This window comes from Mesoplodon mirus (genome assembly GCF_964341445.2).
Source record: "Mesoplodon mirus genome assembly, chromosome: X".
Taxonomy (NCBI): domain Eukaryota; kingdom Metazoa; phylum Chordata; class Mammalia; order Artiodactyla; family Ziphiidae; genus Mesoplodon; species Mesoplodon mirus.
This window is the reverse complement of record NC_138981.1, coordinates 60,021,654-60,091,684: the sequence shown is the minus strand read 5'-3', so window position 1 is coordinate 60,091,684 and position 70,031 is coordinate 60,021,654. Positions and strand designations below refer to the sequence as shown.

The window sequence follows — 70,031 nt, the reverse complement described above, 5'->3', positions numbered from 1 at the left end:
ATACAATACTACCTATGACATATTCTTGCCCCTCAATAGAGGAAAAAATAGAACCTAAATCTAAATCTAATCAAGCCTCTAGTTCTAATCAATATTCAGGAAATATAAGGAACAGGGAAACATTACCACAGGGATGCAATTACTAAAATCCATTTTATGCAAAATGCTATAGGACAAACCACCCAGTTTCTTGAACTAATAAATCCCATGGGAGAAAAAAAAACGGGGGGAGAAGGAAGGGGCACCTATAGATTAAGAGGTTTGAGAAACATATCAACCAATTGCAGTGTATAGCCTGTATTTGGATCCTGATTCAAACAAAGTAAAAATAAACACACAAATATTTATGAGACAATCAGGAAAATTTGAACAATGACTGTACATTTGATGTCATTAAAGAATTATTAATTTTTTTTAGAGGTGGTGGTTTTGTTGTAATGTTTAAGAAAAGTCCTTATATTTTAGAGATACATACCAAAACATTCATGGATGAGATGAAATAATATGATGTGTGATATTTGCTTCAGAATAATCTTGTGTGGGTGGAGGAGCAGGGGTTAGTGAAATATAGATGAAACGAGATTGGCCATGAGTTAATAATTACTGAAGCTAGGTGACAGGTACATGGGAATTCAGTATAGTATTTTCTTTACTTTTGTATGTTTGAAATTTTCTATAATGAAAGTAGGGAAAAAGAGCCAAAAAGAAAAGACAGATTGATTACCTACAAAGAAATGACTGACAGCTGATTTATCAACAAAAAAAATCGGGGTTTAGAATAGTGTTTATAGTATGCCACTATTTGTGTAAAAAATAACATATTCACATATATGCTTATATTTGCATCAATTTATCTCTGGTAGTTCACCTAAAAATTGTTAATAAGAATTGCTTCTCGGTAAGGGAACTGGGAAACTAGGGAATACAAATGAGCAACTCTTCACATACCATTTTGTACCATTTGAATTTTTTACCTTATGCTTGTAGTACCTTAACAATATTTTCTCAGTAGGCTAGGGACAGGAGAATTTTATAACTTGATAAAGAATACAGAAAACAACTGCAATCATCATACTTAATAGTGAAATACTAGTGGCATTCACCTTAAAGTCAGAACAAAACCAAGAATATTCACCTGCTTTCACAACTATTACTGAACGTTGCTCTGCAGGTTCTGGTCAAAGCATTAAGACAAGAGAAGATAAAAGTTATAAATGTTGTAAACGGGACTTCCCTGGTGGCACAGTGGTTAAGAATCCGCCTGCCTACTGAATAATATTCCACTGTCTAAATATATCACAGTTTATCCATTCACCTACTGAGGGACATCATAGTTGCTTCCAAACTTTGTCAATTATGAATAAAGTTGCTATAAACATTTGCATGGAGGTTTTTGTGTCGCTGTAAGTTTTCAATTCATTTGGGTAAATACCAAAGGGTATGACTGCTGGATTGTATGGTAAGAATACGTTTAACGTTGTAAGAAAACCACCAAACTGTCTTCCAAGCTGGCTGTGTTATTTTGTATTCCTACCAGCAATAAATGAGAGTTCCTGTTTCTCTTTAAAAAAAACAGAAAAGAAAAGAATCCGCCTGCCAATGCAGGGGACATGGGTTTGATCCCTGGTCTGGGAAGATCCCACATGCTCTGGAGTAACTAAGCCTGTGTGCCACAACTACTGAGCCTGCGCTCTAGAGCCTGCAAGCCATAACTACTGAGCTCGCGTGCCACAACTACTGAAGCCTGTGCGCCTAGAGCCTGTGCTCCGCAAAAAGAGAAGCCACTGCAATGAGAAGCCCACGCACTGCAACAAAGAGTAGCCCCTGCCCGCCACAACTAAAGAAAGCCCGCACACAGCAACGAAGACGCAACGCAGTCATAAATTAATTAATTAATTAATTAATTAATTAATTAAAAATATTGTAAAGGAAGCGTCATAAAATGTCCTTGTTTATATATGATATATCGATAATCTAAGAGAATGAACTGATATACTATTTTTTTTTTTTTTTTTTTGCTGTACACGGACCTCTCACTGTTGTGGCCTCTCCCGTTGCGGAGCACAGGCTCCGGACGCGCAGGCTCAGCGGCCATGGCTCACGGGCCCAGCTGCTCCGCGGCATGTGGGATCTTCCCGGACTGGGGCACGAACCCGTGTCCCCTGCATCGGCAGGCGGACTCTCAACCACTGCGCCACCAGGGAAGCCCTGATATACTATTAAAATTAAACAGAAATAGAGTTTAAGTTTTAAATCAATAACTTTTCTCTATAAAAACAATATCCAATTAGAAAATATAATGGGGGGGAAAAGATCCTATTCACAGCGGTAAAAAAAAAATGATAGGAATAAACCTAACAAGAAAGAAACGTACAAAATAATGACATGAATAAAATTACAAAATATTACCGAAGGTTATAAGTATGAATATTTGACAAATGGATAGATGTACAATATTCCTGAATGAGAAGTTTCATAATTTAAAATTTTTTTCAAAGAAGTATAAATTCCTATAACAATGTCTTTGGGATTTGAGAGGATAGGGTGGGAGTACTGAACAAGTTGGTTCTGAAGTTCATCTGGAAGAACACATAAAAAGAGCCAAGAAATTTTAAAAGATAGAAATGAGGGAAGGCTTACCTACTAGATATCAAATTATTATATAAAGCTGTGATATGGTTCAAGAATAGACAAATATATCAATGGAACTGAATAGAGAGGCGGTTATGTGTGAGAATTTAGTATATAACAAATATAGCATTCCAAATCCCGTCTGAGGCACCACTAAAAGTGTACCAAAATAATATATAAAATATGTACAAACCCAAAAGGACAAAAAGGTCTCGGGGTTTTCTAGATGCAAGAGAAATGGTAGCTGAAATAGTAGCTGGGAAGAAATTTTGGTCTAGTACAAAGGATACAGATAAGAAGGGGCCATTTTACCAGTAAAACTATGGAAAGATACAAGGCACCAGGTACAGCAGAGGATGGACATGACATATGGGGCTGAAAACAGAGTTTAATTGAAATTCTGTACATTAATACAGTAAACCCCCCCTTATTTGCAGGGGATACTTTCCAAGACCCCCAGTTGATGCCTGAAATGACCACGGATAGTACCAAAACCTATATATACTATGTTTTTCCCCCTATACATACCTATGATAAAGTTTAATTTACAAATTAGGTACAGTAAGAGAATATCCGAATTGCCAGCATCCACTCTTGCACTTTGGGGCCATTATTAAGTAAAATAAGGGTTTCTTGAATACAAGCACTGCGATACTGAGACCTCTGATAACCTCCAGGAGGTTACTAAGTGACTGATAAGAGGGTAGTATATATAGCATGGATATGCTGGACAAAGGGATGATTTACATCTGGAGTGGGATGTCACAAGATTTCATCTTGCTATTCAGAACTGTGTTCAATTTAAAACTTATAACCCAATCAAAAAATGGGCAGAAGACCTAAACAGACATTTCTCCAAAGAAGACATACAGATGGCCAACAGGCACATGAAAAGATGCTCATCATCGCTAATTATTAGAGATATGCAAATCAAAACTACAGTGAGGTACCACCTCACACCAGTCAGAATGGCCATCATTAAAAGTTCTACAAACTATGAATGCTGGAGGGTGTGGAGAAAAGGGAACCCTCCTACACTGTTGGTGGGAATGAAAATTGGTACAGCCACTATGGAGAACAGTATGGAGGTTCCTTAAAATAGGTCTAAAAATAGACCTACCATATGGCCCTGCAATCCCACTCCTGGGCATATACCCAGACAAAACTATAATTTGAAAAGATACATGCACCTTTATGTTCATAGCAGCACTATTTATAATAGCCAAGGCATGGAAATGACCTAAATGTCCATCGACAGATGAATGGATAAAGAAGTAACATGGATGGACCTAGAGATTATCATACTAAGCAAAGTAAGTCAGAAAAAGAAAGACAAATACCATATGATATCACTTATATGTGGAATCTAAAATACGACACAAATGAATCTATCTACAAAATAAAAACAGACTTACAGATATTGAGAACAGACTTGTGGTTGCCAAGGGGGAGGAGGGTGGAGGAGGGAAGAACTGGGAGTTTGGGATTAGCGGATGCACACTATTATATATAGGATGGATAAACAACAAGGTCCTACTGTATAGCACAGAGAACTGTTTTCAATATCCTGTGATAAACCATAATGGAAAAGAATATATATATATATATATATATATATATATATGTATAACTGAGTCACTTTGCTATACAGCAGAAATTAAACACAACATTGTAAATCAACTATACATCAATAAAATATTTTTTAACTTATGAATTGCTTATTTCTGGAATTGTCCATTTAATATTTTCAGACAACATTTGACTGAGGGTAACTGAAATCATGGAAAGTGAAACCATGGATAAGGGGGACTACTGTATTCAGTAAAAAATGCTTACCCTTTCCTGTAACCAGAGGAAGTGCAAAATAAAAATGAGATACCAGGGGCCTCCCTGGTGGCGCAGTGGTTAAGAGTCCGCCTGCCGATGCAGGGGATGCGGGTTCGTGCCCCGGTCTGGGAGGATCCCATATGCCGCGGAGCGGCTGGGCCCGTGGGCCATGGCCGCTGAGCCTGTGCGTCCGGAGCCTGTGCTCCGCAACGGGAGAGGCCACAGCAGTGAGAGGCCCGCGTACAGCAAAAAAAAAAAAAAAAAAAAAAAAAAAAAAAAAAGAGATACCATTATTTGCATATCTGGTTGGTAAAAATATTTTTTAATGATAACATAAAGTATTGATGAGGGTATTAGGGAAAATGGTACCTCATACACTGTTGGGTGACCATATAAATTGAAACAGCCTTTGTGGAGGGAAATTGAGCAGTATCTATTAACACTTTAGATGTGTAAAGATGTATATACCTTCCTTCCAGCAATCCCACTTCTAGGAATCTATCCTCAAAAAATAGTAGCACAAATATTCAAAGATACATGTATAACGATTTTCATTGCTGCATAATTTGTAACAATAAAAAATTATAAACAACTTGTGTTCACCAATAGGGGAATAGTTAAATAAATCATGGCATATCCATACAATAAAGTACTATGTAACACAAAAAAGCATGTCAGAGATCTATATATATTGACATGGAAATATCTTAAAGGACAATAAAGTGATATGCTTAATGATTAAGTAAGTTACAGAAAAATATTATAGAATGATTCCAAATTGGCCAAAAAGTAAAAACAGATTTCTCCATATAAATGCAGGTATCTGCTCAGATTTTTACTATGTCTCTACATGTTGTATGCCAATATCTGTTTGTAAATGTATAGAAAATATTTGTAATGATACACACCAAACTGCTAACAGTGACTTCCCCTGAGAACAATTTAAGGGTTCAAATATTGTATTTTCCATTTTTTTTCACATCTGCGAGTTTTTTGTTTTTTTAAAGATGAAGGGAATTCATACAAAGTAAGTTGAATGTTTAAGTGTCACACTGAGGCAGATGATACTCAAATCTATCTTCAGCGCTGACTTTTCTCAGAACTCTAATTTTGCATTTACAATTAACTGCCTGCTAGCATTTCCACTCTTATGCTTTGCCATCATTTCAAACTCATACCTAAAATAAAATTCATTAGCAGATTATTCAAATAATATTAGTTCTAGTTCCCGGTTTTCCTGTTTCTGTTAAAAGTACTAGCCTTCTACCATTACTTAAGTTTGAAGCCTTGGAGTAATTATCTTATACCCTTCCCTCCCCTAACAGAAAAGAAAATCAAGTCCAAGTTTTTTTTCTTCCTTTTAAATAATAACTTTTGTGGAAAAACAAAAGACCCCGAATAGCCAAAGCAATCTTGAGAAAGAAAAACGGAGTTGGAGGAATCAGGCTCCCTGACTTCAAACTATACCACAAAGCTACAGTAATCAAGACAGTATGGTACTGGCACAAAAACAGAAATATAGACCAATGGTACAGGATAGAATGCCCAGAGATAAACCCACACACATATGGTCACCTAATTTATGACAAAGGAGGCAAGAACATACAATGGAGAAAAGACAGCTTCTTCAATAAGTGGTGCTGGGAAAACTGGACAGCTGCATGTAAAAGAATGAAATTAGAACACTACCTAACACCATACACAAAAATAAACTCAAAATGGATTAAAGACCTAAATGTCCAGACACTATAAAACTCTTAGAGGAAAACATAGGGAAAACACTCTGACATAAACCACAGCAAGAACCTTTTTTGACCCACCATCTAGAGTAATGGAAATAAAAACAAAAATAAACAAATGGGAGGACTTCCCTGGTGGCACAGTGGTTAAGAATCCACCTGCCAGTGCAGGGGACATGGGTTCGAGCACTGGTCTGGGAAGATCCCACATGCCACGGAGCAACTAAGCCCGTGCACCACAACTACTGAGCCTGTGCTCTAGAGCCTGTGAGCCACAACTATGGAGCCTGCATGCCTAGAGTCCGTGCTCCACAACAAGAGAAGCCACTGCAATAAGAAGCCTGAGCACCACAGCGAAGAGTATCCCCCGCTTGCCACAACTAGAGAAAGCCCGTGCGCAGCAACGAAGACCCGTGCAGCCAAAAATAAACACATAAAATAAATAAATTTATTTAAAAAAACCAAAAAAACAAATGGGACTTAATTAAACTTAAAAGCTTATGCACAGCAAAGGAAACCATAAACAAGACAAAAAGACAACCCTCAGAATGGGAGAAAATATTTGCAAATGAAACAACAGACAGAGGATTAATCTCCAAAATATACAAACAGCTCATGGAGCTCAATATCAAAAAAACAAATAATCCAATTAAAAAATGGGCAGAAGACCTAAATAAACATTTCCCCAAGGAAGACATACAGATGGCTAAGAGGCACATGAAAAGATGCTCAACATCACAAATTATTAGAGAAATGCAAATCAAAACGACAATGAGGTATCACCTCACGCAGGTCAGAATGGCCATTATCAAAAAATCTAGAAACAATAAATGCTGGAAAGGGTGTGGTGAAAAGGGAACCCTCCTGCACTGTTGGTGGGAATGTAAATTGATACAACCACTCTGGAAAACAGTATGGAGGTTCCTTAAAAAACTAGAAATAGAATAGAACTACTTTTTTTTTTTTTAAATGATGTCTTTCTTGGTCCGGACATTTCAGCTGGCTGCTTTTTTTTTTTTAAGATGTTGGGGGTAGGAGTTTATTAATTAATGTATTTATTTTTGCTGTGTTGCGTCTTCATTTCTGTGCGAGGGCTTTCTCTAGTTGTGGCAAGCGGGGGCCACTCTTCATCGCGGTGCGTGGGCCTCTCACTATTGCAGCCTCTCTTGTTGTGGAGCACAGGCTCCAGACGCGCAGGCTCAGTAGTTGTGGCTCACGGGCCTAATTGCTCCGCGGCATGTGGGATCCTCCCAGACCAGGGCTCGAACCCGTGTACCCTGCATTAGCAGGCATATTCTCAACCACTGTGCCACCAGCAATCCCACTCCTGGGCATATACCCTGAGAAAACCATAATTCCAAAAGAGACATGTACCACAATGTTCATTGTAGCACTATTTACAATAGCCAGGACGTGGAACCAACCTAAATGTCCATCGACAGATGAATGGATAAAGAAGATGTGGCACATATATACAATGGAATATTACTCAGCCATAAAATGAAATGAAACTGAGTTATTTGTAGTGAGGTGGATGGACCTAGAGTCTGTCATACAGAGTGAAGTTACTCAGAAAAACAAATACCAAATGCTAATGCATATATATGGAATCTAAAAAAACGGCACTGATGAACCTAGTGGCAGGGCAGGACTAAAGATGTAGACATAGAGAATGGACTTGAGGACACGGGGTGGGAGGGGGAAGCTGGGGCGAAGTGAGAGTAGCATCGACATATATACACTACCAAATGTAAAATAGATAGCTAGTGGGAAGCAGCAGCATAGCACAGGGAGATCAGCTCAGTGCTTTGTGATGACCCAGAGGGGTGGGATAGGGAGGATGGGAGGGAGGCTCAAGAGGGAGGGGATATGGGGACATATGTATGCATATGGCTGATTCACTTTAGTGTACAACAGAAACTAACACAGTATTGTGAAGCAATTATACTCCAATAAAGATCTATTAAAAAAATAATACCTTACATGTCTCCTTCATATCTTTATTTGCCACCCTAATTCAAGCCCTTCATTCAACAAACATTTATTAAACACATATTATATATGTGCTAGGCAGTTTTAGGTGCTGGGTATAGTGAAGAAAGACTTATATGCTAGTTAAAGAGAGAAATAATATATAAGCAAAAAATAATTATGCAATAATATTGTTAGCATTTATAATGCTTATCCTGTACTAGGCACTGTGATAAGCTATGAGATAGATATGTTATCTCATTTAATGTTCCTAATGACCCTATGATATAGGCACTGTTATTAATCCCATTTTATAATTGGGGAAACTGAGGTCCATAGCTCTTAAGTAGTTTAAGGTCACATGCCCAGTAAGTAGTCAAGATTTGAACCCAGGCAGCCTGATGTTATAGTTTGTCCTCTTAACTGTTATGCTATATTGCCTCTCATGTAAGGAAACCTCAGTTGATGATAAGGGATATGGGGGAAATAAAATAGGGTAATGTGATAGTAACTTGGAGAGTGGGTGCTAATTTAGAGAAGATGGTCAAGAAAGGCTTGACCTTTTTTTATGGAAGAGCTCAAGTTTGACCTGTGAAACTTCTCACTCAGCAGTTTGCCAATTGCATAGGCATCATGCAGTTACTGTGTCTGTATTTCCTGCAAATTGGCAGCTGGATCCAAAGACTAGATCAAACTGAGGTTCCATTCCTTTTGTATGACTACAGGATAGACATAATGTCTGATGTCTTTTTATAACCTTAGAAGCTGCTGATGCTCACTATCTCTATTTATCAAGGATTGCAAAATGGTGATATTCTAATTTCATTTCTTTTTATTAATTGGAATCGTTTTGGAAAACATGTCCTTTCATCTACTATTTTGTTACCCAGTTCATCTAGGAAAGGATGGATAAATGCTTGATTCTCTCTCTTTATTGATTAAATTTTGAAATAATGAATTGTTTCTCTATCATGAGTGGTGATATTTGAGCTGAGACTTGTGAGTGACAAGAAAGAGCCAGCTATTCAAAGACCTGGAGGAAGAATATTCCAGATAGGGGGAACAGATAGTACAGGGGCACTGAGGAAGGAGTGAGTTGCGTAAGTTCAAGGAACACAGAAGACCAGCAATGGCCACATTACTTTCACTCCTACCTGTGTTATGGACTGAATGTTTGTGTCCCTCTAAAATTCATACATTGAAAGCCTCCCCCCCCATTGTGATGGTATTAGGAGATGGGGCTTTGGGGAGGTAATTAGGATTAGATGAGGTCATGAATGGGATTAGTGCCTTTGTAAGAGTCATGAGAGGGCTTGCTTCGTGTCTTTGCTCTCCACCTGGTAGATGTCCCTCACCAGAACTTGACCATACTGGCACCCTAATCTCAGACTTCCAGCCTCCAGAACTGTGATGAATAAATTTATGCTGTTTATAAGCCACCAAGTCTATGGTACTTTGTTAGAGCAGCCTGAACTAAGACATATCTCTTAAATCCATTATTCTCTCCTCCATTCTTACTACCACACCCACTTAGTCTGAGGTCTCATCTTTCTCCCCTGCACCACTGTGATTATCTTCAACTGGTTTCACTGCCTCCAAGTATCTATCTCTTCCACCCTAGTCAATTAACTTCTTACCTACCAAAAACTTTCAATTCAGTGTATAATTCTTTTGGTGAGAACACATCTATAATTTTATTAACGGATGTCACTGGCAAAATAACAGTGATTTAATGGAAGGAGGTGTTTGCTGGAAAGTATGCTGGACACCAAAGAGCACAGGCTTTCTTTTTTTTTTCTTTTTTTTTTTTTTTGCGGTATGCGGGCCTCTCACTGTTGTGGCCTCTCCCGTTGTGGAGCACAGGCTCTGGATGCGCAGGCCCAGCAGCCATGGCTCACGGGCCCAGCCGCTCCGCGGCATATGGGATCCTCCCAGACCGGGGCACGAACCCGTATCCCCTGCATCGGCAGGCGGACTCTCAACCACTGCGCCACCAGGGAGGCCCGAGCACAGGCTTTCTACTCAAACCTGGATCTGTGTCCCAGCTCTGACACTTGATAGCTATGTGACCTAGAGAAAATTACATAACCTCCCTGAAGCTCAGTTTCCTCATCTATTAAAAAAATAATAATGCTTTTAATACATTTTTGTGAGAATTAAATGAGAATATAAAATCTCATTTGATATATATAATATAGAGATAACAGGAAAAATGTATATATATATACATATTTTATTACAGTGCTTAGATCATAGTAAAGAGTATTTTTTTGTAATTACTCCTCCCACCATGTGTCTTGAAGAATTTCCAGTTTTAGTGATGAATTCCACCTGTTTAAACTTCAGTCATTGCTAAGAGCTGTCTGACAGCCATCTGAGAATATCCAAAACCTAAGGACCCAACGGGGATCTTAGAAGAGGAGCTTGATATCGCATCCCTGTAGCCTAGCAGAGTCCCTTCGACAAGCCTATCTGGGAACCAGCGAGGCCCTTAGTTGATCAGTGATATCTCACACTGATACAACGCTTTCCCAACCACTTTTTGTCTCTGATCACCTCATCCCTAACCTGAGTGGGACCCCTGGGTACTTTACCTCTCACTTCATCCAGATCAGTAATTATCTCCCAGTTACACCAGATTTAGTGTTACTGACTCTGGGACCCCTGCCTCCACTGTCCTCCTTCTCCCTTTCTGCTCCCAAAGTCCCAGAACACTGCTAGAGGGAGAACCAAGCAGACCAATATGAATTCATGCTGTCCAATTTCAACTTGGCCCTTGCAGCTGCTCAGCAACCCTTTTATTTGTCTCATACATTCCCTGGCACTCCCCCCACAGAGGCTGTTCCAGACCTTCCTCTTCTCATATTCCAGCTCCTCCTGTTCCACTCCTTCAGACTGGTACACAAACTTTCATCAGATGTTTGACAATTCAGTAACATTTTTAAAAGCTGTTTAATGGAGAATTTAAAACATGTACAAAAGTAGACTGGATAGTATAATGAATCCCCATTTACCAAATACTCAGCTTCCACTAGTATCAACTCTTGGGCACTCTTGTTTCATCTATTTCCTCCGTCCTGTAATATTTTGGAGCAGATCCCAGACATGACATCATTCCATACCTAAATATTTCAGTATGTATCTTTAAAAGTTAAGGATCCTTTTTAAAAAATCATAATGGTAATATCATTAGCACACATAAAATAAACAAGCAATATTTCCTTAATATCATCAAATACCAAGTCAGCATTTAAATTTCCAATAGTTTCATAAATGTCAAAAGAATTTTTTACAGCTTTTTTGGTTTCAGTTAGTATCCATATAAAGTCCACACATTGTGATTGGTGGATATGTACTATATGTCACTTTTAAACTGAAGGTTCCCCTTCATCTCTTTTTTTCCTTGCAATATTTTTGTTGAGGAAGTTGGACTGTTTTTCAGTAGTTTCAGTCTGGGTTTTGCCAATTCCATCTCTGTTGTATAGATTAACATGTTTCCTTGACCTCCGTTTGTTGTATATATTGGTAAGATCAATAATGTCTGTACAACGCATATTCCATATTCATTGTCCTGCTTTCAATGGTGTGAGGAAATTGTCCATGTGACCAAAGAAATGGAAGGTGTCTGGCCCGGAGACTTACTCAGGAAGGAGCTAGGACCTCTTTAGCAGGACTGAAACAGATGGCTCAATAAATAGTAACGGAGGTCCAGGCAAGATAGGATGGGTGAGGGGCCATGTAGTGTCAGATTTCTACTCTGCTGGTATGTAGAGCAGGACAGTCAGGGAAGCAGATCATGCTGAAGTCAGAACTAGAAAAGGAGAGGTAGCACTTGAGGCAGCAGGTGGGATTATTTCTCAGGGGATTACTCTACTTGCTATACCCTGTTTTCTAAATATATCGTACTCATTTCCACCTCTGTGCCTTTGCCCCGGATGTTTCCTCTGCTTGGAATATCATCTCCTGTCTCTCCACCTATCCAAATCCTACTTATCTTTAACGACCAGTGCAAGTTCCCTCCTTTCCGTATTTTTGCTTGTAGAGTCATAAAGTATCTCTGAAAGGATAAATAAGAGATCAAGAACATTGATTGCTTTCCCGGGAAGGAAACTGGATGGCTAGAGGACAGGGCTGGAAGGGAGGAAGATATTACTGATTTGCTGCAGGAGGGACAGTTAATCAGATGGAAGTGCCTAATATGAAATCGGTGTAAGTAGAAGCAGGGAGATTGGAATTTGTAGTTTGAGGAGAAAGAAGAAGTTCTGGAACAGCCTCTGTGGGGAGAGTGCCAGGGAATGTATGAGACAAATAAAAGGGTTGCTGAGCAGCTGCAAGGGCCAAGTTGAAATTGAACAGCGTGAATTCATACTGGTCTGCTTGGTTCTCCCTCTAGCAGTATTCTGGGACTCAGAAAGGGAGAAAGAGGACAGTGGAAGCAGGGGTCCCAGAGTCAGTAACACTAAATCTGGTGTAACTGGGAGATAATTACTGATCTGGATGAAGTGAGAGGTAAAGTACCCAGGGGTCCCACTTAGGTTAGGAACGAGGTGATTAGAGACAAAAAGTGGTTGGGAAAGCGTTATATCAGTGTGAGATATCACTGATCAACTAAGGGCCTCGCTGGTTCCCAGATAGGCTTGTCGAAGGGACTCTGCTAGGCTACAGGGATGCGATATCAAGCTCCTCTTCTAAGATCCCCGTTGGGTCCTTAGGTTTTGGATATTCTCAGATGGCTCTAGAACAATGACTGAGGTTTTAATCAGTAGCCATGTGACCTCAGGCTAGCTATGTCCTTCTCTGAGCTTTGGTTTCCTCATCTGTAAAAACTGGGGATAGGGCTTCCCTGGTGGCGCAGTGGTTGAGAGTCCGCCTGCCGATGCAGGGGACACGGGTTCGTGCCCCGGTCCGGGAAGATCCCACATGCCGCGGAGTGGCTGGGCCCATGAGCCATGGCCGCTGGGCCTGCACGTCCGGAGCCTGTGCTCCGCAACGGGAGAGGCCACAACAGTGAGAGGCCCACATACCACAAAAAAAAAAAGAAATTGGGGATAATAATACCTACCTCACAGAGCAGATGTGAGGATTAAATAAAATAATGTGAGTAGAAGTGCCCCACACAGTGGCATTCTATACATGATACTTTACTCCCTCAGCAGGTGAATACAATCTTCCTTAATCCTAAAGTTGATGCAATGGTATGGTAAATATGTTATCACTTTATAGACTAGCAAAACCTGGCTGTCAAGAAAAATCCTATTTTCAGGGAATTCCCTCGTGATCCAATGGTTAGGACCTGGTGCTCTCTGCTGGGACCCGGCTTCGATCCCTAATCGGGAAATTAAGATCCCACAAGCCACGAGGCAGCTGAGGGAGTAAATCTGACTCAAGAGAGACTCAAAAAAGAGATATCACTCCTCTAATTAAGAATCTACATTTAAGAGAATTCCCTGGTGGTCCAGTGATTAGAACTCGGCACTTTCACTACCACGGGCCTGGGTTCAATCCCTGGTTGGGGATCTAAGATCCTGCAAGCCACATGGTGCAGCCAAAAAGAAAAAAATCTACGTTTAAAAAGAAAAGGCCGGGCTTCCCTGGTCGCGCAGTGGTTCAGAATCCGCCTGCCAACGCAGGGGACATGGGTTCGAGCCCTGATCCGGGAAGATCCCACATGCCATGGAGCAACTAAGCCCGTGCGCCACAACTACTGAGCCTGTGCTCTAGAGCCCGCGAGCCACAACTACTGAGCCCGCACGCCTAGAGCCCGTGCTCCGCAACAAGAGAAGCCACCGCAGTGAGAAGCCTGCACCACAACAAAGAGTAGCCACCACTCGCCGCAACTAGAGAAAGCCCATGCACAGCAATAAAGACCCAACGCAGCCAAAAATCAATTAAAAGAAAAAAAAGGCCTATAATGCCTTTTTAACTCTCTTTTAAATCATGTTCAAAGTCCTTGATCTAGCATTTTAGGCTCTTGCCAATCTAGCGACACTTCACTTGACTTTTTTGTTCCCTTGCTTAAACATACCCTTCTGAGGGAATTCCCTGGTGGTCCAGTGGTTAGGGCTCTGCGCTTCCACTGCAGGGGGTATGGGTTCAATCCCTGGTCTGGGAACCAATACCCTTTGATATGTTAGCAGTGGTTCCAAACAGCAAAAGGACTAAGCTTGGAGAGAATCTGAAGAGGATTCTTACTCCATATGCTTCTGCATTGAGTCTCTTACAGTGACAATATGTATTGCTTTGGAATTTATAATAAAACACAAAAAGTAAAATAGAACAACTTCCTACCCAAGCCTGGCTCTCCCTACTCTTCCATATCTATCCAAATTTCTCATTCTTCAAATTTCCATTCAAAATATATTTCTTAATCCTCACATTTATGGTTAATTGGTTTTCAACTAGGGTGCTAGGACAATTCAATGGGGACAGAATAGTCTCTTCCACAAATGGTGCTGGGACAACTGGATATCCATATGCAAAAATGTAAAGTTGGACCCCTACCTCGTACCACATACAAAAACTAACTCGATGGATCAAAGACCTCAATGTAAGAGCTAAAACTATAAAACTCTCAGAAAACATAGGAGTAAATTTTCATGACCTTGGATTAGGCAATGGTTTCTAGGATATGACATCAAAAGCACAAGCAACCAAAGGAAAAATGGATAAATTAGACTTCATAAAAATTAAAAACTTTTGTGTATCAAAGGACACCATCAAGGAAGTGTAAAGACAACACAGAGAATGGGAGAAAATATTTATAAATCATATATCTGACAAGAGACTTGTCTCCAGAATATATTTTTAAAATACAACTCAATAAAAAGACAAGCAACCCTAGTAACAAATGGGCAAAAGATTTGTGTAGACATTTCTCCAAATAAGATACAAAAATGGCCAATAAGTACATGTAAAGATGCTCAGCATCATTAGCCATCAGGGAAAGTCAAAGTAAAACCACAATGAGATTCCACTTCACACCCACTAGGATGGTCATAATAAAAAAAGACAAGTAACAAGAGTGTTATTGAGGATGTGGAGAAATTGGAACCCTCATACACTGCTGGTGGGAATGTAAAATGGTGCAGCCTCTTTGGAAAACAGTCTGTCAGTTCCTCAAAAGGTTAAAAGTTACCATTTGACCCAGAAATTACATTCCAATTACACTTGGTATATATCCAAGAGAAATGAAAACATATGTCCACATAAAAACTTGAACATGAGTGCACGGGAGCATTATTACAGGAGCGTTATTCATAATAGCCAAAAGGTGGGAACAACCCAAATATACCTCAACTGATGAAGTGATAAACACAAGTGGTATATCCACACAGTGAAATATTATTTGGCCATTAAAAGGAATGCAGTACTGATACATGTTATAACATGGATGAACCTTGAAAACATTATCCTAAGTGAAAGAAGCCTGTCACAAACAACCACATATTGTATGATTCCATTCATATGAAATATCCAGCATAGGTAAATCCACAGAGGCAGAAAGTAGATAAGTGGTTGCCTAGGGCTATGAGTTTGGGGGGACCCTGGGAATGACTGCTAATGGGTACAGAGTTTATTTTTGGAGTGATGAAAACATTGTAAAATTGATCGTGGTTGTATAACTCTGAGCACACTAAAAAAAAAACCCCGGAATTTTACACTTTGAACGGGCAAATTGTATGGGATGTGTATTGTACCTAATTAAAGCTGTAAAAAATGTACTTCTTCCATGGAGCTTTCCCCTTCTACTACAGTCCACATTAATCACTCCATTCTCTCAACTCCTACAGCTTTTCAAAACTGTACTGCACAATTTAGCACTCAGTTAAACTACCTGATAATATTTATTATTATCTCATGTAGAGCCTTGACTTGTCAGCCTGACTACAATTTTCCTGAGAGGAATGAATGAGTCTTCTGTTTCTCAGATACCTCTAAACCACCTAACATATAACTGGGCACATAGTAAGTACTCAGTAAATACTTGGTGGTTGTGAAGAATTGATTACATGTGCTTTTTTCACACACGTGTGTTGCACACACACGGAAGTTGGAGGGAATGAATACAATCTTAGATAGTGAGGTGAGAGAACGACACTATGTGAAACTGCAGAATACAAGATTTATTTAAGGGAAAAAAACAGAATGGTTGGGACACTTTTGTTCTCCCCTCCTTCTGCCTCCTGCTGCTCATTGACACCACATGGCCAACCATATCCTGGTCTCTGAGATCCTAAGGGAGTCACTGAGGTCCTACCTAGACACTTGACTGTCTGGTGTCACTATTCCCCCATCACTTCCTCCTCTTCCTCCTCCTCTGTCCAGCTCAGGTCATCATCTGAATCCTCAGATTCTTCCTCATCCATCTCTAACCCAACCCTTGCCTTAGCCTTCTCAGCCAGTGCATCGGGGTGCTCCAGCTGGGCCCAGGATCCTGGGTCAGCCTTGACCAGGGAGATTTCAACCCGAGATGGCATCAAGGAGACAGAGCTCTGCTCCACGTTTATGACCTGAGGAGGAGGGAAAGATAGTGGAACACAGAAGAGAAAATGAGGAAATCAAAGGGATTGGGGTCAGGGAAGGATGGTGATGAATGACAGGGAGAAAAATAAAAAATGCAAGGTGGGGAAAAATATAGGGAAGGAATAAGTAAGGGAGAGAGAGAAAGAGGAAAGAAAGGGGAGTTGGGGGGAGAGGGAGAAAAAGAGGGAGGAAGAGGGAGAGAGAGAGAGAATATCAAAGCAAATGAAGAGAAAACCTCCACTTTCCCACTACAACTCCTTCCCTCAAGACACCCTCTATTCATTCCAGTCTGGCCCTTCTTTTTACCCCATCTGCCTCCCCCTCCTGTGCCCCCTTATCTTCACTTACCCCCCAGAGCTTCATCTGTGCTTGGAACACACGGTTACCATCAAAGACAATGTGGACATGAAGCTGAGAGAAAAGAATTACAGGGGTAGTAACAATCCCAGAAGGTCAGAACAAGTCATTACGACAGAGAAGCCGGCCAGTGGTGTAATCCCTACATCCACGGGTCAGCCAGATAACCCTGACCTAACAGGTCTACCTTCCTCTCAGAGGACTATGGAGCCTACATGTTTACTGCCTACGATGACTCTGCCTGTAAGATTATAATATCACCCAATTCATTGGCTTCCCATCCAGCATCAGACGTTCCTCACCTCAGTTTGACTGGCCTTCACCCAGTTGAATGCAGGAAGTGGAATCTGGCCATATACAGTCACCACTACTAAGGAATCTGTCTGGTGCCAATCATGACGGCAAGACGCTGGCAGCTAAAAAGAAGACGTGAAAAGTGGGTGGTAAGGATGAACTCTTAACCCAAGGGGCGTTCTCATGGTATATGTGGAGAAGAGACAGAGAGTGTCAGGAAAGATCAACACTACCTCATACTGCAAAACCACTGGGCTGGTAAAGGATAAGGAGCAGAATCTTATTTGGTCCATGCAAAAGGGAGAAGATACAGAGCTTGGCCATGAGGTATAGGGAGAAGAAATTATTTTGGAATTGGGTTCTAATCAAGAGTTCAGGAAAGTCGGGACTTACCTGCTTCCCCCAGTCATGTCTACCAACTCTGCACCCTGGCTGTGCCAGGAATGCCCCAAAATCCAGGGTCTGGATACCACAACAACTCCAAGATTTCATCCTGAGGTAGGAACAGAATTCAACTGACTCTCCTTTCCCCTCCCCACAAGCCCCCACTTCCATCTTAAGGTCAACATTGGGAGAAACCTGTCTCACAGCCCACCCAGTCCCCTCCATCACCCCTCATGGAATCGAGGTGCTCCTGGGTGGTAGGTACATGGAGTAGCATCACTCTCCGGGCCTTGGTAAACCTAAGACAGATAAAGGAGAATCAGGAAAATAATTGGGTCATTTAAAAATGTACCCTATGCAGCCTCGTATCTATACCCAGTCATCCCTCAGGCGTGGCATCTCTCAACCACATGCTTGAGTCCTCCACAAACTCTCACTCACAGCATCACATCCTGGGTTCTGGCAGCTGGCACCAGTCTGGATCAGACTACTGTCAAGTCCTGGGCAAAGGAAACAGAGTCAGGAACCCTATTCATTTCCCCCACCCAACTGCCACTTTCACTAAATTCCTGCCTGTGAAGCCTGTCCTACTAAAGACCCACTTACCTGCTCCAGGTTCTTGGTCTAATTCCTTCTGTTCCAGTGCCATTCCCAGGGCTTGGGATATATTTAGCGGAAGCAGCTTTGGAGGCAACTCTGACCTAGGGAGTATGGGTAGGGTGATTTAGTCCTGACCCACTAAACGTGATCAACAGCGCCAACCTTCCCAACAGTGGTAATGGAATCGAAGAAGTCTGGTGAAAGGGGAGCAGGGTTAGAGAAGATGGGTAGCAATCCCATTGCCAATTTTCTTCTCTGTGGACATGCCAAATCCTTGAGCCCTGGGGAATTCCCCAGGGCTCCTCTTGCCCATCTATTCAGTTGCTCTAAATCCAACCATATTTCTCTGCAGAACTGCATCATTCCCTCTTCTTCTTCATCTAATTAGTTGTAGACCCAATATGACTTTCTTCTGTTGCTCATACTATTTCCACAAAATTAACTTATTCTTCTCTGCAGTCTCCTGGCTGCCAATACTACTACATCCTTTTCTTGATGCAAAACTTATTATTTTTTTTTTTTTTGCGGTACGCGGGCCTCTCACTGTTGTGGCCTCTCCCGTTGCGGAGCACAGGCTCCGGACGCGCAGGCTCAGCGGCCATGGCTCACGGGCCCAGCCGCTCCGCGGCATGTGGGATCTTCCCGGACTGGGGCACGAACCCGTGTCCCCTGCATCGGCAGGTGGACTCTCAACCACTGCGCCACCAGGGAAGCCCGATGCAAAACTTATTTTAAAGCTCTTTTCCAAAAAGAAAAAAAAAGTCATTCTCAACAATCCCCCTTGTATTATAACTAAGTATATATTCATGAGAGGCTATCTACTCTATTGATTCAAAATACCTATCCCAGGACTTCCCTGGAGGTCCAGTGGTTAACTGTGCTTCCACTGCAGGGGCACGGGTTCAATCCCTGGTCAGGGAACTAAGATCCCACATGCCAGACAGAGCAGCCAAAAAAAAAAAAAAAACCCAAAAAAACAACAAAAAAGCCCCACAGAATACCTCTCCCATCACTCCGTACCACTTTAGCACAAAGGACATTATTTCTGGACACAAATTTCCCCTAAGGCACCAAAGTTACACCAAGTCCTGATCCTTGGGTCTCCTCACATCTCTAGTCACTAGTCCCCAAACCTCAGTGACCCATTAATCACTCCTAGTAAGCTCCGTTAATGTAGGAAAAACCCAGGGACCTCCTCCTCTTTACTTGGGCCTCTCCCGGCGCAAAGTCTCTGCTGACTTTGGAATCATATTCGGAGGTTTTTGCTCCTGAAGTGAACTGCTTGTGGCAGGGCCCTCAGGTTGAGGGGTCTCAGGGAGCTTCTCAGCACAGTGTGGTCCCACAGTACAGCCCTAGTACAGATAAGGAGAGAGGATTAGGGATAGAATCCTTCTATTAGGGGCAGAATCCCAGGAAGTAAAGAATTTACCTTGATGTTTAAGAACTCAGAGAAATCTACAGTTCGCTTCCGGCAGCAGGACCAACCCTGATAACAAGAGATCCAGCTCAGCTTAGATTCCTGGCTATATTTCTTTTGCGAAATGCTCTTGCTATCCCCCCTTGCCTATTCCTCACCTTAAGTGCATCATGGAAGATTGGGACCCCAGGGTGATGGCAACAGGAATCTGTGGATACCGGCAGAAGGATCAAGGAAGGAAAGATACTATACCAAAACATCACTTCTTACCTTTTTTCCAGGTTTATATGCTTACAGTCTTTCCGTATGATATAAAAAAAAATCAGTGAAGACTGAAAATCACTCAGAACTATGGCAGGTACACTAAATTTTTCTTTTCTTTCTTCCTTTAACAGACTGCCCACAGCTGACAACTCCCCCAGCACTCACAGAGCTCCTGGCAAGGTCAGGATTACTCACCAGGAAGGTTGGTTTGGGGGTCAAAGTGCTGCCCACAGCCTTTGTTATAGCAGAGACGAGACATGGAGGCGTTGGTAGAATTACTGAAAGGGTGTTTCAAGGAGTCTGGCTGCCGAGTGGGGAACACCTCTTAGTCTGGAGGCTTTTAGCTGCCTGGAAGGGCCAGCTGTTTCTATCTTTAGTTCAGGAGGCGTACACCTCCTAACATGGGCAAGGGAACTTCAATTGGTCTTCCCAGCCAATAGGAAAGAGCTCAGGAACATTTTAGCTCTGAGGCTCAAGAAAAAAGGATCAAGCAGAGTAGGGCTTGGAACTTGGGTGAGGTCAGCTAACCACTGCTGAGACAGTTTTAGATTTACCATGCTAATTCCAAGCCTCTGACATACCAGCAGCTGCTCAGAAATGAATACCAATTTTGAGCCCCCTCCCAGCTTGGTGAAGGTACCCCAATTCCTCCAGCCCATTTTCTCCCTTTCAGAGCAGCTTTCCTCCCATCCTCATTACTTCTGTGTACCACCAATAGCCCCCAATCTTTGTCAACCACTTCAGTCACAGCATGCATCCAACCTCCCCATGTTTGCCTAGATGGATGATTAATACTTTAAGCAAAAGGTCATAAAGGATTATTCTTATAGCCTTGTGCTCATCTGAGACAGAACTCCCCTCCCTCCCTGCCCCTTCAAAAACAGCACAGAAAATTAAAAGGCTTAAAATGTATTTTAATAAGTTGACATTGCATTACTTCATTTCTCAGAAAAACTCCAAAGGTATCAGGGACAAATCAATCATGGTACACCAATAAAAAATGCACAGCATAACTACCTAAGATAGGCAAAGCTAAGAGCTACTGTCTGACCTTCAGCATACAGCAACCCTATTCTCAAGATTGTACTAGGCCTATCAAGAAAAGCTGTGAACAGCAATATCATAGACACAAAAGGGCCATTTCTGAGTTGTCCTTACCCAAGAAAAAGATGGAGGCAAGTTTAACACAAGAGTTTTTCTAAAGATATACTAAATGAAAATCTCTAAGAGAAAATGTCTTCCTTAGGACACAAAGGGGTAATATATGGGATATAACAGAACCGTATGTATGTTGTCTGTGACCTCTGTGGACATCTGCCTGAATTCCCACCTGGGAGCGAATGGAGCAATGGGGCCAAGGTCATTGGGGGATGTTTGGTTTTTGTGGTATATGTGGCAGTGTCTCTGGGATGGGGGTGTAAGGACAAGAAAGCAAATAGAACAGGGTGGACAAAGAGTGGAATGATTAAGATTAATGGCCCTAACTGGATCCATTTTCTCATGGCTCCCCGCCCCTCAGGCTCTCAACAATCACATGAAACTTTAGGAATGCACCACACAGAACTGGTTAGTTAAAGGATATACCACACAGAACTGATTTGTTAAATATCACCCCTCCCTTACCCTCTGCCTCCAGCATACTCCCTAGAGTACTACAGGCAGGGAAGACCTAACTATTGGGAGGAATCCCTAACACTTTTCCAGGGTAGAATTCGGCTAGTCCAAAAAGGGTCCTTCTTTTAAGGGTTTTGGGAAACTAGACACTGCAATTTTATTAGTATCGGCGACGTTTGTTTGGAGCAAATTCAGCTCCAGGAGCTGCACGGTTGAATGCAGGAGGGGTTCCACCAATTGCCCCAATTCCTTCCATTGTAGCAGCTTGGCCAAAGCGTTCAGTTGTTGGTGGGGTCTTAAAGAGAAAGAGAGCAATGTTATAAGAGAACCTATGCCCTAGCTTCCCATCCATCTGTAGTCCCTCCCCGGAGGCCATTTCCACCCAACTATTCAAGGCTCCTGATGGTAGGGTTGACCAAGCCTGTTTAGAACTCTAGTGGCTATCCCTAAAAGGAAAGTAGCCTGAAATACAGTCCTACCCTACCATCCTACCTGTAACTTTTTATCCGTATTTCTACATGCTAAGCAATATTACATACTCCTAGGCTGGTTAAGTGCTAGCCAAGTCCTTTTTCCTGAACCAGGTACATGGACGAGGGCAGGCCATCACTCCTCAGCAACCTTAAGCCTATCTAATTTAAACATTTTGACAGTAGAACTAAAACCACCTCAGGACTGTATGAGCCATAAAGCTTTTGGACTCACGTCTATTTTATGTGATAATGCCTAGCCTTTGTTGCCTTCCCTCCAAAGAAGAACCTGTTCACCCAGGGTAGCAACTAAACAGTCAATCAAGACTACCCAGTCAGACAGTTATCTGCTTAACTCCTGGGTAAAATATAGTTTGAGACTGGGCTTGCACAAGACTCCAAACAAAGATCTTGAGGTAATATTTTATGGATAACAGTGATCCTAAAAACTGTTATCTGTAGCAAAATTGTGGCAGACCCAGGGACCACGAAGGCAAAGTCCTTCCTCCTCCTATTACCATTTAGAGTTACTATAAGGCCCTGCAGTTTATTACCAATCCCAAGGTTCCATCTGGCATCATAGTGGCAGGTCCTGGAGGAGCTGGGGTACCAGCTGGCACAGGAGCAGGGGGCATAGCACCTCTGTTGTTTATGCCCATAGCACCTAAAGCAGAGCAGTGTGATCAGTATAGGAGACAGAGACTGTCAGTCTTTTTCTATGCCAAAGGAAATAATTCAAGATCTCTGGCCTAAGACATGTTACCCTCTCACCAAAATGATGCTCCCAGAAATGTCAAGCCTCTTAAATTTGGACTAGGTAGGAGAAGCTACCTAGTTTACCAGAGACAAGACAAAAAAGGAAATCAGAGCCATTAACCCCTTAAGTCCTTACCTCCCATAGCCATCTGGCCCATCCGTATCTCCTGCTCTCTCTGAAAAACAAAAAACACTCAAGACAGTCCACGATAGCACTGCATTCATTCTACCACAATCCACTGAGGCCCACATACTAAGGGAAGTAGACAGTGAAAACACATCCTAAGTGCACTGAGACCAAGCTGAGGAAGAACATCACCAACAGCTCCTTGAACTCATTACAGCTGTACAATGAATTCAAGATTAGAGCTACTAGGACACAAGTCAGAGTTTCCTATTAGGAACAGGAGGAAAGATGAAAGAAAAGGAAAGACATAGCTGATTTCTTCTAGGGCTCCAACCTGTACAACTGCCAAGGACATCAGAAGACCAGTCAAGGCTGCTACAGGACTGGGGGTCTATCTGATCCTGCAGTCACTGAGTTTAAACAGCATACACTGGCCCCCCAGCTTTTCATCCTAAATTGCCTGTGAGGCAAGAAGAGCTCCTCTTCAAACCTTACCTTTCCTTCCTATGAATGCTTCTTTCTATAGGGAGTGTCATAGAATGGAAAAATTGGTCATAGCCTAGTGTGTTTTTGTTGTTGTTGTTGTTGTTTTTTGCGGTATGCGGGCCTCTCACTGTTGTGGCCTCCCCCGTTGCGGAGCACAGGCTCCGGATGCGCAGGCCCAGCGGCCATGGCTCACGGGCCCAGCCGCTCCGCGGCATATGGGATCCTCCCAGACCGGGGCACGAACCCGTATCCCCTGCATCGGCAGGCGGACTCTCAACCACTGCGCCACCAGGGAGGCCCCCTAGTGTGTTTTAATAGTCCTAATGGACAATTCATGATGAGTTTTTCATATCATGGGCACATGGGAGATAATACCGCATCAGGGAATGTTCCCTTGAATCCTTCCTGCTGTCGTCGCATCATTTCTTCTTGTTGCCGCCGCATCTCTTCCTCACGGCGCCTGCGCTCCTCTTCCTGCCTACAGAGAAGTCACCAAGATATTTAAGCAGAGGCATTCCAAAACTCGAACAGATTATCTTAATAGGGGACTCAGCCAAGGAGATCAAGAGCCTACTGAAAACTATCATAGCTCTCCAGGAAACTCACTGTTAAATGTGCCCAGCCCTAAAACAACCCAGATGTGTCCTTCAGGGAAAAAAGTTCTTTCCCAAAGGAGCCAGTCTCATAAGACCAGCACTCAGCTGCTTTCCTCTTTAGCGCAGTCCCAGGAATTCCTAGAACCGTGGGTACCTGAAACATCTCCAATCTAAAGGGAGAACTTGAGAAGCAGCCAGGAAATATTTGCCAACATATTTACAAATGCATGAGGTAGCATGGTGGTAGGAAACAGGAGAGAGACATTACATTTTAAAGTTGTCAGATAAAAAGGGTTGGAGAAAAGAGCTACCTGAGCTCCAGCTGCTTTCGTTTTTGCACTTCTTGGTTGTGCAGCTCTTCCATCCTCCTAAGTTCTTCTTGACGCCTCATCAAATCTATGAAAACAACAGACTGATTGAGAGTACATAGGCCCAGTAATTTTCCATAAAGATAGATCCAGAAAGCAAAGGGGATATTTAATCCCTGAGTGGCCATCCGAGGTATCCAGATTCCAAAAATGAAGTCAAACCTATTATTTCCTTCTCCACAGAATCCAGTATCCTCTGCCACATCTCCAAGCTCATTTGCCTACCAAGATCAACAAAATATTTCAGAGAATAAAAGTTGAAGTTTAGGCCTTTCTCTACTGATTGATACAAAGAAACTCCTGGAAAAAGTTACTCTGTCCTTCTTCTAGTTTTAAGACTTACAGGCCGATACTCACCCTGCCTCATTAGCATGACCTGGTGCTCATGGCGAGCAGCCTCCATCTCCATCTCCAGCTTCTCACGAGCTTCCTTAATGTTTCGGTCCACTTGGTCCTGTTGCTGCTTCTCCATCTCAATAAGTGCCTTCCAGCGCATGGCATACTCATACTCAAAGGAGCCAGGCTGTGCAAATCTGGGTGGCTGCTCTCGCTCCCTATACACAAGGTTCCTAGGTTACTAAAACTTTTGTCCAAGATTTTCCCAATGAAACACTACATTCCTCCCGAGGGCCAAGACAATGGCTGCCAGTGAACACATACAGCAAAGATGTGCCTCTTTTACACATCTCTTTACAAGCTTCCTTAAGAACAGGCAATACCTAACAGGGAATCTGTCAGGACCACATACTTGTGAAACTGCTGGTTCTTTATAACCAGCTTCTCTGGGAGTCCCTCTTCATCATCTAACTGGTCCATGGGCTCCACAGTCACAGGTCGAGGAAATCTGGGAGAGAGATGCTCAGTGTTAATCAAATTATACCGGCACAGGGAACTAGTTAGGGGTCAGGACTGGACAATTAAACATACTTCTGAAGGGGTTTTTATACGCAGTCCTAAGTAACCACGCCCTTTTAATGGCATTATGTGGAATCTGGGGTTGACAGGATAGAGTCAGGTTTCAGATCTCTGAATACAGTCTTTAAGTAGGTGGAGGACTTAAGTGCAGCCTTTATTTATTTATTTATTTATTTTATTTATTTTTTGGCTGCATTGGGTCTTTGTTGCTGTGCATAGGCTTTCTCTAATTGCGGTGTGGGGGCTTCTCATCATGGTGGCTTCTCTTGTTGCAGAGCACCAGCTCTAGGCACGCAGGCTTTAGTCGTTGGGGTGTGTGGGCTCAGTATTGTGGCGCATGGGCTTAGTTGCTCCGCGGCACGTGGGATCTTCCCGGACCAGGGATCGAACCCATGTCCCCTGCATTGCCAGGCAGATTCCTAACCACTGGGCCACCAGGGACGTTCCAAGTGCAGCCTTTATATATGGTATCTACAGAACTCAAGGTAACGACTTGGGGTAAATACTAAGAGAGATGTTACATGCACAAAACAACTTTTTAGAGTTCTAAAACTTCACCATAAGGGGAGACTTAACACTGATTAAATGACAACCTACTGAAAGACTGCAAAGGTTTATTTTTTAATCCTCATACCATTTCCATTAATTTAAGAGTACACTGAAAACTCTACTAGAGCTGAATTATATCAAAAGTCTTTAAATGAACACAGGAACATGGTTCTTAGAGGCTAACTCCCCAGGCCACAGAAGGAAGTAGCATTTAAGGTATGTTTCTGAAAATGACCCCTCACTCACGTGGTTAGCAGGAAGGAGCCTTCACTGCATCTGTCCAGAGCTTTCCGAGCAGCTGGCTTCCCTGAGAATTCAACAATGCCTTTTCCTGAGGGCCTTCCTCGATCATCCACAATGACTACAGCCCTCTCCACCTGGCCGAACACAGAAAAGGCTTCCTCCAGCAGTTCATTGGACACATACTGAGGAAGGTTTCGGACTGTAAGGGATGCACTATGGCAGGCAAAGCGCACACGCAGCTGCTTTCCACGGAGCGGCATGTTGTCCAGTTCCACTTTGGCAATCTCTGCTAGGGTTCTTGTTTCCTAGGAAGCAGAGGAAAGTCAGAATAACTCAGTTGGACAAAGATCACCTACACAGCCATCAAGAGGCTCAAGAAGAATAGCTCAATGTCTCCAAAAAACCCAAAAAAACCCCTTGGCAACAAGCATACAAAGAAACATGGATAGAACTGGAAGAATGGAGTCAGGTGTTTCAGATAACTCTTTGGTTAGCCTAATTGCTCTGATGGCCTTGCAATATATCAACTGGAAATTCTAGAGTTAATACCACTTACATGGTCACTGGTATCATAGGCTATTCTCTGAAGTGTTAACAGATCATCTGGACAAGAATGACCATCATAAAGCCTACCCTTACAGTACAGCAGCCAGAATTATTTTAATTTTTGCTAGCTATATACAAGTTTAACCAGAATCACTATGCCCTACAAGAGGCCTCTTTAGAACCACAGACCTTGATGGGACCCTCCACATTACTGAAGAGGAAGCTGAGCCCTAGAAAAAACGACTTGCCTATATAGTTAGTGGTAGATCTGGAATGAAGACTAGTTCTGACCGTAACACCCAGTGATCTTGCTAGCACATTATGTCCCTCATTTATGGAGATAGATAATGCCCAGAAACGTTTCCCCCATGCACTTAAACACATTTCCTAAATCAAGTCAGATTTTTTTAAAAAAAGATCTACACTTAAATTTTTTTTAAAAAATACATACAAATAAAACTGTTCCCTCAAGGTTTTGACGAATCTTAAGTGAGATAACGTGTAAGGGCTTTGGAAATAAATTATATAAACCTTGATCATTACTAAAATAAAAACCTTTTTTTTTGGAAAAAAAATCTAATTTATTAAAATATTTGTGGGGGGCAGTAAATAGAAGGGTAGAGATAAAACAAAATTAACTATGAGTTGATAGTTACTGAAGCTGGGTAACAAGTAAGTGCAGGTTCATTATACTATTCTCTCCACTTCTATATGTTTGAAATTTCCAAATTAAAACAAAAGAAGTTCCAAAGGGCATACTTTAGCCCCAGAGTCCTAGGCAAATAAACCTGTGTTGTCCTTGAAACAAAACAAAAACCTATGAGGAAAAATTAAAATAAAATCTGCATTTTTGTCCTGTTCCGCCATCTGTAACTATAAGCTTTTAATGTCATCTGAGGATTATTTCTACTGCCTAACTTTCCATATCCATCATTCCCCAGCTTCCCCACCTTTTAGAGCACACGCTCTAAAAGCCCACAGTTGCTCACCAAGCGGATAAAGCCAAAGCCCTTGTCCTTATGAATGAAGACTTCGCCTGCCTTCCCATATTTCTCAAATAGTTTCCTCATTTCCTCCTCAGTGATGTCAGGAGGAAGATTGCCCACAAAGAGCCGGCTACGCTGGGTGAAGGTCTTCTCTCCTGGTTTCCTAAAATTCTTCAGGTCAATAGTCAAGCCTTCATCTGAGAGAAGACACACAGTCACATTCTCAAAGAGTTACAACTGCTGCTAGATGGGCAATATAATTGCTGTAGAGAAGTCAAACACCATTTCCCAATAATGGAATCTATCCACTAACCACTTATCAGTAAATTGCACCTTAGAATGTGAAAGCAGTAGGCAGAGATCTGGGGAGACTTCTCAACAACTCTACTATGGGCCAGGAGCCACCCTGGACTAACTCAGAGACAGAAAGAGAAAATAAAGCAAGTCAAGGAGCCCTAGGTCAGAAGGGATCAGATTTTTACATTTAAAACATAATTGTTCCATTTCCCAATCCCTCACTAATCTTCATAACCTTAACAGTTCCCATTCTTTCAGGCTTGGGGTAATGGAATGAAAAGAATGAGTTAGGGAAGAGTATTCTTTGTAGGAATCTCTGGAAATAAAGAGGGTTGAGGTTGGTTGTAGTCTTAGAGGCACACAACAGGTGCTCAAAATTTGCTGAATGGATGGAAACATACCTTTAAAGACCTTTTACTCTGATTAAAAATGGGGTGGCACAGGGACTTCCCTGGTGGCGCAGTGTATAGGACTCCGGGCTCCCAATGCAGGGGGCTCGGGTTTGATCCCTGGTCAGGGAACTAGATCCCACATGCATGCCGAGGCTGGGAGTTCGCATGCCACAACTGGGAAGCCTGCCTGCCGCAACTAAGACCCGGTGCAACCAAATAGATAAATAAATATTTTTTTTACAAATGTGGTGGCACAGGCCCTAAGATAAAAGTATAATACTTAATACCAGACTTCTTCTCCATTAAGTCTTAAAGACCTTTTCTATATCTTCTCTATGTACTAGTCATCTGATGATTACCTCTAAGAACCAAGCTCTGAGGTAAAATATGCAGCCATCTGTTTAGCAACAGAATGTGCCAATGCAGCAAAGCAACCTGTACTCAACTGCTATCCTACATGTCTGCTCCTTATTTCAGAGAATCAGCCTTTTTCTATCCTAAGTATTAAGAGATAAATAGAGAAAAGAACAACAAAGGTGTGCTACAAAGGCCCATTACTTTATAATCCCAAGAATCTAATCTAAAAATCAAGAAACTATTCCCAAGAAGGGACCTATTTCTACCCCATTACTTAGCATGTACTCACTTTGGCTGCTGGCTTGCTGCCCATTTGCAGGTATTGGTGGAGGTGGTGGCTGCTGCTGTTGCTGCTGGTGGTGCTGCTGATGGTGATGCTGATGATGTTTCCTCGGAGTGTGGTTTTGTTTCTCCAAGTTAAAAGTTTTATTGCTCTGCATTTTTGCACCCTAAAAAGAAACGGTAGAAGGTCAAATACATTCAGTGCTAAGAACACAATCAGCCATCTTCCTGATGACCTGTATGTCATTAATCACCTTTGGTATTATTTTTAACAAGTATGGCAAAGGACTACAATTCAAAAATCTAAAAACCACCAGCACCAGCAGTTATGTTGTACATAGAAACTAGACAAGTACTAGATAAGAACAGCTTGCACTAGAATGACTTGAGGAAACTTACAGTTCAATAACTATATGCATTAATAGGGAACTACTTTCCCCAAAGAATCTACTCCCTAAAAATTGGCCTTATCATAATATTAAAGCACACTTTAAAACACAATGACTGAAACAGATTCTAGTTATCACAAGGACTAATTATAAGTCTTGTTCTTCTCTGGTACCTTGCAGTCCTAGCCTACAGTAGATACTGTGGAATGAACAGCAGGCAAAGTATGGGCTGTGGAGCTAGATATACTTAGATTTGAAGCATGGTCCTAATACTTACTTACTAGCCATGTACTACTTAGTAAATTACTTCTGCACCAGTTTCTTAAGCTGTTATAAAAGGAATAATAAAAATACCTACCTCTCAAAGTAGCTATAAAGATTAATGAGTATGTGAAAACACTAGTTCTGTACTGGCGTATAGCAAACACTTGGTAAATACTGCTATTAATCACAATGGAAAAATTAACGACTACCAAAGCAATAAAAGCAGCAAATACAAAATTATACAATCATAAAATCTTGAATTCTGTCATTTAAAAATCAACATAAGGGAGTTCCCTGGTGGCCTAGTGGTTAGGATTCTGGGCTTTCACTACTGTGTCCTGAGTTAAACCCCTGGTTGGAGAACTGAGATCCCATAAGCCACACCGTGTGGCCAAAAAAAAAAAACAAAAAAAAACCAGCATAACATTAAATGAAAACTCCTGGTAAAATCCAGACTGAATACAAAAGTTAATGGTTTTAAAATGGAAATTTCCTAATGGATCAGGTTAACAAAGTGAGGACCATCTTCCTCATCCAAAGGCAGTTCTTCAGTAAATTAAAGGGCAAAATCAATCCTCAATCTTTTCCCCTCAACACAGGACCCTCCAGTCAGATTTAACTGAAGGAAAGATGCAGAAAAGGACCTTTTCCCTGAATACTCCATTATTAACATCATGATTCCTTTAAAATAAATTATATTCCTCAGACAAAAAAAATGTGACAAAGGCTTAATAACTGTTGATTTTGGATTATTGGTATATAAGAATACTTCTATGTGTATAAAAACTTTCTAATACATATCATATCCCACCAAAACTGAAAACATCAGTGCAATTAAGTTTTTTTTTAATTAGTTTCTGCTTTATAACAAAGTGAATCAGTCATACATATACATCTGTTCCCCCCGTCCCTTCCCTCTTGCGTCTCCCTCCCTCCCACCCTCCCTATCCCACCCCTCCAGGCGGTCACAAAGCACAGAGCTGATCTCCCTGTGCTATGCGGCTGCTTCCCACTATCTGCAATTAAGTTCCATATCCAAAAGTTGTTTCATAAGACAATAGGTAACAAGAGCTATCAAGATGTTCCTATTCTTTTAACTCAGGAATTCTACTTCCAGTAATTTATCCTAAGAATATCATTTTAAAGTTTAAAACTACATCCACGAAATACTCACTGTAATGGGCTTTCTGGTAACAAAAATGATAAAAATGACTTAGGTACCCAAAATTAGGGGCAGTGTTTTTAATAAATTGTGGTACATCTATACAATGGAATGTTACACAGCAATAAAAATTATAAAGACCATGTAAACATGAAAAAATGTTTGATGCTTTAAGAGGGGAAGTGTTTTTATAAATGCATGACTGTAGTTAAGAAAGAGAAGGTGGGCAAAAATGAAATCTGTCCTGGTTGTAGGTTGATAATTTTTTTACTAATTTTTAAACTAATTCATTCAACAAATATTCATTGAATGCTTATTATTTGCTAGGCACTATTCTAGGTGCTTGGGATGCCTCAATGAACAAAAGCAGATTCTTGCCTTCAGCAGTGATAACCTTCCAGTGAGAGAAAACAATATACATAATTAAATTACACAGTACTTAAGAAGAGGTTAAGTGTAGGGGAAAATAAAGAAAAGGGGGCGGAGGGGGGAAAAATGGACAGGGAGTGGAAGGGGGAAGATTGCAATTTTAAATAGACCTGTGAGGTTAGCCTCACTAGAAACCTGACATTTAAGCCAAGACTTGAATTCTCATTTGTATCATTTCATCAATCTTTTGTTTCTCATTAATAAGGTACAAAATACGTCTTTAACATAGAAAACGTAGAAATAAAAACAAAAATAAAGAAAACCCCAAAGACCCACCACTACAAAAGTCACTGTTAACATTTTGGTATACCCTTTCAGTCACTGATTTATACATTTGTATGTATTCCAAATGGTATATTGCATGTCACTAAATCTTCTACATTTACTGTTAGCGGACAAAGTATTCAGCTGTCAACCAAGTCCCTATTGTGTTGGGACACTTGGGCTGTTTCTAACTTTTCACCATTATAAACAATGCTCACAGCTAAATCTTGGGGCACCTCCATGACTATATATTCCTCCCACAATTTCCATTTTTGCTTATTTACCTTCAAAACATACACTGTCATTTCAAAACTGCAATCATAAATGCATTGTTGTATATTCACCCTTTCCCCATTTCTATAGTGTCAACTTAATTATACTTGTTAATGGCTACATAAAGTCCAATTGGATGTACACTAATTTACTAAACTACTCCCTATGAGACATTTAGGCTGTTTTCAGCTTTTTCCTATTACAATGCTGAAATAAATACCTTCTTGCTTATAGCTTTGTTTATTTCCTTAGGATAAATTCTTAAAAACAGAGTAATTAAATGCCTTTGTGACTCTTGCCACATAGTGTAACAACTTTAAACACCATGAGTAAGTGTACCAGTTCCACAGCAAATGGGATACCTTAAAAAATGTTTTTTAAAAACAAGATATAAAAGTAGGAAATTAAAACACAAAATTTAAAGTCTACCCCAGCTACAGGTGAGGACAGGTAAGTGGGCATTAGAATCAGATCTTTTCCTATTTGAGTCCCATGAATCAAACACCTCCCTTCCCCTGACCCCAAAGTGGCCTACGGCAGAAACTTGAATTATCCACAGCCATTTCTCCAACTAGTTCTTCTTACCTCTGGCTAGAATCCAAGGAGGCTCTTTTTTTTCCCTCCAGGCTTTAATTTAAGAGTCAGTGGCCCCAGCCTCAATACCCTGCATCACATTCAGGAACCCACAATGTATATGTTAACAGAAATCCTTATAGAGAGCCACTCAAAACTGAAATATTAAAAACTCTATATTTACATCCTAACCACACCTCACCACTCCATTTCAAAAAAGGCCATTTTACAACTTAGTAGAAATGATCTTGAGCACTGGGATGTCCTAAACCATTTAGAATTACTTCAAGGGAGGTTATTTTTGGTTTTAGAAAGTGTAGCCTGGTAGTTAAGATGATAATACCAGATATTTATTGACCACTATATGTCAGGCACTGTGCTAAGTCCGTATTATCTCATTTAATGCTCATAACTATCATTCTTCTGAATAAGAAAACTGATGCACATCCAAGGTCACACAAAAATGTGATGGAGCATGGAGTAGAACTCAGGTCTGTTGAACTCTAAAGCTCATACTCATCCCTATGCTACAAACTGTGTAATCAAGCTCACCTTGATTTTAGAGTTCAGAATCCAAAAAACTTACTAAAATGTCACTTAACCTCTGAGCCTCAGTTTCCTCACCTGTAACATCTATCTCACAGGGCTGGTTATTTTGACTAAATGAGGTCACGTAACACAGCAGTCACTTGTTCCTGCTGGCAACCACTACCCCTATTTCTACATATGGTGGGTGCTCCAGTTAGACAAATGTCATCAGTTACATTCTTCCCCTGCTCTTCTGCATTCTAGCAAAAATTATTTTTACAACCAAACTGCCTACCTTTGTGTTGAATAAATGTCTCCATAATGCCAATCTTTATAATCTTTCCCTTCAGTTTTTTATTTCCCAAGCAGGCATTCAACGGTGAACACTAAATATTGCATAAATCACCTAAAACAGTGCCCACAAAGTAGCAAGTACTCAGTAAGTGTTGTCCCTATAATGTACTTCTGATGATGACCACCAATATAATTTGAAAGTATGTGCAGGTATCTTGGTAATAAATTCACTGCCCCCTAACCACTGGGCCTCTGAGAAAAGAACAAAGCATAAAGGTCAGCAGTAAGGATTTCTGTCTACTTATCTGCCCTTAAGTCTAACCCTGATGGACTTTCTTGAGAGAAAACACATATTTATGTTAGAAAAACTGGTGCTATTTGCAACACAACTGCACAAATGTTGTTCAGGTACAGGACCAAACATTACATCACATATAGCTGAAATCTAAATAAATGTCCCCTTAATTTTCAGGAAAAGGATCAACTTTTTAAGTGGAAACTGCGGGGGTAAATCTAGTAAAAATCTACCAGACGGAGATGGCTGCCTGGATGTGGACCAGTCTGAAAGCTGTAGGAGGCACTGGCATGGTAAGGTCCTTTCCTAAGAGTCTCTTAAGACCTTTAGTAATAAGGAAGTCAGACAAAGAAGCAATGTAAGTGCAACCAGTACTCTCCCATTAGAGTTGCCAGACGTATCAAATAAAAACACACTACAGTTAAATTTGAATTTCAGATGTTAAAAAATGAATGATTTTTAGTATAAGTCCCATGCAACGTATACTAAAAAATAATCTGTTGCCTACGTGAAATTCAAATCTAACGGGGTGTCCTGTATTTCATCTGGCAACTCTACCCCCTACACCTACCTCAACTTCCACTGAAGATAGCAAAGTGCCTCCCAGTCCTCTCTAACCTCGACTTCTCTGTTAAGAACACAAAGAAAAGCATCAACTTACGACAATAATTTTTCCAAATGTAAAATACCCGATAGAAAATCCATAACATTCATTTTCATTTTAAAAAGTGATGCCATAGATGGGTCGAGTAGCCAGGCAACAAGACCAAAAAAAAAAAAAAAAAAAAAAGCCTCCAGGAACCTGCCTAGGAAAGCGGCGAGGTTTGGACTAGCAGATGAACTTCCCAGCTAAGAGTTTCGCCAAAAAAACATCGCTGGGAGGGGGGGCGCTTTCTCCTCCGGAATTAATGGCCTCAAGAGGTCGAGAGGAGGAGCACCCGATAAAGCGCCTCCTCCTGCAGCCGCGACTTCAGGGCTCTCGGATAATAGACCCCACACCCTCAGGCCCAGGTCGGCTCAAGGGCCGGGGAACTTACTGACAGGGCTCAGATTCCAAGATGTGTCGCACAAAGAAAAGAGGCGGGAAGGGAAACGGGAACCAGGTTAAAGCCGAAGGTGAGGCGAGGGGAGAGCGATGGGCCCCCGCGGGTGGGCTGAGGAGGCCGTGTGGCGGCGGGGACAAGGCCTCAAGAGGCCTCGGAACGAACGGCCCAACTCCCTCCAAACCCAGCCTCGCTCTCGCCTCTGTCTTCACCATTGTCGCGAAAAATCCTACTCCCCTCTCGAACAAGAACTAAGTCGTCCCCAAACTCACCCTCTACCGACAGTTTTCTCCTCAGAGTAAAGGCGACGCTACACGGCCTCTACCGTCCCGAGAAAAGAGCGCGCGACCGCCGGAAACCAGACGACGGAGCTCGGTGGCTCCCAAGGGCTACAAAGTGGCGTTCTCTATTGGTTATCTGACCTGCCAATCAACGTTTATCTCCAGAGGCGGAATCGGTTTTCCACGATTTCTTCGATCTTATTGGCTACCGAATGCGAAAGACTTGAGTTCGTGTGAACGACAGATGGGGACAAAGAGCGAGGCTTTGTACCGAGTGCGCATGCGCAAGTTGCGTCCGCTAGAGGCGGAAAAGGAAGGGGGGAGGGGGATAAAGGGTTGGAAGGAGAGACATCAACGGACTGACTGAAAGACCGAAAGACCAAGTGATGGGAGGGGGAAAGGAGAGGGGAAAAAAGGGAGAGAGAGGAAAGTGGAAAGAGAGTGAAACAGAAGGGGAGAAAATGTGCGCGTAGGCGTGCTCTGAGAATTCCTGCACTGCGCCTGTATAAGCAGCTAGAGTAACAATGTCATTGTATTCAGTGTAGTATATCTAGACTTTTCCTACTGAAAAAATGCCGCGCCATGTTTCTTTTTTCACACTTCCTCATTAGGGCTTGCACTCTGACACTCCTTACTTAATCTGATTTTCTAGTTGCTTTGCCTGCTGCCAGGTTTACTCCTAAAGCCCAGCTGAAATAGTCATCACTATGGCTATGGTTATAGAAAGGGATGGGGGAGGGGGGATCGATACTTTAGTCTCTGTGTGATTACAAAGAACTGTAACCAGTACCCTCATTTCCATGGTAACCAGGGAACCCAGCAGTCCAAACATCACTATTCCCATGATTTACAGAGAGACTCAACAGGTGTCATCATTGCCATGGATACATTGTAGGCCTCCAGATCAGACTGATCCTATATTCCAAAGGATGCCAATTAGGTAATCACCTTCATTTTTCAGTAACGCCTAACTAGCCCTGTGGTTAATCAAGGGCTACGACACTCAAGTGATAGGTGTTTGTAGTTAATTCCCACTAATTAACTAATTCACACTCAAGGTTTCAGGGTGTTCCGACTGGTGCCACCTTATGTGGGGACACAGTGATCTAGAGCCTGTCTAGAACCTTCTGCAATGACAGAAATGTTCTATATCTGCTCTGTTCAATACAGTAGCTACTGGCCATATGTGGCCATTGAGGGCTTGAAATATGACGAGTGCAAGTGAGGAACTGAATTGTTAATTCCATTTCATTTTAATTAGCTAAAATTAAGTAGTCACATATGGCTAGTGTCTACCATACTGGACATATCTAGACCAATGGAATTGTTATTTTTGAGAATAAATAACACCTCTATTATGAAAAAAGAATTCCTCTATTCTGAAAAAGCCATTTTTTCTTGCTTACAGAAAAAAAAATCAAACAATACCCAAGAGTAAAAAGAGAAAAGTCTCTCCTTCTATTCATCCCAGTGATTACAATTATGACATTATTGCATTTCTATTTTCTATGTTTGTACTGTCCTGGTGAAAGGGAAAACCATACCTTTTTATACATGTAGGATTAAGCTATACATACTTTTCTGAGCCATGACTTTCTCACTTAAAATACTTTAGCTATCTTTCCATATAAATGCATAAAGATCTATGAGGACTTTTCATATCTAATATTTTAGAGACTCCAACATGATGGTTTCTAGTATCTGTTAAGTGAAAAAATACATAGCTACAAAAAAGATACTACGGGACTTCCCTGGTGGCACAGTGGTTAAGAATCTGCCTGCCAATGCAGGGGACACGGGTTTGTGCCCTGGTCCGGGAAGATCCCACATGCCGTGGAGCAACTAAGCCTGTGTGCCACAACTACTGAGCCTTCGCTCTAGAGCCCACAAGCCACAACTACTGAGCCTGCATGCCACAACTACTGAAGCCCACACGCCACAACTACTGAAGCCTGCATGCATAGAGCCCATGCTCAGCAACAAGAGAAGCCACTGCAATGAGAAGCCTGCGCACCGCAACAAAGAGTAGACCCTGCTCGCCACAACTGGAGAAAGCCCGTGTGCAGCAACAGAGACCGAATGCAGCCATAAATAAATAAATAAATAAATAAATAAATAAATAAAGCTACTATGGATTCAATACCATTTTAATGAACTTATACTTTGCTAATCACGACAGCTCTTTACACCACTGAAAAACTAAAATAACAAATGAAAAGAAAAATTGTTGTACTTTTGTGTAGCTCCTCAAGGCAATAACAACATAAGCAGAGAAATGTTAATGTAAACAAATAACTTCAATACTGTAGGCAAATAAAATAATAGTATCATATTAGAGGTAAAGGTAGCTCTGCTTGAGTGGATCACGAATGCCTTCATAGAAAAGAGCACCTTTGAATTGGGTCTTAACTAAGAGGTTGAAGTCAGAGAGATCAGTGTGGACAGGGTCAGAGACAGAATGACCTATGTTTTATGTAATTTGTCATGGCTGAAGAGAAGTGGGGAGGCTGAGTGACAGGAAATTAGGCTAGAGAGATAGACATAGGCCAAACAATTAAGGGCCTGTGCCATGCTTAGAATTTTTTACTTTAATCTGTAGATGATGGAGAGATATTGAAGGGTTTTGTAAAAATAATGCGTTTTTTTCTGACTTTAAAAGTAATATATACTTATTGAAGGAAACATTCAAAAATACACAGAAGTATATTGGGCTTCCCTGGTGGCACAGTGGTTAAGAAAAAGAGAATAACTTCCTGGTTAAATTCCCTGAGAGCCTTGTCAACAAGGTGTTGAATTTTTTTTTAAACTAGTCCCTTATCAGCTCTATAGATGTGGTCCATGAGTTTTGGTGGACGTGTTTTCCTGCCTTCTTTTAAAAGCAAAATAAAGTTAGTCCCTTCTGGCCACTGTTAACTTCCACTGAGAGGCTATAAAAGTGCTAGCAACTACAGATACTTTTTTAATGTGCACTGACTGAAATCCCAAAGAATAGCAAGCCCTTATTTTATGAGGCTTTCACTGATGCTGTGTGTCCCCCCACCAAAAGCACACTTTATGTTATGCACAAGAAGATCCTTTGCCTGGCGTGGATTCATTGCTAATCTATGCTAGGAAAAGAAAAGATACCACTGGAAAATGCATTGAGGAAGTCAGCTGAGAATAATATACTCATACTTATGGTTTTTCTTTTCATTACTACTCAGTATACTGAAGCATATTGTTCATGTTGAGGATGAATAGATTGGTAAAGGGAATGAATTAAAAGACATTTATAGGTCTCATATTTCATCACTGGTAAATTACCTCTGTTTAAAATCATATGCTTTGTGGCCACCTTGAGGGGTGGGGTAGGGAGGGTGGGAGGGAGACGCAAGAGGGAGGAGATATGGGGATACATGTATATGTATAACTGATTCACTTTGTTATACAGCAGAAACTAACATACCACTGTAAAGCAATTATACTCCAACAGAGATGTTAAAAAAAATCATATGATTTCATGAAACAGATTGCTTTTTTGTCTCCTTTTTTTTTTTTTTTTTTTTTTTTTTTTTTTTTGCGGTACGCGGGCCTCTCACTGTTGTGGCCTCTCCCGTTGCGGAGCACAGGCTCCGGACGCGCAGGCTCAGCGGCCATGGCTCACAGGCCCAGCCACTCCGCGGCATGTGGGATCTTCCCGGACCGGGGCACGAACCCGTGTCCCCTGCATCGGCAGGCGGACTGTCAACCACTGCGCCACCAGGGAAGCCCTTTTGTCTCCTTTTTTTAAGTTTTATTTTTATTGTTTAAAATAAATTTATTTATTTATTTATTTATTTATTTATTTTTGGCTGCCTTGGGTCTTCGTTGCTGCCTGTCAATTTTCTCTAGTTGTGGCGAGCGGAGGCTACTCTTCGTTGCAGTGCGGGGGCTTCTCACTGGGGTGGCTTCTCTTGTTGTGGAACACGGGCTCTAGGCACGCGGGCTTCAGTAGTTGCGGCACATGGGCTCAGTAGTTGTGGCTCGCGGGCTCTAGAGTGCAGGCTCAGTAGTTGTGGTGCACGGGCTTAGTTGCTCTGCGGCATGTGGGATCTTACCGGCCCAGGGCTTGAACCCGTGTCCCTTGCATTGGCAGGCAGATTCTTAACCACTGTGCCACCAGAGAAGCCCCTAAGTTTTATTTTTTATTTGAGATATAATTGACATAACATTGTATTCCTTTTAGGTGTACAACTTAATGATTTGATATAAATATATATTGCAAAATGATTACCATAATACGTTTCATTTACATCAATCACCACACAATAAGTTACAATTTAGGGCTTACCTGGTGGCGCAGTGGTTGACAGTCCACCTGCCGATGCAGGGGACACGGGTTCATGCCCTGGTCCGGGAGGATCCCACATGCCGGGGAGCGGCTGGGCCTGTGAGCCATGGCTGCTGAGCCTGCGCGTCTGGAGCCTGTGCTCCGCAACAGGGGAGGCCACAGCAATGAGACGTCCGTGTACCGCAAAAAAACAAAAAACAAACAAACAAAAAATACCCAGCAGAAATTTATCCTCTCACAGTTCTGGAAGCCGGAAGTCTGAAATCAATATCACTGGGATGAAATCAAGGTGTCAGCAGGGCCATGATCCCTCAGGAAGCTCTAGGGAAGTGTGTTTCTTGACTCTTCCAGCTTTGGTAGCTGCTGGCATGCCCTGGCTTGTGGCTGCATCACTACAATTTCTCTCTCTGTAGTCACACGGCCTTTTCCTCTCTGTATGTCAAATCTTCCTCTGCCTCTCTCTTTTTTAAATAAGTGTATTTATTTATTTTTGGCTGAATTGGGTCTTTGTTGACCCGAGTTCAATCCCTGGTCAGGGAACTAGATCCTGCATGCCACAACTAAAGATCCCGCATATGGCAATGAAGAGCCCACATGCCACAACTAAGACCCAGTGCGGCCAAAAGATAAATATTTTTTAAAAAAGATCCTTAACCTAATCACATCTGCAAAGTCCTACTTTTTTGCCATATAAGGTAACATTCACAGGCTCTAGGAATTAGGACATGGATATCTTTTCTTTTTTTGTGGGGGTGAGCATTACTCAGCTTACCACGATCACCCTGGCAACAGTATATAGAAAAGATTGGAGGAGATAAGCTAGAAGATAAGGGCACTGGCTAGAATACAATCATAATTTCAGGTGAGGGACTTCCCTGGTGGCGCAGTGGTTAAGAATCAGCCTGCCAATGCAGGGGACATGGGTTCGAGCCCTAGTCCGGGAAGATCCCACATGCCACAGGGCAACTAAGCCCGTGTGCCACAACTACTGAGCCTGTGCTCTAGAGCCAGCGAGCCACAACTACTGAGCCCACGTGCCACAACTACTGAAGCCCACGCGCCTAGAGCCCATGCTCCGCAACCAGAGAAGCCACCACAATGAGAAGCTCGTGCACCACAACAAAGAGTAGCCCCCACTCGCCACAGGTAGAGAAAGCCTGCGCGCAGCAACGAAGACCCAAAGCAACCAAAACTAAAAACTAAATAAATTTATAATAAATAAATAAATAATAATAATAATAATAATTTCAGATGAAAGGTGGGGAAGGCCTGAACTAAGACAGTGGTTGTAGGGATACAGAAGAGGAAACCAAATCTAAATAATTAGAAGGTAGGATTAAGGGGACTTAATCAATTAAACGTAGGAGGTAAGGAGTAGAAGACTAGAATGGTTTGAAGGTTCCTGGTTTGGGTGCCTGGTTGTCGGGTTATAACCAGGATAGGAAATAGAGGCAGAGGGTAAGTCAATCAGTGCATTTTGGTTTAAGGTGAGAGGAGCCAGCCAAGCAACAGATGAAAAGGTTCAAATTAAGGCTCTGAGAGGTCATTTTTTTCTAATTATCATTATCAATCACATAATACTTATTGAATATTTTCAAGATACTGAACATAATAATATGGGGTTTTTCAGTACTAAGGAGGACTTCTGTCCTCCTTACTAGTTACCAAGTAACTAGATAAACAGGTAACATCAATCAAAAAAAAAAGAAAAACGGAATGGCCTAGTGTACAAGAACTATAAGTGGATGCCACCTGTATTCAACATCGTACTAGAGGTTCTAGCCAGGGTAATTGGCAAGAAAAAGCAATAAAAGGTATCCAAAATGGAAAGGAAGAAGTAAAACTATCTGTACTTGTAGATGACATGATCTTGTATACAGAAAATCCTAAGGAATCCACTAAAGATTAGAACTAATAAATGAGTTCATCAGGGTTGCAGGATACAAGATCAATATACAAATGTCAATTGAATTCCTATTTACTTGCAATGAACAATTTGAAAATGAAATTAAGGAACAATTCTATTTACAATAACATGAAAAAGAATAAAATGCTTAGGGACAAATTTAACAAAAGAATGCAAAAATATACTCTGAAAACTATAAAACATTGTTGGAAGAAATTAAAGAAGATCTAAATAAATGGACTTTAATCAAATAAGTGTTAGCAAGGATGTGGAGAAACTGGAACTCTGCTGGTGGGAATATAAAATAGTACAGCTACTTTGGAAGACAATTTGGCAGTTCCTCAAACAATTAAACATAAAGTTACCATATGATCCAGAAATGCCACTCCCAGTTATCTTTTTTTTTTTTTTTGGCTGCATTCGTTGCTGCACGTGGGCCTTCTCTAGTTGCGACAAGTGGGGGCTACTCTTCGTTGAGGTGCGTGGGCTTCTCACTGCAGTGGCTTCTCTTGTTGCGGAGCATGGGCTCTAGGCGCATGGGCTCCATAGTTGCAGCGCGCAGGGCTCTAGGGTGCACGGGCTTAGTTGCGCCACGGCACGTAGGATCTGCCCGGACAAGGGCTCGAACCCGTGTCCCCTGCATTGGCAGGCGGATTCTTAACCACTGAACCACCAGGGAAGTCCCAATTCCCAGTTACCTACTCAAGAGAACTGAAAACGTGTTCACATAAAAGCTTGTAAAAGTGAATGTTTATAGCAGCATTATTCATAATAGCCAAAAGGTACATCAACTGATGAATGGTTAAGCAAATACGGTATATCCGTACAATGGGATATTATTCAGTCATAAAAAAGTAATGAAGTTCTGATACATGCTACAACATGGATGAATCTTGAAAACATGCTAAGTGGAAAAAGCCAGTCACAAAAGACCACATATTATATGATTCTATGGATATGAAATGTTCAGAATAGGGGAATCTATGGAGAAAAGAAGTAGAACAGTGCTTGCATAAGGTTTTGGGAGATGGAGGGATGGGGGAAGATAGCTAAAGGGTACAAGGTTTCTTTTTAAAATGATGAAAATGTAAAATCGACTGTGGTCATTAATGGTTGCACATATCCGTGAATATACTAAAATCCATTAAGTTGTACACTTTAAATGGGCAAATTGTATAGTATATGAATTCTATCTCAATAAAGCTCTTAGTTAAAAAAAAAAAAGAAAGTATAAGTGGGACCTAAAGAAGTAATAATAACCTACGTTGATTTCCCAAGGGACAGCACCATAGCAGAAAGTCCTGTAGAGATCCTGGAACCCATATAGACCCTAGGGTGTGTGTCTCATAAAGTCAGTTGACCTCCTGTGGAGTAAATTAGGATATGTTGCCTCCCAAATTGGGAGAGATGTTTGGACAGGAGAGAGTGAATGTTAAAGAGTGGTGTGTAGTCAGAATCACACTAAATCAGACTGCCACCATTGGACTTGCTGATAAGGAGGAATAGGCGCGCTTTTACTACATTTCACTCATTTTTCTTCTTTTTTTTAAGTTTCAAATAATATTGTGTTTTAAAAATTTCTTAGCAATACAAAAAGAATTTTGCTCTCAATAGAATATTTGTTTGATAATTTTCACTGAAGCAGTGTTATTGACTCTGTTTAATTTTTTATTGAAGTATAGTTAATTTACAATGTTGTATTGATTTCTGCTGTACAGCAAAGTGATGCAGTTATACATATATACACACTTTTTTATATTCTTTTAAAAATTATTTTTATTTATTTTTGGCTGCGTTCGATCTTTGTTGCTGTGCGCGGGCTTTCTCTAGTTGCGGTGAGAGGGGGCTACTCTTCGTCGCGGTGCGCGGGCTTCTCATTGCGGTGGCTTTTCTTGTTGTGGAGCATGGGCTCTAGGCACGCGGGCTTCAGTAATTGCAGCACACGGGCTCAGTAGTTGTGGCACGCAGGCCCTAGAGCACGTGGGCTTCAGTAGTTGTGGCTCGCGGGCGTAGTTGCTCCGAGGCATGTGGGATCTTCCCAGACCAGGGATGGAACCCATGTCCCCAGCATTGGCAGGTGGATTCTTAACCACTGTGCCACCAGGGAAGTTCCTATATTCTTTTCCATGATGGTTTATCACAAGATATTGAATACAATTCCCTGTGCTGTACAGTAAGTAGGACCTTCTTGTTTATCTATTCTATATATAATAGTTTGCGTCCGCTAACCCCAAACTCCCACTCCTTTCCTCCCCCAACCCCCTCCCCCTTGGCAACCACAGGTCTGTTCTTTATGTCTGTGAGTCTGTTTCTGCTTCATAGATAGGTTTGTTTGCATCATATTTTAGATTCCACATATAAGTGATATCATGTGGTATTTGTCTTTCTCTTTCTGACTTACTTCACTTAGTATTACCATCTCTAGGTCCACCCATGTTGCTGCAAATGGCATTATTTCATTCTTTTTTATGGCTGAGTAGTATTCTTTTTAAAGATAAAGATGAAGATTCCTTATCTTTGCCTGCCTGCCTTTGCTCCCCTCTTGCTTCACTCTTACCTCTTTCCTTATTTTATAGAAATATTACTACAATTTGAGTTCATTGAGGCTTTTTTCCCCTCTCTCTCCCTTATTCATTCGTCCACCAATTCATCCAACAAACATATCAGGGACTATGCTAGATGCTGGAGATAGAGATGAGTAAGAACTGGTCCCTATTGTTGAGGAGCTCACAGTCTAGCATTTCCCCAAAGTCTCTCTAAATGCATATTTCCTTTTCTTCATTCCATGGTACTTTAGAACGGTATAAGACATTAAATAAAAATCCATATGTTTCCAGAGTTGGTTCTAAAGGGTGAACTTCACACTAATCAAATGGCTGCCAAATAGTATCTCCAATTGTTTGATCAAGTTACATGTAGCCTTGCCCGTCATAAAAAAATAATAAAAGTTTGACACCCAGCGTAGTTAAGTAAAGCATGGCACATGCAAATGATGGAATAATATACAGCCACTACAATTATGTTGTAGAACATATTGTACAAGATAATTCCAATTTTGTAAAAAAAAAAAAAGTATGCAAAAAGAAAACAAAGGACTGGAAGGATATACATCAGAAAGAGTAGTGGTTATCTCCAGGTATGATGGATAGGATAAAAGTGATCATTGCTTTCCTCTTCAGACCTTCTATGCTTTCCAAAAATTTTACAGTGAACATTTATATTTTTGTAATCAGAAAAGTATATATATAATTAAAATGAAAGAGCTCTCATGAAGACAGGGACTGAGTTTTTACCTGTCTTATAGTATTTACAGAGCTTTAGGAGTGCTTTATAAATGGTGAATAACAGGTAACAGAATTGAAAATGAGAGTGTTGAATTGCAGGCCACACTCTTACTCAACACCTTCCCTGTCGTCCCCCATCAGCCCATTTCTGTTAGAGCTTTTCATCTGTGGCTGATACATACTCAAATCTATCAACTATGGGCACTCTTGGCTTACTCAAAGAGAAAAAGTAGATATTTATTTTAAGGACATGAAGGTTCCAGGGTGTGAAGTCCCAAACCTTTCATAAGTCAGCTCTATTTCTCTTATAATAGTAACAAGTATCTATTGAACACCTGCTATATGTCAGGCAAGTGCACACCTCAATCTTAGTAGTATTGCTATGCGGTATCATTATCCCCAGTATTTCTTTCCAGTCTTTTTCTAAGTATACATGTATATAGAATTGCTCTACAAAGTTGGTATCATATTTTAACTCCTGTAAAAAAAATGTAACATTATATCTGGAGCGTTTTCATGTCTCATTTGCTTTTTTAATAGACTTTATTTTTTAGAGTAGTTTTAGGTTTGCAGCAAAATAGTAATTTGTAGTAATGGTTGTTAATTACTACATCCATTGTATGAATATAACCCAAATTGATTTGACCAATTTTCTATTGTACATTTAGATAGTTTTCTTATCTTCTGTTTTAAAGATGAGAAAAATATGACCTGGTGACTTGACAAGAGACAAAGTCAACTGGTTAAAAAGCAGGCAGAGTTGAGATTAGAATTCTGGTCTATCTGTCTCCAGAACTCACACACATTGCCTCTGAATACACCATCAGCCCCCTTTAGATTGTCTCCTCTCAATTTGAAACCAGGCATTCTCCACAACCAGAGCAGTCAAGGATCCAAGCATGTGTTGAGAAGGGCAGGCAATACAAAAGAACGACGTGACCCAACTGAGATGGAACAAATTGAAAATGCAAAAGGAGGTACAGGGACACAGAAATAAGCAGAAGTTGTGAGATGGGTACACAGTATACGGGTCAAGATAAAGAGAAAGCTGCGTTTGGGAAACCTAAAGGGGAAAACTCTTGCTTTTATCTCTGTATATGGGAGAGAGCAAAGATAACCTCAAGGCCACGGGGGGGAGCCAGGAAGGATAAGGTTTCTGAGAAAGTGAATGAGACAAGGGAGGATAAAACTCCGGAGGACTACAAGGCTAGGAGAGGCTTAGTGTGGGAAGGAAGAAAGGCCCAGGGCAAAGAGGCAGGCCAGAGCAGGCACTGGACACCAAACCTAAAAATGTGATGGGACTCCCTTCCAGCCTGAGCCTCTTCTAGTATCTCAGATACTAAATACTCTCCAGCACTTGGGGGTCGGAAGGGGGAAAGTGAAGAGAGCGGGGATTGTAAAGTGCTCTAACTCTAATGGGGACTGAGAATGGATCCTGGCACACATTTTTTAAAGCCAGTAGGCCTAATGGTAATGGCCCCCTCCCCCTACACCACTTCCCTAGCTTCAACCCCAGCCACACCCACACGCTAAGGACCATCCAGGAGGGGGAGTGTGTGTGTGCGCGCGCGCGTGCGTGCTCGTGCCTAAGAGAGCCTGAGAGACAGACGAGACAAAAAAGAGACCGGGAGAGAGAGAGTGCGCGCCAGAGTGCGGGGGGGAAGAGAGAGAGAGGGACAAGGACAGAAAGAGGGAGGGAGGGAGACAGAGACAGAGAGACAGAGAAAGGAGGAAGGAGAGCTGTCGGCCTCGGTGAGGAAAACTACTGAAGAGATAACGCTGGGGGCTCCTGCGCGAAGACTCAGGGAGAAGATCTCAGAACTTACCCTAAGACCGTGGAAGGAGTGGGGGAGTGTCTTTGCAGGACCTGGTTTTGGGGTCATCAGGCAGTAACGGTTACTGCATAGGCGTTGTCACTGAGCCAGAGCCATTTAACTCGCCCTGGGTGGCTGGAGACCAGGCTTAAGACACCCCACAACTCTGAGTCTCAGAATGGTTAGGGGGGCCCGAGGCTGCAGACAAGGGGAGGAGGGGCACGTGAGGGTTGGGTCACTGCCTCCCCCCACCCTTCGCTGTCACTCATTACCCCAACAGTCGCCCAGGGGGCGGGCCCCGAAGAGGTGGGGTTGGGGGGGAGGGTAATCTTGGCAGGCGCCTGCGGCATGGCGTAGGTAGGGACTGTTGAGGGGGGCGGACGCCGGGGGGTTGAACACGAGTGGGAAGCGGAGAGAGACACGGGGAGGGGGAGGGGACCGGGAACCATTTGAATGAGAGGAGGGGATCACGGGTAGAGTGGGCTCCAGGAGGTAGGGCGGGCACGGGTGTTGACGGGGGCCAGACTCTCAAGCCAGGTAAGGGAAGCAGGTGCGTAGATCTGTTTTTTGTGGGTCAGTGTACTCGGCCCTTTGGTGGAGAGGGGGTGCCGCCTTCCCCGGGGGCGGGCTTCCAAGCTCCGGAGGCTAGCTTTTCCTCCTCAACTAACGGGGCCCCGGGCGGGGGCTCAAGCTCCATCTCCAGTGCCGACGTTCCACTCCACAATTTCCAGGCGTCCACTGGGCTGGGAGTCTCGCGCCGGGGGCCGGCGCTGTCTCGCGAGCCCCCTCCTCGAGCCAGCCAATGGGGTTGGTTGCTGGCGCCGCCCGCCCGCCTGGTGCAGAGCGCTGGGCGCTGTGAGCGGCGCTGCCATTTAAAGGGGCCGCGACCCCTGTCCCGGCTGCTAGGGAGGGAGGTGGAGAAGGAGCGCGGGGCCGTCGCTGTCTGCAGTTCTAGGCTTGTAGCCGTTACACTAACCCTGCCGCAGGTAGGGGTCGAGCCTGATCAAGCCGAACCGAACCTGCAGGCGGGTTCTCGCAGTAGCCGGGAGGGGGGTCTAAGGAGAGATCGTAGCTCCAAAATGTCTTCCTGTAAATGCCTGAGGTGGGGGGTGGGCAACAGGAGAAGGAGGACTGGGGGAGCAATAGGAAAGGGGGACTGGGCTGAGGAAGTGGGCGACCCTGAAAGGTAACTGGGGGGAGGGGTTAGGAAGGGCAGTTTGTGGGGGCGAGGGAAGGGCTGAGGGAGGACCATGCAACGCGGGGAGGGGGGGTGGGGCCAGACAGGGTGGGTAAAGACTGGGGAACTGGGGGGCTCTAGGAGAGAGGGGAGGGGATAGAAACTGAGATCGCGGGGGCGGGAAAGGCTCCTGTTGGCAGCGGCCCTGGGAGACTCTAAGGGGGCGTTCAGCCCGAGTTGTGGGGGGGGGAGTGAAAGGTGAGGGGGGAGGGGAACTGGGAGTTGCAGTGGGGTGGCGGGGGCTAGGCGGGCGGGTGGAACGACGGACTGCCTGGCGAGTGGGGCACAGGGCCAGGGCGGGGAACGCCTCTCCCCACAGGGGGCGCTGTATGTTGGTGGGGGGAGTGGTCATTTGCAGTAAAGCCTGTGGAAATGCTTGTCGGTTGTGGTGGGGGCGATTCAAGAGAAATCCAAGTGGATGATGGGGTGTGTCCCAGAGCCTATATAAGAAGGAATTCTGGCGAAGACCACCTCTTCTGTCCTCTTTTCTACCCCTAACCTACAGCCCATATCCAGTCATCCTCATGGACCCCAGTGATTTCCCCAGTCCGTTTGACCCATTGACCCTGCCAGAGAAGCCCCTGGCTGGAGACCTTCCAGTAGACATGGAATTTGGAGAGGATCTCCTGGAATCCCAGACTGCCCCAACTCGAGGATGGGCCCCCCCTGGCCCTTCTCCATCCTCAGGAGCCCTGGACCTGCTTGATACCCCTGCTGGCCTGGAAAAAGACCCTGGAGTCCTGGATGGAGCCACTGAGCTGCTGGGGCTGGGGGGGCTGCTCTATAAAGCCCCCTCCCCCCCAGAGGTGGACCATGGTCCTGAGGGGACCCTTGCATGGGATTCAGGAGATCAGACCCTAGAGCCTGGACCAGGGGGCCAGACCCCTGAGGTGGTGCCACCTGACCCAGGGGCTGGGGCAAATCCCTCTTCACCTGAGGGGCTACTAGAGCCTTTGGCTCCAGATTCTCCAATAACCTTGCAGTCCCCACATATTGAAGAGGAGGAGACCACCTCCATAGCTACAGGGCGAAGGGGCTCCCCTGGGCAGGAGGAGGAGCTTCCCCAAGGGCAGCCACAGAGCCCAAATGGCCCCCCCAGCCCTTCAGTGGGAGAGACTCTGGGGGATGGAATCAACAGTTCTCAGACTAAACCTGGGGGCCCTAGCCCCCCTGCACACCCTTCCTTGCCAGGTAGGTTGCCTGATCAGCTGGAAAATCAAGGATGGGGAGAGGGTGGGGGTAAGGAGGGTGGCTGTGTGTTTGGGGAAGAAGTTGTGGGAGGAGGGTGGAGAGATAGGAGTAGGGATATGTATGGAGGAGTTGGGAGTTTGGAAGGAGGAGTGGGGGTGTGGTGAAGAAGGTTAAGGAAAGTAGGGGTAGGGGGAGCTCAGTGGCTGTGGAGGAGAAATAGGGGTGAGGTTTCAGGGGGTGGGTTGAGAAGACTGGGTTCGGTGGCAGAGGTTCCCTTTTTCTTCCCCCAGTGGGCTTTTGGTACCAGGGTCCTCCTTCCTTCGGGATTTGGGGAGGACACCAGGCTTCTTGGTTCTAAGATCTTTCTAGCTGTTTTGTTCTAGATGAGACTGGGGTTTCTGGGTTTGATGAATGATAACTAGGCTCTGGAGCCACCAAGTGCATAGTGATTTCAGAGGAATGGTAGACATGCAGGGCCTAGGATTGTGTCTCTGATAGGGGAGGGCCAGCCTAGACTTGAGAGGCTCGCATTTCTCCCCAATTCTGCCTAGTGTTGTGCCTCTCCCAGGCTGTGACCAGGGTCTTAGGGCTTATGTAACCACCTGAGATCGGGGGAACCTCCCCATACATTAATGCTTCCTTTTTCCCTTGCTGCCTTTGGGTGGTTGCATTTGTTTTTGTTGATAAACTATAGATGCTTGATGAAAGGTGTGTTACTTGTATTGCCTTAACTCCCAATGATTGGGACAGAAAGCTGGTGGGAAGGTAGGATTTTTTTCATGGAGAATAGCTGCGTGCCGCCCCCCCCGCCCCCCCCGCCCCCCCGCTTAGTGCAGAGCTCAAGGTAACCCTGAGAGGGGCCCCAAGAAGCCACAGGCACTCGAGTTTTCCCTTTCAGTTTTGAGTAAGTTCTTCCCCAGGAATGGAGGCGGGGGTTGGGCCAGGGAGGGGGTGGTGAAGGCAGGCTCAAGATTTAGGTTGCTTTCTGCTTCCTTTGCAGGAGATGGCCTGACTGGGAAGGCGAGTGAGAAGCCGCCTGAGAGGGTGAGGGGGGGAGGGGATTGGAAGGAGTCTGGTTCCCCCTGTAGCTCTGGGAAGGACAGACCCTTCATTTTCCCTCCCAGATGTTGCTCTGTGGAGGGTGTGTGTGAGGAGAGTTAGGAGGAGGGAGGGAGCGCTTGTGTCTATTGCTTCTTAAGGAGAAAGTCCAGCCTCCTTTTCTCCCCTCCTCCTAAGCGCAGGGCCAAGGGTCCCTACTCTCCCTTCCCCCTCCTATTTCTGTACCCCCCCCAAACCCTGTACTAGTGCAGCTGGCCCTTTAGCCTGCCCCTGGTGTCAGCTTTCCTCCCCTCCCCATGTTTCCAAGGTGCAGAAGAGAAGCGAGCGCGTTAGAAGAGTAGAGCCTCCAAAACCTGAGGTTGTGGATTCCACTGAGAGCAGTGAGTAGGCCTTGAGGAAGTGTGACCCAGTGGGATGTGGCGGGCCAGGGATCTCAGGGCTCCTGTAGCGCTGCACTCTGCAGAGTGCAAAGCGCCTGTCTCTGCTCTGGGTTGGCATGGGAACCAGGGGCAGTGGGGGAAATTGAAAACAAGAGCAGTGAGAATGGAGTTTCCTGTTTCAGCTCTGCCATCCCTGTCCCTGAATATTCTCACTTGGATCCCTTCCTTCCCCTCCCTGGGAGGTTACAGAGTAACTAAGGGAGAGTGACACCGGGTGGCTCGAGATTCCAATGTAATAGGGGCGGGTATAAAGCCAAGAACTACAGGGATTGGGGATCCCAGGATCAGCTGAGCTACCTGTTGGTCAGGTGATGGCTGAAGGCCTGGTCCCTCAGCCTTTTCTCCCTGCCCCTCCCCCCTCTTCCTCAGTTCCAGTGTCAGATGAGGATTCTGATGCCATGGTAGATGACCCCAACGATGAGGACTTTGTGCCATTCCGGCCCCGGCGCTCTCCTCGCATGTCCCTACGCTCGAGCGTGGCACAGAGGGCTGGGCGCTCAGCGGTAGGCACCAAGATGACTTGTGCCCACTGCCGGACACCCCTGCAGAAGGGCCAGACAGCCTACCAGCGCAAGGGGCTGCCACAGCTTTTCTGCTCTTCATCCTGTCTCACCACCTTCTCCAAGAAGCCCTCCGGCAAAAAGACGTGTACCTTCTGCAAGAAGTACGTGAGGGTCCCGGGCTGTGGGGAGGGCAGGGATCAGGCTTGGAGTAAAGGGTGAGACAGAGACTCTGTTGGCAAGGACCTAGCAAAGTGGAACTGGGAGAGAGGTGATTTAGGGAGGGGGTCCGAGAGTATTTTGGTTCTGTTGTCCTTGATCCCAGAGGAGGGGGGGTGGAGGCTGATGAAATGAGAGGGTGGTACTGAGTGAATGTGCAAACCTGTCCCCACCTCCAGGGAGATCTGGAACACCAAGGACTCAGTTGTGGCGCAGACTGGTTCAGGAGGCTCCTTCCATGAGTTCTGCACGTCTGTCTGTCTCTCTCTCTATGAGGCCCAGCAGCAGCGCCCTATCCCCCAGTCTGGGGATCCTGCCGATGCCACTCGCTGCAGTATATGCCAGAAGACTGGAGAGGTGAGGAAGCTCGATGGGGGCTAATTTACAGAGCCTGGCCAGCCCTGAGCTGCCCCTGCAATCCTGGGGCTGCAGGGGCCAGGCCCTGTGGAAGAGGGGAGTGGGGAGGGGAAGCAGCCATCGTGAGGGAGCGTATTCAAGGATAGAGCTTCTCCAGGATGTGTGCAGCTGGCCTTCCTTGCCTCCCAGGACCTCACCATCAAGTCGGCAGCCCGATGTGCAGGTTGGGGGGTCCCTGGGCCCACTGTCTGCTGTGAAGGTCTAGGGTGAGGCGGGGCGGGCCATCCTTGCACTAGGGTGGGTGGTGGTGGCCAGGCCCCAGCTCAGGGTGTGTGTGTGTGTGTATGTGGCAGGTCCTGCACGAGGTCAGCAATGGCAGCGTGGTGCACCGGCTCTGCAGCGACTCTTGCTTCTCCAAATTCCGGGCCAACAAGGGACTGAAAACCAACTGTTGTGACCAGTGTGGGGCTTACATCTACACCAAGACCGGGAGCCCTGGCCCCGAGCTCCTCTTCCACGAGGGCCAACAAAAGCGGTTCTGCAACACAACCTGCTTGGGGGCGTACAAGAAGGTGGGGCCGAGGGAGTAGTGCATTAGAGGGCTGTGGAAGGGGGTGCGGTCCTTGGGTGAGAAATAAAGGTGCCTGACGGGTCGAGGGCTGGGAGAAATAAAACAAATAAAGGGGGTTTCCATTGTATCTGTTATGTTTTATTTTTGAAGCTGGCTGGTGGATACACAGGTCTTTGTTATCTCATCATCTATACTTTTTTTGTATGCCTGAAATATTTCATGTTTTAAAAATTTAAAAAAATAAAAGTGAAGGGACAAATCCAGCCTCAGCCTCTCCTTCCCCATCCTCACAGAAAAACACACGGGTGTACCCATGTGTCTGGTGCAAGACCCTGTGTAAGAACTTTGAGATGCTATCCCATGTGGACCGTAATGGCAAGACCAGCTTGTTCTGTTCCCTGTGCTGTACCACCTCTTACAAAGTGAAGCAGGCAGGGCTCACTGGTAGGTGCAAAGCCCTCTTCTCTGAGACCCCTGCTGGCCTTCCTTCCACCTCCCATACTCCCTTCTTCTAAAGTAACCCCTGCTGCCCGACTTCAGCCCCAACCACATCTTCCCGTGGGTTTCCTGTTCCATCTCTGCACTGCCTTACACCTTCTGTGTGCTCTCTCTCTCTCTTTCTCTCTCTCTCTCTCTCTTTCTCTCTCTCTCTCTCTCTCTCTCTCTCTCTCTCCTTTTCTCTCTATGCCCCAGGCCCTCCCCGACCCTGCAGCTTCTGCCGCCGCAGCCTCTCTGACCCCTGTTACTACAACAAGGTTGATCGCACAGTCTACCAGTTCTGCAGCCCCAGCTGCTGGACCAAGTTCCAGGTACTCCAAACCCTGGACCAGGGATAAAGGGTGTGGCGACGTAGAGAGGGTATGAGATTTGGGGTAGGTAGGCCTGGGCAGAGCAAAGAAAAAGCCTGACTTCCCCTACCCCTACCCGCCCACCACACACATCTTGCCCCTCCCTTACTTGTCTTCCTTCCCTCCAGCGCACAAGCCCTGAGGGGGGCATTCACCTGAGCTGTCACTACTGCCACAGCCTCTTCAGTGGCAAGCCTGAGGTCTTGGACTGGCAGGTAAGATCCCCACCCCCACCCACATCTTGCTACACAGAGACATCTGTCCGAAGGGGTCCTTCCACTTGGCTCTCGCCAGGTCCAGATGTCACAGCCCTGTCCTCCCCACCCTGTGCCCCCGTCCCAGGACCAGGTGTTCCAGTTCTGCTGCCGTGATTGCTGTGAGGACTTCAAGCGCCTTCGGGGTGTGGTGTCCCAGTGTGAGCACTGCCGGCAGGAGAAACTCCTGCACGAGAAGCTCCGATTCAGTGGGGTGGAGAAGAGCTTCTGCAGCGAAGGTAAGGAGACGGGGAAGGGGCAGATGAAGCGAGGAGAGCTCGCAGTGTGGCCCGCGGGGCCGGGGCCTTCTGCTCCGCACGCTCTACCCCGTCTGTCCCCGGGCTTTGGGCACGGGAGGTGGTTAGAGGTTTCAGGTGCACCGCCTTGCCAAGGTTGGGTCTCACGGCCATGGAGATTTCTGCGTCTCTGGACTCTTCCCTCTCGCCCCGTTTCCAGGCTGTGTGCTGCTGTACAAACAGGACTTCACTAAGAAGCTGGGATTGTGTTGCATCACTTGTACTTACTGCTCCCAGACCTGCCAGCGCGGAGTCACCGAGCAGCTGGATGGCAGCACCTGGGACTTCTGCAGCGAGGACTGTAAGAGCAAGTACCTGCTGTGGTACTGCAAGGTAAGGGGGGCAGCACGTTACAAAGGCGGGAAAAGGTGGCAGGGAGCACGGGCTCTTGTGCTGCCATCAGGGTGTGGGCCGATCTCCAGGGAGGGGGCTCCGGCTTACCCAGCCCCCGAGGGGAGCAGCACGGCTTATCCCAGGGCAAAGGGCCCAGCACATTTTAAGGAGGCAGGTCTGACCATCCTGTTGACACCCTCAGGCTGCCCGGTGCCATGCCTGTAAGCGCCAGGGGAAGCTGCTGGAGACCATCCACTGGCGTGGGCAGATCCGTCATTTCTGCAACCAACAGTGTCTGCTGCGTTTCTACAGCCAGCAGAACCAACCCAACCTGGATACCCAGAGTGGGCCCGAGAGCCTCCTGAACAGTGAGTCCCGGGCAGGGGGCACAGTCTGTTAGAACTGGCCTGCACTCTTCTGATCCTGGGCCTGGCCCCTTTCTTCTTCCTCTCCCGCTTTCACCTCATCCCTGGCCAGATGTCCTGGTACTGCATTCTCTTTCAGCTTTTGGACTGTAGAGGTACTAGAGGAGTCTCGTTTAAAGGTTCTGAGAGTTAGATCCTACTGATTTTCTATAAGGGATTTACTGTAGGGAATGGGTACCTGCCCAGGTAGGGTGGGGCATATGGGGGCTGTGGTTAGTTTTAAGAGAGAACGAAGTGTTGGCATAAGCTCTGCCTTTAGTGAGAGTGAAGGCTGTTGTTTCTAGAATGTTACCCTGGCCCCTCCGCACTCCAGGGGCACTAAACTCCTGAGGGCCATCTAAATGGAAGGCCTTAAATTATGGGTCATTGGGGGGACACTGTTTTTCATCCTTGGCAGCCATGAGCAAAGAATCTTTTTGGCCACTATTGCTGGGACCTAGAGAAGACTAGACCTGGGGGTGGGAGTGGAGGGAAAATTTGAGACTTCCCATTCGTATTTGGTGTTCTCTAATGAAGCTCTCCTGGAGCAGGGGTGAGGAAAACGGAGAGTTAGTGCCTCACATGAGAGCTTTCGTTTGCTTTGATCTACAGGTCAGTCTTCTGAGGCGAAGCCCCAGACACCCTCTCAAACCAAAGTGGAGAACAGCAACACTGTAAAGACCTCAGAGGAAAATGGGAATCTGGGCAAGGTCAGGGCAAAAGCCAGGGGGTAGGATGGTCGCAGAGGAGGGCACCGTAGTCAGCAGCACTAAAATTCCTTTGTCTCTGCAGATCCCTGTGAAGATCCGAACAGCCCCCGCTGCTCCCACCCCTCCTCCACCCCCACCGCCCCCAGCAACACCCCGCAAAAACAAAGCTGCCATGTGTAAACCACTGATGCAGAATCGGGGGGTCTCCTGCAAGGTGGAAATGAAGTCCAAAGGGAGTCAGACAGGTGAGTGAGGGTGCTGAGATGCCACAGGCTGTATTCCATGGTCTTGGGCCTCCAGCCCTGTGCCTGGGAACTGGACAAGGGGGTTTCTTAGGTGGCCGAAGCGTCCTGCATATTGTCGTCCTAGAATCCCAGAGTTGTCTCTCGACATTTGGTTCAAGGGCAGTTTTGTGACACTGAGCACATGTTAGAGCTTTGGCGGGGGTGACAAGCACCAGGTCCTGGGTCAGATGTGACCCATCTGGCAGGCGCTCTGAGAAGACCCCTTTTTTGTCAGCAGAAGAGTGGAAGCCACAGGTGATCGTGCTGCCCATCCCAGTGCCCATCTTTGTGCCAGTGCCTATGCATCTGTACTGCCAGAAAGTCCCGGTGCCTTTCTCAATGCCTATCCCGGTAAGTTTTCCTGCCCTTCCTGGTGGGGGCCTCCTTTACCCTCCCAGGCTTGAGACCCACCCTGCCCCCTCCCTCTCACCAGCCGTTCCTCTCATCTGCTGGTGTGGTTCTTGGCGTTTAGTTGGGATTCGTGCCTCCAGGTGCCTGTGCCCATGTTCCTGCCCACTACCTTGGAGAGCACAGACAAGATTGTGGAGACCATCGAGGAGCTGAAGGTGAAGATCCCTTCTAACCCCTTGGAGGCCGACATCCTGGCTATGGCAGAAATGATTGCAGAGGCCGAGGAGTTAGACAAGGCCTCATCTGACCTTTGTGGTATGCCATGGACAGCGGCGGTGAGGGAGACAGGGTGCTGCCAGTCTGTCTCTGCCTAAGGGGGCGGAGAGTGGTGATCTTGGTGCCTGACGGGTTGGGGGAATAGTTGGGATCAGCCCCTGAAAGCCAGTTGAGGGCGCCAAGTAGGAGCTGCAGGGACTAAGCCAACCTCTCTGCCTCCCAGATCTCGTGAGCAACCAGAGTGCAGAGGGACTTCTGGAAGACTGCGACCTGTTTGGGCCAGCTCGGGATGATGTCCTGGCCATGGCCGTCAAGATGGCCAACGTGTTGGATGAGCCTGGGCAAGACTTGGAGGCGGACTTCCCCAAGAGTGAGTAGGATTCAGGGCGTGCCCGCTGTGTACAGTAGCATTTGAGCCATCAGGAAAGGAGTGTTCCTTGTTACCTGAAGCATGACCCTAAACAGAAGACTGTCACAACGAGCGGTACCAGAGATACCGGGACAGGCAGACTATTCTATGCTTGAATCTTGTTGTTGTTTTTGTTTGTTTGTTTGTTTGTTTTTTGCGGTACACGGGCCTCTCACTGTTGTGGCCTCTCCCGTTGCGGAGCACAGGCTCCGGACGCGCAGGCTCAGCGGCCATGGCTCACGGGCCCAGCCGCTCTGCGGCATGTGGGATCTTCCCGGACCGGGCTCCGGACGCGCAGGCTCAGACCGGGGCACGAACCCGCGTCCCCTGCATCGGCAGGCAGACTCTCAACCACTGCGCCACCAGGGAAGCCCTGTTGTTGTTTTTTAATTGTGGTGAAACACATAACATAAAATTTACCATCTTAACCACGTTTAAAAGTTTACAGTTCAATAGTGCTAGGAACGTTCCCATTGTTGTGAGTTTTTGTGTGTATGTGCCTCTGAGCACGTTCTCAGTATATAGCTTTGTCCTGGTGACTATGATGAAGCTGTCTGGGAGGCTCATCTCGAGTCAGGTGAACGAGTAGCAAGGGTGGGGTGTGAGGACTACAGGGTTGAGGTCTTAGAAAATTGATTTCTTCTTCCTTTCCCCTCTAGATCCTTTGGATATTAACCCCAGCGTAGATTTCCTGTTTGACTGTGGCCTGGTAGGGCCTGAGGACGTGTCTACTGAACAAGACCTTCCCCGAACCATGAGGAAGGTGAGGGCTGGGGCTGCTGTATCCACAGAAGAGGGATGGAGGCTCAAAGGGCGAGGTGGGGGGTGGCTTTTCGTAGCCAAGTCAGCAGCCTTAGTTTCACCTTCCCTAGCCTCCTTTCTCCACCACTGTGAGTGCTAAGGTACAGCCAAACTCTGCTCTCTCCCCAGTTCATCAGAGGTTATAAGAGCTGTTCCTGGGGTTCTGCGCTGTGGAAGCTTGCTGTGTTCTTTCATCAATCCCCACCTCCCTTGGTGGTGAACACTGTCCTGACTAGCTTCCATGGTGCCCTGGCCTTACCTCCACCACTCCCTCCTTTCTCTTCCCCTCCAGGGTCAAAAGCGGCTGGTGCTTTCAGAGAGCTGTTCCCGGGACTCCATGAGCAGCCAGCCTAGCTGTACTGGACTCAACTATTCATATGGTGTCAATGCTTGGAAGTGCTGGGTGCAGTCAAAATACGCCAATGGAGAAACCAGCAAGGGTGATGAGCTGCGCTTTGGCCGTAAGTACCCAGGGGGGGAGGAGGGGAAAGGGAGCAGGGGCAGGGCTGTGATTCAGCTGTAGATGTCTACAAGTGATAGGGCTGTGATCACTTAAGGGTATCCTGTGAAGATGAGGAGGAGTTGCAGAATAAGGGGAGATGCCATCTAGGTTTCAAGGCTGAGGGCTCTTTGTGTAATTGGTGGGTTTGTTCTGGAGCTGGACGTGACTAAGGGGTGGAGGGGTTAACGGTGGAGCTAAAGGAAATTCTTAATGTGCAGTTGTCTTAATGCCAGCCACCTCCACTGTGTATCACTGCAGCCAAACCTATGCGTATCAAAGAGGATATTCTGGCCTGCTCAGCTGCTGAGCTCAACTACGGTCTGGCCCAGTTTGTGAGAGAAATCACTCGACCCAACGGTGAACGATACGAACCTGACAGTATCTACTATCTGTGTCTTGGCATCCAACAGGTACCCCTTGCACCCTGCCTCACTTGCCGTCACTTAACACAGCAGGCAGGGTCCCACCAGAAATGATCCTGTCCCACTCCCTGTTCCTCACCTTGTTTCCTGCCTTGAGCAGGCAGCTTGCCTTTCATCTCCTACTCTAGACACGACAAGAAATGAGAATACTCTTCTAAAATCAAAGCTGTGTTCCAGGACTTTTGACCAAGGAGCAGTCTTCATTGCTCTGCGGGCCCCTTTGTCATCCTGAAACCCACTTTAGGAGGGGAGGGATGGGCAGAGCTGGGTTCCCTGAGTGGTGGGGTAATGTTTGGTTCCCACTGGGAGACGTCAGCCGTGCCTCAGCTGACAAGGGGGTCTGGGCTTGTGAAGAAGCGGCTGTGACACATCTCTTCCAGACTTCCTCCTCTTCCAGCAAGGCCTCAGCTCCTCAGAGCTGTAGGTATACCTGGGGAGAACCACTCTGGATCACTAAATCCAGCAACTGTTTCCCACGGGCTCCTAACCATCAAGGTCGCCATGCGTGGGGCCTTTGGCCTCATCGTCTTTCCTCTAGGGCCTAGAGTCTAGCTCTATGTGTGTCTGTTTTTCTTTTTCCAGTACTTGTTGGAAAATAACCGAATGGTGAACATTTTCACGGACCTTTACTACCTGACTTTTGTTCAAGAACTCAACAAGTCTCTGAGTACCTGGCAGCCCACACTCCTCCCCAACAGTAAGGGACAGGGACTTAGCAACCCCTCCGCCCTTTCCTCCTTTCTTCCAGTGCACCATTCTGAGCCCAGGGCTCTTGGGTCTGCCACTCTTCACAGAAGGGTCTGAGCATAGACGTGTGTAGTAGGGTGCCTCAGGGTTAAGAGCTAGAGGAGCCAGAGCCCCTGTCCTTGAACATAAGGAGGGGATCAGGACTTAGGTCTGAAGAGCTATCTCTGGGACCCAAAATGGTGACCAGGGTTTGAGTGATAAGTGAAGGGAAAAAAAGGAAGAAGTTGTGGGACTCCTCAAGGTTTACATCGACCTGCCTGTAACTTGAGGATGGTGAGCGAAGCTCTGAATGCAGGTGGAAACTGTTAAAAAAAATATCCCCCCCAAAAAAACCCACCCAAAACCGAACCAAAACAAACCGCAAAATCCAGCCTTCCTGTGCAGTATAGCGAGGCATCAGGGTTTTACGTGCAACGGTCCCTCACCGAATGAGTCTGGCGTGCCCAGTGCTTGTGAGCCGGACATGTGGGAGCAGAAGCGGTTGGGTTTGTGTAGTCAGTCCCTCCTGACCAGCCTCTCCCCCTTGCCCGTTGCAGATACGGTATTCTCCCGAGTGGAGGAAGAGCACCTCTGGGAGTGTAAGCAGCTGGGGGTCTACTCACCCTTTGTCCTTCTCAACACCCTCATGTTCTTCAACACTAAGTTTTTTGGGCTGCAGACGGCTGAGGAACACATGCAACTCTCCTTCACCAACGTGGTGCGGCAGTCCCGCAAGTGTACCACCCCTCGGGGCACCACCAAGGTGGTGAGCATCCGCTACTACGCCCCTGTCCGCCAGAGGAAAGGGCGAGGTATGAAGCTGCCCCCTCCTTTGCTTTTCCCCCCTCTCTGCTTTCCCCTTCCGTGCCCCACCGTGCCACCAGGTTGGCCCTCTCCATTGCCCCCAGCTTCTCTATCCTTCCGTTCCTGGGTTTGCAGAAAAGATGAAAACAATCTGATGGGCAGTGGCTATTGCATAAATAGGAGGTCACCCAGCTGCCTGTTTCCCACTTTTCCTCATTTCAGGGCAGTTTACTTTTGGGGCTGGGGTGGGGTTGGACAGGTGGGAAACTGTTGGGTGTGTTTGGCTGAGGGGAAGAGTTGACAGGAGTGAATGACAGCCTCTCCATCGCTCTTTGCTAGTGAGCATAACTGCCACAGCACCTTGGTTTCCATTCTGGCCCTGGAATCAGTTCCCAAGGTCCCTTCTGAACCTGAGCCTCTACCAGGACTAATGTGCCAGGGGCTGGGGCCATCGCTGTTTATCCCAGAAGGCAACCCCAATCTTGCAGTAGGGTCTGTTTTGTCAGTTTTTCCATGTAACTTCTGAGATCACCTCTTCAGGAAATCAACTTGGGGAAGATGATGGAGACTTTAGCAGTGAGAACCAGGGTACACTGCAGAGCAACACCCTGCAGAGCGTTGGGTTGGTACAGAGAGACTGACAGACTCTTCTTCTGCCTTTATTTCTCCATGAGACTGTTTTGTGTCCTGAGGCCTTCCCCCCGTGCCCTGGACTGTGCTCTTGGAAGTGCCTCGTTGGGACTGCACTTTTAAGGAGTCTGGTTCATTCGTCTCCTCCACAGACACTGGTCCTGGGAAACGGAAGAGAGAAGACGAAGCCCCCATCTTAGAGCAGCGTGAGAACCGCATGAATCCCCTCCGCTGCCCTGTCAAGTTCTATGAATTCTATCTCTCAAAATGGTGAGTTGGCAGGTTCGCAGGAATGGCATTGTGGGCGGGACCCACAGGCTCTACTTCGCCCAGGAACTGATCTCTGTCCTCCCGCCCCACCCCCACCCCCACCCCCACCATTGCAGTCCTGAAAGCCTCCGGACTCGCAACGATGTGTTCTACCTGCAACCCGAGCGGTCCTGCATCGCCGAGTCACCTCTCTGGTATTCTGTGATCCCCATGGACCGCAGCATGTTGGAGAGCATGCTCAATCGCATTCTGGCTGTGCGTGAGATTTATGAGGAGCTGGGTCGTCCCGGGGAGGAAGACCTGGACTAAGCCCACGTGCTGCCCGGATCCATCTTTCACACCAATGTCTGTCCCGTGGCCACGTCCCACAGGGCGATTGGCCCAGGAACCAATGCTACTCATTCTGAAGGGCCCTGACTGCCCTTTTCTACTCATCCATTCCCTGCCTTCCCTAGGAATCCCTGGCTTTTGTCTTCTCCCAAACCACTTGACAACCACAGGGCCCCAGTTCTCTGTACTGAGGGACTGGTCTCCCAGTGATGGGCAAAAACCAGCTAGGCCATTTTCTTTATGTTTCAGAGTAAACCCCTTCTCCTGGGGCCAGACTCTGGGTGGAGTATTAATGGCTCTGGTGATCCTGTTGGCTTTGGGTTTCCTGACCCATCCCACAAAGGTAAAGGCCCTTGTTCCTAGGTTTGGCCAAGGGAAGAACCCAGCTGCCTTCTCTGCCCTGTGCCCACTCCCTTCTCTACTCTTCCCCGGTACCAAGCTAAAGGGTCTTGTATGAAAGATACGAGAGAAACCATGAAAGTAACGAGGGGACCATTTACCTAAAACACAGAGCTTAGGCACTCTTCCCCTCCCATGAGGTAACTGGTGGTTGGAACCTCCTCGCCACCTTGTTCCCCCTCTCCACCCCTGCAAGCATCAACCCTTGGTGCTGCAATTAAAAAAAAATCTTCCAGGGCTTCCCTGGTGACGCAGTGGTTGAGAGTCCGCCTGCCGATGCAGGGGACACAGGTTCGTGCCCCGGTCCGGGAAGATCCCACATGCTGCGGAGCGGCTGGGCCCGTGAGCCATGGCTGCTGAGCCTGTGCGTCCGGAGTCTGTGCTCCGCAACGGGAGAGGCCACAACAGTGAGCGGCCCGCGTACCGGAAAAAAAAAAAAAAAAAAAAAAAAATTCTTCCAAATGCTTTCCCTCAAAGGCAGAGAATGACTCTTAAGTATGGGGAGCAGACTCCTGTCCCCTTGGTTTATGTCTTTGTCTCTCTCTGCCATCTTAGGTTGGCATGAGCCATGGTGTCAACATGCTTAGCCCCCTTCTGTAACTGCTTCCCTTTAGTTCAGTGGACAGAGTTCCCAAGGCAAAAACTACCTTGTGACTTGGGTTGGGGCTGGGTTCCCCACTCTTGTTCTTCCCCCATCGTGAGAGCCAGGCCAAGCCTGTGTGGGCCCTGGGTCATGCAGGATGGGATCTGTAGTCAAAGGATAGGTGAGGAGCTGTGGGCGTGGGTCCTGCCCCCACTGCCTCCATCTCCTCTCTTCCCCATCTTGCCTCTGTAGTTCCAGAAAACTCTTAGCATCTGGCAAAGGGGGTACCCAGTTCTTTCCCTGTTGGCTTTGCTGTTCCCCCGCCTCCTTTTTGTGTTTTTATAACTGTCACCAGTTTAGCCACTGTTTAAATTGTATATATTGTTCTGAGGCGCCTGGCCTGTCCCTTCAGTGAGCCATGCCCGCCCTTGTGTTGTAGTGAGAAGCTGTTGTCACGACTAACCTTCTGTCTCTGGAATTGTTTGTTTCAAATAAAGAGTTAAAATTGTCTTTTGCCTTCACTGGGGGAGGGAGAACAGTGTATGGAGAGGTGAGGGATATAGAGGAGCAATGCTGGACCACTTCAGATCTCTCAAGGTATAAAGAAGTGAGGTGTCCCACCACAGGTTGAGAATCATTTTTACCCAGCTCACTGACCGGACCCACTAGGAGTATGGGCCTCGTTATAACAAGTTTCCAAACACTTAAGGGAAAAATTTATTCAGCAGCTGTCTATTAAGAACCTACTATGTTTAAGGACCTAGATTCCATGTTTCGGAGAAGACAGAGATTAACTAGACCGGGATCCTATCCCCAGCAGGCTCTCGGGCTAGAGGGGAGACAGAACGGTGCACAGTTAGTTGCAAGATGGGCAGAATGAAATAAATACCTAGTGCTATGGGAAAGCAGAGGAATAAGGAACTCATTTCAAGTTTACAGGGGGGTTGTGTGCAAGTTCACGAAGGGAGGTGGCATTTGACCCGGGCCTCCAAGAGTAGGTAGGAGGGGTTGGGGGACCAGCACCATCAAAGGCTGCGATTTTCTAACCCGGGAGGGACAGGATCAGATCTGTTGCTTTAGGGAGGAGATCCCTAGGACAGTATGAAGGATCGGGGGTGGGGTAGATCTGAAGGCCAGGACAGCAGTGAAAGGTGTGTGGCTAAGAGATTCTGTGAGCCTCGATGGGGATAGAGAAGCAAAAGAGAGGATGAATTCAAAATGAGTTTCAGACATTGTGAAGGTCAAGTCTGCAGGCTATGGAGGAGAGGGAGGAATCGAGCATGAAACCAAGGTTTCTAGCCTTGATGATTGGGAAAGTGAGATACTTTTTTTAAAAAAAACAAGAAAACAAATCCACACTTTATTTACTTTTCAGTAAGTTTAAATCCTTGAAGGGTACGGCGTCACACGGATTCTGTGTCCGATGGCCTTAGCACGAAGGTTCCTTCGGAATTTGGCACGAACCATGCCACTGTTTCCATGAGTGCGAGTTACGTTTCCCCAGATTACTCTGGTTTTGTTAGGTTTTCCACCAGGAGTTGCTGTGTTGTTCTTTGCTTTGTACACCTAAGCACATCTCTTGCCTAGATAGAATTCAGTTTCATCTCGAGCATAAACACCTTCAATTTTAAGAAGAGCTGTAGGCTCCCTCTGGTTCTGGAGACACCGCTTATGGCCAGCAAAAGTGGCCTTGGGCCACAACCTTCGAGACATATTTGTCGTTTTAGAAGTCCTGTTCCCAGCAGGCCTCCACAGGCTCCAAGATGCCTGAAACAGCGAAGGTGAGACACCTTTAACCAAGTGGGGAAACATTAGAGGCAGGGTTTCGTTGTTTTGTTTTTTGGGTTTGTTTGTTTTTTCAGGGGAGTAGGGGTAGGAGGAGGTTGGTAACAAGCTGAGATTTTTTTTTTTTTTTTTTTTTTTAGTACGCGGGCCTCTCACTGTTGTGGCCTCTCCCATTGCGGGGCACAGGCTCCGGACGCGCAGGCTCAGCGGCCATGGCTCACGGGCCCAGCCGCTGCGCGGCATGTGGGATCTTCCCGGACCGGGGCACGAACCCGTGTCCCCTGCATCGGCAGGCGGACTCTCAACCACTGCACCACCAGGGAAGCCCCAAGTTGAGGTTTTGATCACGTTGGGTTTGAGACTCCATTGAAACATCCATGTGGTGGGCTGTGCAACATGGCATAACAGAAAGAACACCCAAACTTGAGTTTTTAATCATAGCTCTGCCACTAAAACTTGAGCAAACCTACATTTCTGTGTCTCCCCTAAAAAATACATTCATATTCTGCCCTGACTTTCTCACAGAATTGTTGCAAGGGTCAGGTGAGAAAATGGATATGAAAGCAATATTGATGCTAGATATTACCATATAAACTAGGCAGTTGGAAATGTGGGTCTGAGGCTTAAAAGAGAGATGAGTTGTCTGTTTTTTTCCAGCTTTATTGAGATGTTGTTGGCATATAACATTGTATAAGTTTGAGGTGTACAGTGTGTTGATTTGATGCACTTATATATTGCAAAATGATTACCACCATAGTGTTAGCCAACACCTCCATCCTGTCATGTAGTTACCGTTTCTTTTTTGTGGTAAGAACTTTTAAGGTCTCTCATAGCAACTTTCAAGTATATGATACAGTGTTGTTAACTATAGTCACCATGCTGCACCTTAGATCCCCAGAACTTATTCATATTAGAACTGGAAGTGTATACCCTTTGACCAACACCTCCCCCCCCCACCCCCTGGCCCCTGCAAACCACCGTTTTACTCTCTGTTTCTATGAGTTTGGCTTTTTGGATTCCACATATAAGTGATATCACACAGTATTTGTCTTTCTCTATCTCGACTTGTTTCACTCAGCATAATGCATGAGGTGTCAACTTAGAAGTCATCTACAAAGGGCTCCTAGCTGAAGCTCTGGGAGTGGACAGGATCATTCAGGGGAAAATAAGAAGAGAAAAGGACAAAAAAATGGTACCTTGGAGAATATCTCCGGTTAACCGGCGAAAGGAACTGAGATGGAGAGACCAGAGAAGTAGGAAGAGCCCCAGATTTCCCAGGGGCCAAGGGTAAAACCACCTGATGAAAAGCTATCCTCATACCCCAGGCCAGGATGAAGTCTGTTAATTTGCTTTCACCTTCTTCCATCCTCAGCAGGGCCCAAAGCCATCTGGCTCTCCTACCTCCTTCCCCTACTGGAACGGAGAAGGGTTTGATGTCATTTGTGCATCTAGATTTCCGCTCTGTGCCCACCCTTGTGCTAATCACTAGGGATATGAAGATGAGTAAGAACTTGGAGTCTGTTCTTGAGAACTCCCCAGCCTGATAGGACCAAGGCTGGGACTAAGGTGAGGCAATTAAGGTACTTAGGGTGCAAAGTTTAAGGAGGCACTCACTGCTGGGGTCAGGCAAGTATAGGGTTGGCATTTGAGCAACCCCGAGAGCGAATGCCTCCTTAAATCTTGCACCCCAGGTGCCTTGATTGCCTCACCCTAGTCTGACCCTGGGGAAGACTCACATGTCAATAAAATGGTCAAGGTAGAAGGTAATTGTTATTCATTCCATCCCAGGGAATCAAGAAAGACCACAGAGGTGCTATGGGAGCTGGGTTCTCATGAAGAGTGGATAGTTTATCAGGCAGCATAGAGGTGCAGTGTGCACAAAGGCATGGAGGTAAAAAAGATCTCGGAGTGTCTTCAGGGAAGAATGGTTGGGCTGCAGAGGACATGGAGAGGGCACAGTAAAAGGGGTGAGGAATGGTGGGAGCTGTTGCTGGGAAAGAAGGGATCAGGTTGTGAAAGGCATCCAATGCCACGCCCTGCTAGGGTGACCAACCATCTCAGTTTGCCCAGGACCTTCCCAGTTTTAGCCATGAAAGCCCAGCAACCCGGGAACCCCCCACCCTGTCCTGGCAAACTGAAACAGTCATACCTTATCCTCAAAACAGTGGAAAGCCATTAAAGGATTTTCACAAAGAACTGGCAGGGTAGGCTTCATGTTTTAAGGTGACTCTAACATGTCTGGGTGGGTGGAGGAGAACTGGGTGCTGAAGAAACCTGGGAGGCCAGTTACAGGGAGCCAGTTGCACAGAAATGGGTACGTGCTTTGCCTATGGCCTCTGGCAGACATGAGTTCCAGATCCCTGGCTCAGCCCTTTCTTTCCTAGATGTTTGGTCTGACCAAGTTACTACGTGGCCTGTTTCCTCATCTGTAAATTGGGGCAATAATGGTGCTTACCTCCATGAACAGTGAGGATTAAGGGAGATACGGTTTAGCACAGTGCCCAGCACACAGCAAGCACTTAATAAACATTAGCTTTTTAAAAAAATTAATTAATTTATTGATTGATTGATTTTGGCTGCGTTGGGTCTTCGCTGCTGCCCACGGGCTGTCTCTAGTTGCGGTGAGTGGGGGCTACTCTTCATTGTGGAGCGCGGGCTTCTCGTTGTGGTGGCTTCTCTCGTTGCGGAGCACAGACTCTAGGCACACGGGCTTCAGTAGTTGTGGCACACGGGCTCAGTAGTTGTGGCTCCTGGGCTCTAGAGCGCAGGCTCAGTAGTTGTGGCGCACGGGCTTAGTTGCTCCGTGGCATGTGGGATCTTCCCGGACCAGGGCTCGAACCCGTGTCCCCTGCATTGGCAGGCGGATTCTTAACCACTGCGCCACTAGGGAAGCCCCCTAAACATTAGTTTTTATTGTCCACATTATCAGTTAGGAGATAATTTCAAGGCCTGAAGGAAGGCAGCAGCACGATGGGACTGCTGAGGAGGAAAGGGACTTGAGAAAGATTTGGGAGGCTGACTTACCAGACTTTCTTCGTTGGTGAATTGATTATATTTTAGCATGAATGATTTTTTTTGTTGGCGTTAATGCCCCAAAGTATCTGCTTTTCAAGACTTTTGTCTCTAATTGTGGAATGAAAGGCTTTGTCACCTTGAAGGGAAGGCGGAGGGGAAAGAGAAAGGGGCAAGGGAACTGCTGGAAAACCAAGCATGTGTTTGGGATCCCTAAGGTTAAGGGAAAGAAATGGTGGAATTTTCAAAAGCTTATCTTGATTTAGGGGGTTGAAAGGTAGGGGTTCTGAATAACTCTCTCGCCCCATCTTGGCTGCACTCCCCACATTGCCTTGCTTCCCAGGGATGGACAGTTTCTGCATCCTGCTCCAGGCAGAGATCTCAGAAGGCGCCCTCTCCCTCCAGACTGCCCTTCCCCGTCTGAACACAGGACAGCCCCTTCCTCAGCTTTCACCGTTTCTCTCTCTTAACCTTAGGGCCCCCACAAAGCACATCTTGTTTTCCAGTAGTTTAATATTTTCATATCATACTGAGCTTCCCCCACCTCACCCCTCCGTCATGAAACCCTTACTGAGGCAGCCTAGAGTGGTTACTTTGGTGTAGAGGAGATAGCACAGATTTTGGATTAGAATAGGCCTAAGTGTTCATTCTAGCGCTGCAGTTTTCAGCTGGACATATTACTTAACCTCTCTGACCCTCCATTTCCTCATCTACAATGAGGTATAGTAATAGCTATGTTGCCATTACTGAGATGATATATGTAAGTGCTTAATTTGGCACCAAATCTGGTCCATACTGGGTGCTCCATAAGCAGCCTCCTTTCCTTTCATCCGCCTAAGTTGTTTGTAAGTCTGGGAATAAAGTTTCAGACTTTATTATGATTGAGACACATGCGTTTCATTAAAACTACATTAAGAATTAAGACCACCACCCCCCGACAGCCATCCTTCCACTTATATCTGAATGTGGCCATAGGTACCACTACGTGTGTGCAAACATGCAGACTTGCCTACTTCAGCACACACATGGAAATTGACAACTAGACAGTCAAGAAAGCACCGTTAGGTGAGACAAAGAGTTTAGTTCAGTGTTTCAAAGAGCTGGTGAATCGTTGGAGGGTGGCAAAGATGGTGAGAGGAAATAATAGAAATACACACCTGTATAGAGCTTACTATCAACTAGGCACTATTCTAAGTGCTTTTTATGTAATGAATGCATTTGATCCTCACTACAGCCCTTTGACATATGTACTATTATTATCTCTATTTTACAGAAGAGGAAACTGAGGCATAGAGTGGCCAAGCGACTTGGCGAAGGTCACTATGCCGTACCGACTTTTCACAGGGGCTTCAGCTGACATGGAAGTCATCCGGTCACCGTCCTGAGTAAATTACCCTTTCTCTATGAAGTCCATTGAAGTCCACTGTCAAGTCGCTCTGCCGTTTCTTCCGCAGTTCACCGTCAACCTTAATGCATCGATCTTGGATCTCCTCAAGATCTCCACAGTCTGCCTACCATGATGAGTACAGAATTGCCTACAAGTCTAGTAGGGGCCTAACTTTTAAAAAAGAAGGGTCCTGCCTGCGACAGCTGAGAGTTCAATTTCCTGTGTAAGTTTCTCCACACAGCATATGAGACCCTTCATGACCTGGCCCCAACCTACTTTGCCAGTCTCACCTCCTATGACGCCCCCCACCCCACATCCCCGGCATTCTTTGCTCTAGAACACACTCTACTCCTTCAAGACTCTGAGCCTTTGCATATGCCTCTATCCTCTTCCCTGCTGCCCTTAATTCAACAGACTAAGCACCTATTGTGTGCTAAGGCTGTTAAAGTAATTACCACACAGCTTGACAAGCACTCTAATCAACCACACTACTACAGCGTCCTGTGGGGATTCAGAATGGGGGGGAGGACTCCTTCTCCCTGAGGGACGTGGGGGGAGGGGGCGAGGAAAAGAGAGTTGAGGGCTTCACATAGGAAATGACTTTTGAGCTGAGCCTTGAATGATTAGGAGTCTGCCAGTCAAGGAAGGGGAAGGAAACCGGTGAGTTATCTTTGGCTCCTCCATCTCCCCACACTCAGACATCAAGTCCTGGTGTCGATTCTACATCCGAAGTGTCTCTTACGTTGGTCTCCTCTTATTCCTCCTGCCACTGTATGAGTCTCACAGGCCCTACTTGGGCTATTGCCCCAGTTCCATAGCTGGTCATTCTGCCTCTTATTTTTCCAACCCCCAGTCCACTGTCTGTAGCTGCCAGAGTGATCTCCCCAACCGCAAATCTGAAGGTGGCACTCCCCTACTCAAAACCCTTAATGGTTTCCACCAGCCATAGGACAGTCTTAACCCCTTATAGTGACGTACAAGGCCCATCATACGATGGTCATATTTTATCTGTCCTACCTCCCCTCTAGCCATTCCCCTCCTCAAGTCCCACGCAGCAGATTATTTGTCTGAGTCTGAAGACAATACCATACACTTTCAGACATCTGTGTGGTTTCTGCCTGCTTTATTCCCCCTCCCTAGAGTGCCCCAGTCCTTTCCCCACCTGCCAGGTTCAGACTGGCCTAGTCCAGGGATCAAAGAGAGCCCAGCTTGGTGGGCTTTTATAGCCCCTTCTCTCCCACAGGTCAGGTCTGGCATTTAAGTACTGTGGAATCAGTAAATGGAGCAAGCAGTCCCTTCTAGCCACCACTGTGTGCACCCAGGCTGTCTGATTGGGCATCTGAATCAGTTCATGGTTGCCATGCCAATTCTCTATGGAGACTGCAGCCTGCTTTGAAATCCCAACTCAGTTGGCTGGGGCCTTGACTACTCTCCTAGTTCGGCCAGTCCCTTCATCCAGGAGCTGACTCTGTTCCTTTGTCCCCAGCTCCTGGTATCTCTGCACACAGATGCCTTTAAAAGACCATAAATGTCCCTAGAAGCACCAGTGCCATGAGAAAGAGTGCAAGAAGCTCCTGTTATCAGGCCTTTTCTACCTCCAGATCAGACCTCCTGAATATTGACCCTTAAGTGGATCATGCTCAAGAGAAGTTTGCGACATCTCCTGGACTTTGCTGTTTGGACTGCTGTCCATTCCCTCGGGGAGCCAACCCTACTGTTGCCAAGTTCCTTCCACTATCTCCAGCCTAGCTGAACCGGCCTCACTCCTTTCTGGCTCTTTGTGAGTTCTAGCATGCCCTAAGGCTGTGGCGTCAGTGCCTGTGATACTATCATTCCTTACTTTACAGTGTGTAACCGGCTTTTGAACACATCTTGTTTGATTCTCACAAAAGCTCTGTGAAAGAGGTAGAGAGGTTATCATCAATCCTATACTGCAGATGAGGAAGCTGAGACTCAGAAAGGGTAGGTATGATGTGTCCAAGGGGCTAGAGCTAATAAGTGGAGAGCCGGGTTTCTGAATTCCATCGCCGTCTTCACTACCCCGCTCACTCTTCCAAGTGTCTACTCTGTGGCAAGTACTAAGCCCCGCTTGCCTCCTGTCTCTCCCTTACACGACTGTGACAGAGCCTCAAATACAAACGTCAGTCCTGGGGTTAGCCTGCCACGCCCTCCTTGCTATCTTGTGTACACCAGCTCCCCTCAAGCTTCCTTTGGCCTGCTCCCACCTGCTTCACAGCAAACAAGAGTGAGAGTCCTCCTTTTGGCTGGAACACCCAGCCCGGTAGCTTTATTGTCCCACCACTGCCCCCTGGAGAGGAAAGCCTGGATCTGGAGATGGAACCTCTTTCCAAGGGGGATTCGTAGAATCTTCTGAAGAGAAACTAGATGTCTGAGGTGAGGGATTTAACATTTCTCAATGTGAGAAGGGCGTGAAGTTCCTTTGTTGAACCAGGATGGGTTTTTAAAAAGAAAAGCTTTCTCTCTCGATGGCCTTTTGGACAGAGAGGAGATGCTCTTGTTTGTGTTGTGGGTGGGTGGATTT

General features: G+C 45.5%; 3 protein-coding genes and 1 pseudogene across 7 annotated transcripts; 1 reads left to right on the top strand and 3 right to left on the bottom strand.

The window, feature by feature from the left end:
- Window positions 1-16,426: 16,426 nt before the first annotated feature.
- ITGB1BP2 (integrin subunit beta 1 binding protein 2) lies at window positions 16,427-20,363 on the bottom strand. Its single transcript, XM_082610514.1, has 11 exons — window positions 20,203-20,363; window positions 19,902-19,951; window positions 19,756-19,812; window positions 19,533-19,678; window positions 18,333-18,427; window positions 18,168-18,226; window positions 17,955-18,025; window positions 17,736-17,835; window positions 17,351-17,464; window positions 17,040-17,102; window positions 16,427-16,678 (listed from the first exon to the last, which is right to left on the bottom strand). Exons 1-11 carry the CDS (start codon window positions 20,264-20,266, stop codon window positions 16,451-16,453), a joined length of 1,047 nt encoding a protein of 348 aa, XP_082466640.1. The 5' UTR covers window positions 20,267-20,363; the 3' UTR covers window positions 16,427-16,450.
- A 537-nt stretch (window positions 20,364-20,900) lies between these two features.
- On the bottom strand, window positions 20,901-34,897 carry NONO (non-POU domain containing octamer binding). 2 transcript variants are annotated; one of them, XM_082609487.1, is made up of 12 exons: window positions 34,778-34,897; window positions 34,034-34,090; window positions 28,999-29,158; window positions 27,667-27,860; window positions 26,135-26,436; window positions 25,173-25,268; window positions 24,782-24,978; window positions 24,368-24,452; window positions 23,836-23,938; window positions 22,984-23,023; window positions 22,646-22,755; window positions 20,901-21,916 (listed from the first exon to the last, which is right to left on the bottom strand). In XM_082609487.1, exons 3-12 carry the CDS (start codon window positions 29,147-29,149, stop codon window positions 21,782-21,784), a joined length of 1,413 nt encoding a protein of 470 aa, XP_082465613.1. In that variant the 5' UTR covers window positions 29,150-29,158; window positions 34,034-34,090; window positions 34,778-34,897; the 3' UTR covers window positions 20,901-21,781. The 2 variants fall into 2 exon arrangements, with proteins under 2 accessions (XP_082465613.1, XP_082465612.1); XM_082609486.1 differs by lacking the exon at window positions 34,034-34,090 and having other exon boundaries at window positions 34,778-34,895.
- An 11,085-nt stretch (window positions 34,898-45,982) lies between these two features.
- On the top strand, window positions 45,983-61,813 carry ZMYM3 (zinc finger MYM-type containing 3). Of its 3 annotated transcripts, none has more exons than XM_082609880.1 (25): window positions 45,983-46,037; window positions 47,842-48,527; window positions 49,528-49,571; window positions 49,894-49,966; window positions 50,396-50,690; window positions 50,925-51,102; window positions 51,456-51,674; window positions 51,967-52,117; window positions 52,367-52,482; window positions 52,650-52,736; window positions 52,864-53,014; window positions 53,232-53,404; window positions 53,607-53,772; window positions 54,421-54,518; window positions 54,601-54,763; window positions 55,041-55,153; window positions 55,294-55,468; window positions 55,653-55,799; window positions 56,498-56,601; window positions 56,932-57,100; window positions 57,400-57,551; window positions 58,146-58,260; window positions 58,847-59,101; window positions 59,876-59,993; window positions 60,110-61,813. In XM_082609880.1, exons 2-25 carry the CDS (start codon window positions 47,861-47,863, stop codon window positions 60,300-60,302), a joined length of 4,122 nt encoding a protein of 1,373 aa, XP_082466006.1. In that variant the 5' UTR covers window positions 45,983-46,037; window positions 47,842-47,860; the 3' UTR covers window positions 60,303-61,813. The 3 variants fall into 3 exon arrangements, with proteins under 3 accessions (XP_082466006.1, XP_082466007.1, XP_082466005.1); XM_082609881.1 differs by lacking the exon at window positions 45,983-46,037 and adding an exon at window positions 46,963-47,085 and having other exon boundaries at window positions 49,900-49,966; XM_082609879.1 differs by lacking the exon at window positions 45,983-46,037 and adding an exon at window positions 46,963-47,085.
- An 872-nt stretch (window positions 61,814-62,685) lies between these two features.
- LOC309796910 (large ribosomal subunit protein eL33-like) lies at window positions 62,686-63,046 on the bottom strand (annotated as a pseudogene). The gene has a single exon. The product of its transcript is annotated as a large ribosomal subunit protein eL33-like (transcript).
- Window positions 63,047-70,031: the final 6,985 nt, after the last annotated feature.

Coding starts and splice junctions, on each gene's coding strand:
- ITGB1BP2 (XM_082610514.1), bottom strand. CDS start 20,266: ATGTCTCGTCTCTGCTATAACAAAGGCTGTGGGCAGCACTTTGACCCC. Junction 19,813..19,901: donor TCTTCCATGATGCACTTAAG/GTGAGGAATAGG, acceptor TCTTGTTATCAG/GGTTGGTCCTGCTGCCGGAA. Junction 18,227..18,332: donor AGACCAAGAACCTGGAGCAG/GTAAGTGGGTCT, acceptor TCCTTTGCCCAG/GACTTGACAGTAGTCTGATC.
- NONO (XM_082609487.1), bottom strand. CDS start 29,149: ATGCAGAGCAATAAAACTTTTAACTTGGAGAAACAAAACCACACTCCG. Junction 27,861..28,998: donor GCAGCAAGCCAGCAGCCAAA/GTGAGTACATGC, acceptor GTCTTCTCTCAG/ATGAAGGCTTGACTATTGAC. Junction 26,437..27,666: donor GCTTTGGCTTTATCCGCTTG/GTGAGCAACTGT, acceptor TCTGCTTCCTAG/GAAACAAGAACCCTAGCAGA.
- ZMYM3 (XM_082609880.1), top strand. CDS start 47,861: ATGGACCCCAGTGATTTCCCCAGTCCGTTTGACCCATTGACCCTGCCA. Junction 57,552..58,145: donor TGTGTCTTGGCATCCAACAG/GTACCCCTTGCA, acceptor TTCTTTTTCCAG/TACTTGTTGGAAAATAACCG. Junction 58,261..58,846: donor GCCCACACTCCTCCCCAACA/GTAAGGGACAGG, acceptor TGCCCGTTGCAG/ATACGGTATTCTCCCGAGTG.